The sequence below is a fragment of the Amphiura filiformis genome, chromosome 6 (genome assembly GCF_039555335.1).
Source record: "Amphiura filiformis chromosome 6, Afil_fr2py, whole genome shotgun sequence".
NCBI classification, from domain to species: Eukaryota; Metazoa; Echinodermata; class Ophiuroidea; order Amphilepidida; family Amphiuridae; genus Amphiura; species Amphiura filiformis.
The window spans coordinates 38282890-38343837 of NC_092633.1; the positions used below are offsets into that span (position 1 = coordinate 38282890).

Sequence of the window (60948 nt, forward strand, 5' to 3'; positions counted from 1 at the left end):
AATTATAGAGAATTACAAAGAATATAATTATACAATTTACAACTCATAGCCATTATTAAAAGATACATTCATTCATAAAAATATTATAATTATTGCAATAATGATTAAAACTCACATGCCATTATTAAATGAAAATTGATCCATAAAAAACATCACATAAAACACATAATAACTCAGTAACATATAAATTTCAAGATGCTATTTACATTATACACTATTTAATTAAAACCGGTGAAAATTTACAATTTTGTAATACCGTTCAAAAGTTTGCACATTTATTGAGTTTCTAATATCAATTTCAATATTGTTCCATAAGTTTACACCACTGTAACTGAACGATGATTTAAAACATTCTATGTCATAGACATTAACTGAAGGTGGCAAAGCCAACTGACAACCAGCAGCCTGTCGTGTGTTAACATTATGAGTTGTACATACATGGTTAAACATTTTTGCAAGATAATGTGGCGCCAGGCCATTAAGAGATTTATAAACTATTAGTGCTTTAAAATAATCATTACGAGTGTGAAGTCGTTCCCAACCAAGAATTCTAAACATGAAATCAGATGAAGTTAAGTTGTTCACGCTCAAAATCACTCTTGCACAGCGTTTATGAAGAACTTTAAATTTGGAACTGTCATCTTTAAAACGTCCATACCATGAGATATTGCAATAGTCAAATATAGGCTGAACAAATGATTTAAAAATAACATTTAATGTATCAATTTCAAGGAAAAGTTTCAGGCGTCTTAATAGCCCAATCTTACAGAAAACCTTTTGAATAATACTATTAACTTAATCATGCCATTTTAACTGATCATCATCAATAACAACACCTAGGCATTTTGCCTTTCTTACTCTTTCAAGTTGTTTACCAATAACAAATACAGAGAAATCTTTCTCATTAACATTCTTTAACTTACTCGCAGTTCCAATCAACATAACATTTGTCTTATCAGTGTTCAAAACAATTGATTAACATTCAACCAATTCATTATTGAATCAAGATCAGAAGACAATTTAGCAGATATATCTTGACCACTGACGGAGAGTGTTGTGTCGTCAGCATACATAATATATATAGATACTTGACCATGGGAAATTACTTTGTTCATACTGTTGATAAATATAAGGAAAAACAATGGACCTAGTACACTGCCCTGGGGACACCTGTTAGAACAGGGCGTGAGTTTGACATAGTATCTTTAAAACACACTCTCTGGGTGCGGCACAATAAATATGAACTGAACCACTCATGTGTGCAGTGGCAGAAGCACACAAATTTTTAAGTTTACTGAGCAATATGTCGTGATTGACGGTGTCGAATGCTTTGCGCAAATCTATAAACGAAACACCAATTTTACCAGAATTTATACTATTAGTCCAATCATTAACCATATTTAACAAACATGTTTCAGTAGAATGAAAAGGCCTAAAACCTGATTGATTTTCATTAATCAGCTTGTTTTCACTTAAATAATCATACAAATGTTTATGAACAGCCTTTTCAATGATTTTGTTCACAACAGGAAGGATGGCAATTGGCCTGAAGTTGTTAATTGACTTATCACCACCTTTGAGAAGAGGACCTACTTTGGCTTCTTTCCATAAATCAGGAAACACACCTGTTCTCAAAGACAAATTCATAATATACACAAAGCTGCTCAAAATAGCAGGTTTGGCCAACTTTAAAATAATTAAAAATAATGTTTTTTAGAATGACAATTTGGAGGGTGGGTCAAACGGTGACATCCCGCTATCTCTAAGGTCCGCTATCTCTAAGGTTCGCTATCTCTAAGGTTTGCTATCACTAACGTGTAAAGTCTATGGAGACAGAATCCCGCTATCTCAAATAAAGAAAAAGGTTCGCTACTTCTAAGGTTCGATATCACTAATTTAAAATAAGGTTCGCTAGTTCTAAGGTTCGATATCACTAATTTAAAATAAGGTTCGCTATCACTAATTTAAAATAAGGTTCGCTATCACTAATTTTGAATAAGGTCCGCTATCACTAATTTATTGAAGGTTCGCTATCTCTAAGGTTCGTTATCACTAATTCCAATAAAGGTTCGCTATACCTAAGGTTCGCTATCACTAATTTTAAATAAGGTTCGCTATCCCTAATTAATTAAGGTTCGCTATCTCTAAGGTTCGTTATCACTAATTTCGATTAGGGTTCGCTATACCTAAGGTTCGTTATCACTAATTTTAAATAAGGTCCGCTATCTCTAATTTTAATTTGTATTTTCCTAACACGTTTTGGTGCCCTTTATTATTATCAGGTTTCCGTTTAAACAGTGTTCTATTCCTTGTAGGGCATTTACTTAATGCTTCTTTGTATTGTATTGTATTGCATTGAGGTGCAAATGCGTCCTATTCAGAAATATTTGTGAAAAAAACCTTTCCTGGATATATAGCTTGGGTATTGACCTTGGAATATATCAGAAACCTTTTACAGCTTAAGGTAACTAAACCATAGACCATAGAAATATAGTCTACTGCCACGTACTGGTCCCATCTTGTCATTTAATTGATATATGCCAAAGGATGCCAAACTCTCCCTGCGCATATAACTGCGCAAACCCGCCGGCAGTCTCTACAAGACACTAGTTTAATGTCATAAAACGCTGCAGTAGTTTCTAATTGTCCTTGCATTTAACAAATATGATAAACATTGTTATGTACCCCTAATATGTACTTAATATGCTGAAGTCTTTTGTTTGGTTATATAACAATGTGCATTTGTTACCTTGCCAAATCAAAAGAGGTATGGAATATGGATCCATTTGATAAACGAAGCTCTTGTTCCATGTGAAACTAAATTTCTTTTGATACATATGTTTTCATGATCAAGCAACGTCTTTGTATTATATGCACTGAAAATGTTATTAGTTCCAATGGCTGCAGGGCTTTGCCCGGGGGGCATGGGAAGTAAATTTGAATAAGACATTGATAGTGGTGTGAAACGTTATAAGCGTGTAGTTACTTCCGTAAGTTGAGTCCCTTGCATCAGAATATATCTGCTGCTATCCTATTAGATATTCACACATCCGCTGTGGAAGATAATATGTATCAGTTGGGAGTTTTGGACCACTACAGATCCACAGATCAAGTTTTTATCATAAATTGGTGTAAATGTGATCTTTATTAAAAAACACAATTACCTTCTGGTAACTTGGGTAAAATGAAACGGATTTAAATATAATGTACAACTCAACATTAAGGGATCGGAAATATACATTTTTAATAATTTGCTATAAAATTTTTATCATATCGCAAATGTAAAAAAATATCAAATTTATTTGATATCACAAGGACATTCCTCGTATTCAGAATCAATTTGGTACGTCTGATGTGCTCTCAGGTCCCTCAAAAATAATGTGCAAATGTCGCTATCCGATGACAGCAGGGCAGTTGATTTCAAAAAGAATAGTCCATTGACACGGTAATACAAGTAATATTTTAAAAATATATTCAAGTATTGTCATCGATAGATAGGTGTATTTAATACTCATACAATGATACAATTACGTACCATTATTTACCGTTCTATGACAACTTTTAGAATCAATTTGGTGTATCTGATATGTTCTCAGGTCCCACAAAAATACTGTGCAAAGATCGCTATCCGATCCCTTAAGCAGATAAAAATGTATATCTACATTAACATTTATGCAACTTGAATTGAAATGACAGCAGGGGTGTAGATTTGAAATAGAATAGTCCATTGACACGGTAAGACAAGTAATATTTTTAAAAGACATTCAAGTATTGTCATCAATAGATAGGTGTATCTAATACTCATACAATGATACAATTACATACCATTATTTTGTAGTGCTTACTTAATAAACATCCATCGGTGTTCATGTCCTGCTGCATACTCTGGCAAATTTATGTAACTATTTGCTTTACAAGCAATGTTATAGTACAGAAATAGCAGAGAAGACTAGCAGATGTTTTTTGAGTGATTGAGTGTCGTCATCTATACATAAGAAATATTATTCTACTGATATGGATGTGTGTTTAATCTTAAGGGGAAAGTCCAAGGAGGATGTTAAGTTTACCATTGAAATTATTATCCATTCTGATAGGATCTATCAATACTTTGATCGATGGGTCATTGACAAGATATCTATGTGTAGATTAAGACGCAACTAATATACACTTATTACACCGTGGTTATCTTCATTGCCAACAAATAAATACAATCTTTCCATATCCTGCTTTTGGTGTCATTACATCATTGAAAACAGTGTAGCCTCACTAGCACACTGGTTCTCATATAATAATATCATTGCAAACAAAGTAGTTTTTCCAGTCCCTGGTTTTCATATCGTTACATTATTGCAAACAATGTAGTCTTACAAGTCCCTGGTTTTTATATCATTACATCATTGCAAACAATGTAGCATTTCCAGTCCCTTGTTCTCATACCATTACATGATTTCAAACAATGTAGTCTTTCCAGTCCCTGGTTCTCATACCATTACATTATTGCAAACAATGGGCTATTCCAGATGTATTCCGCACCCCCCCTATGGAATACATTTAAAAAAAATACAATTCCAGCTGGAATTGAGATGTGTCTAGAATTCCAGCAGTCATTTTTAGCAAAGATTCCGGCTGGAGGGTATGGAAGACATTGAGATTAGGTTAAAATAAACGAAAAAACAAGAGTGGGGATTGTGAAAGGCCATGATGTGCCTATGGAAGACATTCACATTTCTTAATATTCCGGCTGGAAAATGGTCAAAAATGCTCCAGTTCCAGCAGAATCTTCACTTATGAAGTTATGATCACCATCTCGATTAACCTATGAAAGACATTTACTTGAATTCTGGCTGGAAACAAAAAATTTTCTAATTCCAGCTGGAACCCTATGGAAGACATTTACATTTACGTGAATTCCGGCTGGCCATATTAGACATGTTACCACAATTCCGGCAGTGTCTTCCATGGGGTTTTCCTGACATGTGAATTCCGGCTGTCAATTTAGCCCCGAATTCCGGAAGTGTCTTCCATAGGGGGGTGCGGAATACATCTGGAATAGCCCAATGTAGTCGTTCCCTATACTGGTTCTCATATCATTATATGAAAAACAATGTAGTCTTTCCAGTCCCTGGTTCTTACATCATTACATTATTGCAAACAATGCAGTCTTTAATACACTGGCTCTCATATCATTACAATATTGTAATTAATATAGTCTTTGCTGACTACTATTTCATGAACTGCTAATTATGTTTGGTGATTTATCAAATATATCTTTATAAAAAAAACTCCCCCCAAATAATATGGTATAATGCTTTCAATCATAATACTTGTAACTTATAGCTTTGCTAATACCATGAGATGAGAATAAAATATGCTATAAAATAATTAAAATTAAGACGGACGTCTTTTATATCGTGAAAGTTCTAGAAGAAGAAAATACCCAAACATAAACTTTCAAATATTAATAGATCCTTGTAGGAGTACATCTGACCTATATATTCTCTTCGGAGTCAGTTTTAGTTACTGCTAAATTTTATTCTCTTGAGCTGTAACAGAACAGACTTCCTTTCAGTCAAGTGGAAAAATGATGATGCCATACAATATGTTAACAGTATCAATAGAAGTCTGCCATAACATTCAATATATCGCGGCAACTACGTCTGAACACTTGGCTATCTGTTACGATTCTGAGCTAATGCAATCGGTGTATCACCTCACTGATATCATTTGAGTATAACAAAACCACTGTGAATGTCAACATCGATCTTGACTTGGTGAGGTGTAGCCAGTTCATCTATAGGGACATATAACATCAAATTCCTATTTAGTTATTTGTGTGGAACAATTGGGATATACATTTTCTTATTTTTACCTATTAATACTGCTCCAGTTCTATCTTTTTTAAATAATTGTTATTCCTCGTTCTAGTTGGGACAGAAAGTTACTTGTTGCTGAAACCTGATGCAATGCCAATTATTTAAGATGCGTTTTCTTGAAGTATGTTTTAATAAATCATCGAAACCACCTAGAGGATTGCAGTGAATCGTACGGGATTTGAGCCAAAATTGCGTGGTGAGATCATAGATTGATCTTTAGTAATTTCTTCTGAAGTATTTTTTTCCGTTTCTCAGGCGTGAGAACATATGAATACAGACAGGTCAATACAGCCACTAGAGTACTATCTATAGTTGAAGACGAAGCCTCTATTTCATTAGCCTGAAAAATCTTGTTGCGATATTTAATAATTCGTTACAAATTGGCAAAATTATGTACAAGTCCAAACAAATTACTCACAAGTTACTTCAGTTCAGCCCCTATAGTACTTTACATTGTTCATGATGTGGCCTATATTTACTGGCCTAGAGAGTCTTGTTGGATCCTTAGTCATTTCTTCTTTGTATTTTGTCTTCTAATTACATAATATAAACAGGTCAATACAGCCACTAGAGTACTAGTATATATATTTTACTAGCCTAGAAAATCTAGTGACCCAAATGTTTGTCTCTCATGTTGAGAACCCAGATCTGAAACAAAGAGGGAATTCCCCTTTAGAGTAGACCTAAAGGTCATCATTCATTAATCTATATTACATATTATGTGTTGATCTTTCATCACTAATGATGACAGCCAGGAACGTAATGTGTCACATGGTTAACCGAAAGGTCAACATACCGTCGTTTTATCTTTTCTGTTTCTGTTTCGGTTTCGGATCTCATTGTTATTTTGAAGTGTTAGCATGGTACGTGTGAACAATCCTTTTATTCTAGTCTTTTGTTGACTACAGAAAAGTTGAACGAAGATAATTTCTGTTTCGGTTTCGGGAGTTATGTTAATTTCTGACATGAAAAACGTGAGATGAGAGGGTTGATGCTAATCTAGACAAAAGAAGTGTCTAAATTTTACGGTCGTAAATTCGCGATAAATTGTACGGCTTCAATTGACTTGCGTTGGGTGTATAGGTACTTCAGCCAAGGCGGGAGTAGCTCGTAAAAATAGCCCAGCGTAGAAATATACATTGATATACATTAATCAATAGTAATCAGTGTTGCCAAGAATTACGTATACTTGTTCGTACAATCGCGCAAAAATCGGTCATATGATTATGTAGAGATGAACCGGGGAATTATTTTCGTCCCAAATACACCTTAAAACTTGGTAATATGCAACACCAGAGAAGTGCGTAGAAGTGAAACTAATAGGATTTCTTTCATTGGAATTGGTAATCTGATAATTGCTTCAGGCAAAATTGCCAGACTCAAATCTATTTCAAATGTATATTATTTGAGAGAGTGGGGATGAATAGACGAGGAGATGATCGGGTGGAGGAGAGGAGATGAGTGGAGAGGAGAGGAGATCGAGAGAAGAGAGGAGGGCGAGTAGAGCAGGGAGGAGTTTATTCCGTTTATTTTAATTTTTCCACGTTGATCATAGGCCTACTGCTAAAACAGTGAGAGGGGGAGAAGGGTAAAGGAAATACAACATCCAATATAATTAAGATATCCACATAATTCAAAAGATGGCACAGGTGAGAGTTAGGGAGGGGGAGAGACAGACAGACTAGAAAGAGAAGAAAGCGAGAGGAGAAGAGGCAGGGGTCCTTTTTTTAAATGTCACAGTAATATAGACCATAATGACATCAAATTTGCGTTCGGACCTGATGTAGGCCTATCCTGCCTAGTTAAATGAGATACATGAGTAAGATTGCCCACTTGAAGCGCCAGTGTTGCATATAATTGACTCATCCAACCTTTATTGACAGACATAAGTGTGATTGACAGCGCCTATTATTACCTCTTGAAATGAGAAGCATGATGCCCCAAACGTAACAATGAAGTCAACTTACACACCATCTCACTTAATCCCTGCGTTTTTGTTTCTGAACAATAGAGCTCCCGAACAGAAAAGATAAAACGACAGTCAGTACATCTTACAATAGGACTTTGAGCCGTCAAATATGAAATGTGATGAGCCGTGATGAAATTCTTGAAACAAAAGGGTAAGTGGAATAGTTATGTTGCTTTTTAAGTTTCTATTTCACTCAGTCAGCCGCCTGGACAACCAATTCTTTAGAAATGCTTAGTCGCACTAAAAGTCGATCGATACATGTAAAAATCAGCACAATTCAGAGATACACCTTTTTGCTATGAAATTAATTTTCTCGGTCAAATATAAAGCAATAATTTTTTTTCCTTCAGTAATGTCAGTTAAAAACTTGGTGCTTGGATATACATTTTTTTTAAAAATCCTGGTGTTAAAATTAAGCATCAAATTGTGTCTTTTAGTGTGATATTTTGATTTTTATAAGCCTTGAATTCGCCTGCGAGCTTTTTACGGAATTCATGTTTTAGCGTCTCAAACTAATACAGTTTGCTAAAGAAAGATATTTCCCACCTCTGTAAAGCACATCGTGTGGGTCTATATGTTATAGTTTTGTCAGAATTTCCGTTTTTGTTTTACCCTTTTTCCATTCATGTTCCGAAAATGTCAAATCAGTACTTTTATCTCGAGAGCAACCAGCAGAAATAGTCGATATTTCCTTTGTTGTTATCCAGGTCAATTTTTCATTGAAAGCTAATTGCCCGACCAGCGATTAAATCCCCAATTGGGTGTTCTGGTTAAACATGATCAGTAGGAGCGCTATAGGTCTGGGAATTTCTTTGCTATATTGAAGTTCTGGCAACACTATAGCCATGCCGGTATTCCTATTAAACCCAGGGATATCGATCCACAATGCTAGTACTAGCCTTAGATTTCAGCGTTGATTTTGAATTTTTTCAGCCGACAGTGAAAGATGGTGAAATCAAAACGGAAATTCTGACAAAACTATGATATATCGCTCACGGTGATGTGCGTTAGAAAGTTGGGAAAAATCCGTCATTAGCGAACTATATTACTTTGAAAAGCTAAAAGGTTGATCCAAAAAAAGGCTCGCGGGCAGAGTTTAAGCCTATCAAAATCGAAAATCTTACACGAAATGACTGAATTTCACGCCTAAGTTTAACACTAGGATTTGAAAAAAAATACAGTATCAAGCGCTACAATTTGACCTGACATGTACTGAAAAAATGAAAATGATTGCTTTTTATTTGGCCGAGAAAATTAATTTTACATTGAAAAGGTGTAACTCAAAATTTAGCTCATTTCAACACCAAATTCGATCGTTTGTATTGCCTCATTAAATGACTGAGTGAGCCTTGCAGAACAAAAGAATCCGTTGTCCAGGTTGCTAACTGCACTACACAGTTATCGAACTTTGATATGATGGAAATCATGACCAACAGGGGAGATATACTGATGATGTAATCTTACACAATGGAAGCAATTTAATGAAATACATAATGCAAACAAATTGAAATTAACCACTGCTACATATATAATGTCAATTGTTGCCATGCATGCGTGTATTCAATATGGAGACAAAGTATAACGGGTGTGCGTGACAACTTATTCTTCTTATTTTCTATGTATGGTAATTACTGCTTGCCAATGATAATTCTCTCCAGATATCAAATGAGATTTCTGTCTGTTGCAATCAAGACCGAATCCACTTAAAACACTCTGTATTTTGTCCCATTTAGATGAAGGGTTATTGTGGCAAATGTTGTAGATGTGTTGAGATAATAGCAATTCATTCGGCTTCTTTTTAAGCAAAAATGACAGACTACTTTCAGAAGACAAAATTCAATTTGAATTGAATATAGCCCAAAAGCTGCACTCTTTTCCTTTCTAACTTCTGAAACTATCCAGAGAATAAGAGAAGCTATTGAATACTTCCTCTTTTTCTGCGGTAACATTAAGAACCAGTGTATGGTTTATACAAATGACAACTTTAGCTACTTTTGAAGTAGATTCTTACTTATTTTTATATTTACTATTATTGTGTTGTGCCTGTGTATCTTCTGTGTCAATGTTAAATAAAACATTGAATATTGACGCCAATATTTGTTGCTTCCTATTGAACAGTCGCGGGCCTATATAGTATAACTATTTCATAAATTCCTGACATAATAGTTCCCATTTAAATACCTGTGCTGAAGCTGAATTGTGAATACCACGAAAGGATACATATCAAAAAATCTATTTAAAATGTACCTTAGAGATGTTCCTATAAGAGGGGGTGAAAATATGTTTGGAGTAGCTGTAGATTTAACACCTGATGTACATGGTGATCTAAATGTTCACACGTTTGACTCTAAATTTGATATAATGTTGTGGAATATGAGTTGGTTTTATTCCATGCAAGAGTGTAAAGAATAAAGAACTGTGTCCTTACAGTTAAGTATGTAGAGTTATGAGGGACGCTGATGAGAACGAGACGCCGATTTATTGGTGTTGACCCAAAATGGTCGCATTCGCAATAGGGGCCTCCAGCTGTGAAGTATGAGCTTTTGTATTTTGTACCCAACATATTCACAAGTTATTCCGTGAGGGTACAGGAAGTTAAAAAACTGTGTTGTTACCATTAGGACTTACTGTATATAATACTAGTAAATGAATAATGATCATGCTCTGACTTAGAACATCGGCAGCTTTACAAATTATCGCATACGTTTCTAAAAAGGTTTAACAGCTGACGAGGCGCAGACATCATTCCTACTCAAGACGATCTGTGTGTTATTCCCTGAAACTAAAATCGAAAAATGATGAAATTGAGATCAGAACTAAAATAGCTTGCGAAGAAAAAAATCGAATATTTACATGAAAGGGGAAGCCCAGTTTAAAGTGTTTTATACAAATCGGTGTAAAGGTACATACAGTTGAAGTCGCTGAATAAAACATTGTAACTTAACAAAGTAAGCTACATATGCACCATGTATATAACAGAAACTTAAACATGAATGTGTTGCGAACAGTAATATAACATCAAATAGGAATAGCGTCTGCAAAATAAACATGGCAAAAGTAAGAAATATCCGAGGTAGAACTGTAAGCAGCATACAGGTGCACAATATTCAATGAGATAGTTGGTATATATTGTGACTATAATACGTTTTTGTAGAGAAAATGTGTATATTTGATTTAACATTTTGATTTGTCGTCATGGATAAGTCAAGGATTATGCTATTTGTTTGAAATTTTTATTACCAATAATAAAATAAAGACAAATGAAGGTACACTTCTATTTTAATCACAATATTAACGTTCCCGACACCCAGTTCAATTAGCTTAATTTTGATTATTGTGTCTAAGTCCAGAAATATACCTATTGTGTACATTTATGCAAGCAATTCGTGGCAATAATAGTGGTTTATTTGAAATAGTGTCTTGTAATAGTTCTTATAGCTTGTTTTAGATACCTTATTTACGCATTAAACATGCGGTATGTCACTAATGACACATGAATAGCTCGCCCATACATAAAGCAATCCACGATGACAACGTCTTGCTGTTTAGAGAATTTTTTCACCAGTGTTATTGTAAGATCTATTCGTCATGTGCAGAACATGATAAGGGCAAGTAATATTTTAATATCAAGATATAAAACTTTGTTGCAAACCATATCCTTTAAAATAGCACATTGTTTGTACAATTTTGTCGTGAAATATACTTAATCCGTTTTCACTGGGTTTGTTTTACTTTCGTAAAACCAAAATAAAAAAAAAGTGATAGAAACCTGATGGATGACCGCTCCAAGATTTCTCTTTAGAATAAGATTGGAAGAGTGTGTAAGGATTGCTCGTTTGACACGTGCACAGCAGTAACCAAACCCCGTATCAAACAGACCGATTTGGCATCCAGTACATGCTTACGGCTAGCTCATGCAATGGCTATATCTTCATGTACTTCATTGCGGGGACATCCTCGTCGGTCATTGCTGTATACAATGAAAGCTTTCGCAATCCGTCTAAATATTCTATCATATTATGTAGCCTATATCATTGTATAACAACCTCGTTCCAGGTACACAATTATCTTGCTACAGATTAAACATTTATTTGTCGATATATCAAATTCAGGCAATTGTCATATTTTGCTGTTTTCTCCTTGATTTTCAATTATAAAACGTAAGCACAATAATCGTAGTTCAGTCAACGTAGGAGCCTATAATAATCACATGAACTTGCATCACCTGTCAAATCATTTGTAGTTAATTTTGACCATTATGACCTAACAATGATTCCAAACATATTTATTGGAGAATATCGTTGATAATCATAAGCTATTGATGTTTTTCGAAGATAAGTACTTTAAAAAAAATCAACTTCAAGAACTAATGTCAACACCTGCTTTAGTATTTAAACATATCGTTCAAGCAAATTTTGTTTATTGAAATATGAAACAGTTAAATATATAACTTAGTTTGATGAAAAAATTTAAAAAAAGCATCATGTTTAACTGTTGTACACAGGTTGTTTTACGATTTTCCATTTTTATGTATCAAATATGTCCATCGCTTGTATTTTATCGGTTCATATTTTATCCATTCCGTCTCTAGAAGAGTCACAATTGATGCAAAAAGTGTTAGTGTTGAAGTGTTATCATGTCAACACAAATAACAGAAGTAGATTGTGTGTAACACCAAGAAAATAGTTAACATTTGCGTTTGTTTATCATGTTTGTATTCATCAAATGATTTCTGAAAAATTCTTCCGGATTATGCATTATACAATTTCCAGCAGATATTACACATGTGGGCTATTGTCCATTTCACACGTTGCAGTTGCAATCCACCATCCCCAGTATAATTGCCTTGGCCTTCTTGATTAGATTAAAAATTAATTTCTTTATTTCATTGTGATTAAAAACTATTTCAAAGCTTTCAGTCCGTATATTTTCCATCCGGTTTATCCGCTCCTCCCCACCAGAACTACTCACATATGCATATGTTAATGAAAGTGAAAACAAACAGACTATGGGACATGGGCATTTATCTTTCACTTCCGTAGTCCACTCTTGGGCAGAACATAAAAACATAACAAATCAAGAGTAAATATATGTCTGAATTAATATCAAAAAGTTCCCACGTTTTACTTTACTCATTTAGGAGTTATTTGGGGTTAAAAATGTGTTTTTCGTGATTTTTTCCATTTTTGCCCAAAAATGTCAAATATTAAAATAGCTGTAACTTTAAAAATAAATTGAGTAGAAATTTCATTTCTATTGTAGATGTTACATGTCATATGGATTTCCAACACTGGTGAATAAAAATGTCATAGCTCAACTCTAAAATATAAGAAAATGGCAAAAACCATATTTTGTGCTATTTTGGCCATTTTGACCTAAAATTTAATTTTGCATGGGAAAAAAAATATATATATTTTCTTGATTAAAAAAATATGTCATTATATCAACCTAGTTATTTTGAACAAAAAAGTTAATGATGGTGAATGTCTGTGACCTATAGTTTTTGATCTATGGCCCTTTTAAATTCACATATGGACTAAAATAGCATGTTTTTGTCAATTTTTCCAATATTAGGCTGAAAATGGTACTTTTTTGTAATTTTAACAAAATATTCAGTGTTTGGAAAGTGGGAACTTCACATATATTATGGATATATTATAGTACTTTCATTTTAAGCTAGTTGTAGATCCACTGGTAGCTCGGTTTCCATGGCAGAAGCAATTATATCGTCAATTTTACTACTTTCAATGTAGCAAAATCATTTTAGTCATCATTTTACTGCATTGAAAGTAGATAAAATTGCTGCTACCACGGTAGTGGGCATACTAGTGGATCTTGAAATAGCTTAACATTAAAGTACAATTACATGTTCATATTATTAAGTGAAGTTCCCACTTTCCAAAAACTAACAAGTTGGTTAAAATGGTCATAAAGGACCATTTTTGGCGTAATATTGGAAATATTGAACAAAAACATGCTATTTTAGTCCATATATGAATTTGAAAGGGCCATAGATAAAAAACTATAGGTCACAGACATTCACCATCATTAACTTTTTTGTTCAGAATAACTAGGTTGACATAATGACATATTTTTAAGTCAATTTTTTTCCCCATGCAAAATTACATTTTAGCTCAAAAATGGCCGAAATAGCACAAAATATGGTTTTTGCCATTTTGTTTTATATTTTAGAGTTGTGCTGTGACATTTTTATTCACCAGTGTTAGACATCCATGTAATATGTAACATCTACAATAGAAATGAAATTTCTACTCAATTTATTTTGAAAGTTACAGCAATTTTAATATTTGACATTTTTGGGCAAAAATGGAAAAAAATCACGAAAAACACATTTTTAACCCCAAATAACTCCTAAATTACACAGTAACGTGCAACTTTTGAAAGTGGGAAATGTTATATTATTGATCAGTGATATAATAGCTATATTTTCATGTATAAACCATCCTCTACCCAGAAAGGGAGAACGAAACCTACTTTCTGAAGCACTTAGCAAGCCTTGTCCCATGGTCTAAAAGATCCGTTTCAGAATCCCATTAACCATACAAATGAAATTCTGCTGATTAAAATCTTAATAAAATCAACTCTTTGTATTCAAGTATTGTTATTATATGCAGCCGAACGAGTTGCACACTTTCAAGCTCTTTCCATACCTGTAATGAATATTTAAATAATGCACATTTTATAATTTTGAAGAAATATACATTCCAATCACGTCCACAAACTCGGATATATTAATATCTTGCAAGAAGTGATCAACTGCTACAGGTGAAAAGAATTAACCCAGAATGCACAATGCATTTTGTCTTGGTTTTCCATGCTTTTACGTAAATTTCATATTGTTATTAAGAAATTTCTATTTCTTCTATATTGCCATATTTTCATATATATCTCAATATAAGATTTATTGATTTCCGGCATGTACGTCATAATGCAAAATGTTTCCCAAACCACCACTTACCTGACACACATATGATTTGTTTGGTGATATTTATACATTTCTTAAAGCTCCTGAGATGAGATGAGATACAATGCAAATATTGTAAAAAGTTATTTATAGAAAACATTGCGGGACAAAAATAATACAACTTTTTGTTGGCTATTGTTAAAAGAACATGATACTAACTCAGGAACTAATGATTCAATTCAACAGCCGAATTAGTGTTATAATTATTTGTAAACTAATTATGCGCGAAATTCGTAACTAAATGTTGTTGATATTTGACTATTTACAAAAACACAATCTTTTAATTTTGTATTTTGTATAATTTTGTATAATTTGTTGAATTTTGTATAATAAAGTATTAAAATACTTTATTATACAAAATTCAACACTCCTCCCGTAACTGTGTGTTGCAGATATTACAGAAACGATTCGCACATATCAGCCACAACATTTTGACATCAAGGACACATCAGGCGGTAATAAAAAATAACGTTCCACCAGTGAATATGACCAGGAAGCAGGTGACAGTTACATTGCTACCAGCCACCGACAGGAGATCGCTACTAACTCTGAAATATCATTGTAAATGATAAAAGAAGCTCTTTCTAAAACATCACAGGCAATTTCATCTATTGAAACCTTGTTGGAACATTGAATGACAAAATAAAATGCATGACGAGTGGTTTCTTCTCGAACATACAGGGTGTATCAAAATGATTGGTACCCTTCCGTTTCCAGTACAAGGCAGTCACATCAAAATGAAAGTCTTTCCAGGATCTGTGGATTCACCTAATTGGTAGATTAATATAAAGTCCTAAATCTGGTCATTTCAAGAAGACCCAAATGTTGCATTGGGACGAAACAGGGTTTTCATTAAAAATATCAAAACTGATGGGTACCAAACATTTTGATACAGTCTATATCAAAAAGTTTATACCTGTTTGCATGCCCATAATTGTGATTCAATCGACCAAGTCTTCAAAAACCTATAACACTGCAATGATAAAAAAAAAAGTATGTGATAACTGTTTTATTCCTGAACAATAACAGTTCAGTTAAGTTCAGTTTGGGCATTAAAGTTTCCAACAGTCCAGTTATTTCAGGGACACGCTGTAAATAATGCTTTCAATACCTGAACGTGGTACTGGTTTTAGTGTCGTTGTAACGCAAGCTCCGGGCAAGCTATTGGTATAATCATATATCTTATTCTGCGTTTGCAACGTTTTATACAGATCAATTGATCGTATTATAGTTTTTTTCGTACATTTATAGATGCGGTTATTTTGGTTATTCATCTATGATTTTTTCCTGTGTGGCGAATCGCGCAACTACTGTGTAGCACGTATTTCCGTACCAATAATAACTACTAATATTTACATTTAATTTTTGATCATTTAACGCCCCAGTTTTTCCTCTTTTTGTATTATTAATAGGCCGTGTAAACTATCACATTGCGTAAAACAAACGGTGAAGTTAAACAAACTCACGTCATAAACGTAGTCGGTTGGTGAGTCAACATTAATTCCGAAAAGGGATGTTAATGGTATCCCACAATGCAATACTGTAAACAGTGTGGTTGACGTATTAAGCGATATACATTTTAGACATATTCGTACATAATAAACAATTGTTTTAGTAAAGATGTAATTGACTGTGTTTGAATGATTCCCAGTTTGTTCAGTTTCCAAGTATTATTTTATTTTTCTAATAAGTTCGTCGTAGAAGCCGGGCGTAGAAGTGATGTTTTTGAATATATCGCGGTGCACTAATATATTCACGCGGTACATCTGCATTGAACCATATCATGCTGATCACTTGTACCTGTAAGATTAGTATCTTTGAAAAGAGCCGTACTGTATTCAAGCTATGGTTGCAGACATACACAGGTGATGAGTGCAAACTGCTTGTAGTGAAGGGCGATATATCCAAAAATTGTTTTAACTTATTGCTATGGTATTTAATCCTGTTACATCATCACTTATATGGCGAATACAGAGCAAACACCATATGGCAGTGCAGAGGTTCTCTCATTCTGTGTAGATTTGAATTTGAAAGCCAGACAGCAGTGCCGGGAATTGTGGGATTCTGTCAATTCCTTTGTTCTCTTCTGACGCATAATCTTATGAGCGATGGCTGAGATAATTGATAAGCGGACGTATGTTTTGCAGTTTTTAGCATATGATTTGGGGACATTGCTGTTGGCAATTGAAGAATTCATTAAAAAATGGTGTTAGTTATGAAATATCAACGTAATGGCACAGTATTGACCATTTTTACTTATTGAACAAATTTGGAAACAAAACAAATCCAAGATCTAACCGGGAGTAACCTATTGCGCGTGCAAGAAAAAGTGCAAGCAACAAAGAAATGGATATAAATGGCAATAAGATTGTTGCGATTAGATTTATGATTATTCATAAATAATGTTTAATTTTAACTTGTTGTCGACTATATTAATCTTATGAAAGAATTTTAGAATATAACTGAGACATAATAGGGAGAGCGTGGCGCAATGGTTAGAGGGAGAGCGTGGCGCAATGGTTAGGGTACTTGCCTTTAGTGCATGAGGTCCAAGGTTCGATTCCCGGCGGTGGCGATTTGCTGGGATATTGACTTGGAAAAAAAAAGTCTGAAATTAATTGGCAACTTCTGTAGATTAAATTCAGACTTTCGCTCTCCCCATGGTTCATTTAGAATTGGGTAAATGAATCATGAAAGTACTCCGTCCTTCGGAGGGGACGTAAAGCCGTCGGTCCTGTGTACAGATAGCCATACCTGTACATGTATCTCTCGCGCAGCCAGTCTCGAAAAGAGTAGGGTGTTAACCCCTGACTGTTCCCAACCCGCCCCGGTGTTCAAATGGACCCCAATGGAAATAAGCTTCAATAGGGCTTTCTTGGGTTATCCAGGGTTGTCAAAACTCGAACAAATCAAATCAAAACATCTGTGTGTTTTAATTGATTTGATTAGTTATTAAACTATGCGTGGGTTTTTTCAATATTATGTTCCTGTCTTTTAATCAGATAGCTGCGCCTCGCCTACTTTTTTACGTATTAATTAAGACGCATTGTTTATTTACATCATCACCCTTTATTCTTTGATTGTAATAAAAGTGGTTTTCTGATATATGAACACCCATACTATACAAACCGTTCTTTTAATTTGTACTGACTATAGAGGGCGCCTCTATCGTTGGTCTTACGGATAGCGGCATTACTGTAGATCATAATTTAGGGCTTAATTTTTAAACGGAATTTCTATGCCAATTACTACTTTTACGATTTAGTTCACATTACACATGGTTGGAATAACTCCAACTTAATACTCGCCTATTCTATATACTTCTATATCTAAGAATAATGTACAATACATAATTAACGTCATATTTAGATTTTGCTTTCATTTTTTCATTTATTTGAAGATTTGATGAAGAATAATTTGGTAGTCGCTTCTAGTGGTTTGTAATTGTTTTACTAGTATGTTTAATTCATCCTCATAGGGCAGTGCAAAAAGTAGTGCCAATTTTAAAAATGATTAACTTTTGACACATAATAGGACATATAAAATTAAGAAGCTACTTCACAAGTAATCAAAGTTGTCATTTTTATAAACCATACACTGGTTCTTAATGAACAACATATTAGTTCAAACCCCGTTTCGGAAGTCAATTTATCATTGTAAATAATACCATATAGCCTTTTTGCCCCTGGCTCTCATGGAATTACAACACTGCTACTAATGTTCCTTTGCAGATCCTGTTTTTCATGTCACTACAACATTACACACAATGTAGTCTTTCCAGACCCATATTCTCAATTCATTACATCATTGCAAATAATGTAGGTCTTCGCAGACCCTGGTTCTCATGTCCTAACAATGTTTCAAACGATGTAGTCTTTCCAGGACCTGGATCAAATGCCATATGCAAACAATGTAGTCTTTCCAGGTCCTGGTTCAAATGCCATTCAATGCAAACAATGTAATATTTTCAGACCCTTCTTCTTATGTGACTACATCATTGCAAACAATGTATTCTTCCCAGACCCTGGTTCTCATGCCATTTCATCACTGCATACAATATAGTCTTTCCAGACCCTGATTCTCATGTCACTACATCATTGTAAACAATGTAGTCTTTTCAGACCCTTGTTCTCATGTCACTACATCGTTGCAAACAATGTAGTCTTTACAGACCCTGGTTCTCATGTCACTACATCATTGCAAACAATTTAGTCTTTCCAGACCCTGGTTCTCATGCCATTTCATCACTGCAAACAACGTAGTCTTTCCAGACCCTGCTTCTCATGGTATTATATCAATGCAATCATTTTATCATTGCAAGCTCAATGCAGCATTTTCTCCATGTATGTACAAACTCTACTCTACCAAAGTGTATAGAGTAACTTAATGAATCCATCTGTGGACTGATAAATTAGAAATAATTATGTTATTTTGCATTTAAAAACAAATCTAAATATATTGGTGGCCAAAATGCAGGAAAATTACAAGCATGAAGAGAGAGAGAGAGAGACAAAAAAACAAACAAACCCGGTATTATTTTATAAAACTGACACACCTGGCATATTATTACTAAGAAAACACAGGATCATATAAAAAGGTGAAATACAATACCACCATGTATCTTCTGATGCTGTCCAGTACGATATTTCTTGTTTCATCAGCTATTCTCTCTGTTAAAAACGGAAAAGGCATTGATCTCACTTGACCTTCAAGACGATCTATATTGCTACTCCGGGATAAATGGTTCGAACTGTAAAAAATTGTGAACTTTCTATTTAACCCCATGAGAACTACCTGCCAATTGGCCAAAAAGAAGTTTTCATTATCAATTGGACCAATCAGCAACATTGTTAGAATAATTTCACCACAAAAAAATGGGGCCAATTATTTGCAAAGCTCCATTCTGATTGGTGATTAAAGTGAAAATATCATGTAATTGACCAATCAGAGGCCATGTTAGATCGGCAGGTAGTACTCAGGGGGTTAATGATTGTTTGCTAATGCTAGTATCGTTTGTTCAGACGGTTCCAACATTGTAACTTCTTCTAAAGTTATCTTTTGTTGCAAATATTTTAGTTATTCTTTGCATTCAAGCTTTGTATTTTGTGCCATGTAATAATAAATTTGACAACAAGCCGCTATTATCTGGTAAGGTTAATACTAAATTGAAGTACCCATGTCATTACCTGAATTATCTACAATTGATACTTTTGGTGAGGAAATGCGTATTTGATTCAAAAGATAATGCAAATGTTACCGCAGAAAAAGAGGAGGTATTCAATAGCTTCTCTTATTCTTTGGATAGTTTCAGAAGTTAGAAAGGAAAAGATTGCGGCTTTTGGGCTATATTCAATTCAAATTGAATTCTGTCTTATGAAAGTAGTCTGTCATTGTTGCTTGAAAAGAAGCTGAATGAATTGCTATTATCTCAGCACATCTATAACATTTGCCACAACAACCCTTTATCTACCTGACATATAAAAACATTCACAGAATGGACAAAGTATAAAGTGTTTTTTAAGTGGAATCGGTCGTGATTGCAACAGACAGAAATCTTATTTGATATCTGGGGAGAATTGTCATTGGCAAGCAGTAATTACCATACCTATTTAGTAAAGAAGAAGAATAAGTTGTCATGCACACCTGTCATTCATTGATGGTATGGCATTAATTGCATTACTATCGTATATGTGTATGATTTCATGTTGTTTGCGTTAATGTATTTCACTATATTGCTTCCATTGTGTAAGATTGCATCATCAGTATATCTCCCATGTTGGTCATGATTTTCATCAAATCAAAGTTTGAAAACTGTGTAGTGAAATAGAACTTAAAAGCAACATAAAACTAAAACAATTACCCTATTGTGACAAGCATATTTTCACCACGGTTTATGACATTTCTTATTTGACGACTCAAAGTCATATTGTTACCTTTTGGTTAAGCACGTGACACGTTACGTTCCTGGTTGTCATGAAAAGAATTAAGAATTATACATAATTAGTGATGAAAGATCAACACATAATGTAATATGGATTAATGAATGATAACTTTCAGGTCTACTCTAAGTTTAGGAATTTCGAAAAGGGAATTCCCTCTTTGTTTCAGGGCTTGACTGTTAAGGGTTCTCAACAAGGGAGATAAACATTTGGGTCAAGGGATTTTCTAGGCTAATATATAGACGTAGGTCTCATCACTAACAATGTAAATTACGCTAGTGGCTGTATTGACCTGTCTATTTTATGTAATTAGAAGACAAAATACTAAAGGAGAAATGATTAATGTTCCAAGAGGACTTTCTATTCTAGGCTAGTAAATATAGGGCACATCATGAACAATGCTAAAGTACTTTAGGGGCTGAATTGAAGTCATCCAGACAAAAGATAAATGTGTAACTTGTTAGTAATTTTTAGATTGTACATAATTTTGCCGATTTATAAAGAATTATTAAATATCCAACAAGATTTTTCAGGCTAATAAAATAGAGGCCTCGTCTTCAGCGATGGATAGTACTCTAGTGGCTGTATTGATTTGTCTATATTCACATATTCTCACGCCTGGGAAACGGACAAATTTACTTCGGAAGAAATTACCAAAGATCTATGATCCCATCACATATTCTAGCTCAAATCCCGTATGATTAACTGCAATCTTCTAGGTGGTTTCGATAATATATTAAAACATACTTCAAGAAAACGCATCTGAAATAATTTGGCATTGCATCAGGTTTCAGCAACGTAACGTTTTGTACCAACTATAATGTGGTACAACAATTATTAAAAAATAGAGCAGGAGCAGTACTATTAATAGGTAAAATATAGAAAGTGTGTATCCCAATTATTCCACAAATAACTAAATAAGAAATTTTAAAATGTTTTATGTTCTTATAGATGAACTGGCTACACATCACCAAGTCAGTCACGGAGCCGAAAGCAAAAAGATCAATGTCGACATTCACAGTGGAGTAGAGATACCTAAGCAGTCAAGTTAGCTCAATCGATAAGGCGTTCGACTATGGTGCGAGAGGTTGCGGGTTCGAACCCTGGCGGTGTCTAGTACGCTCTCGTGGAAAAATTGAGTTAGCTTGAAATTCCCCTTGACAAGGAACTAACTGCTAATTTGTCTCGTTGTAACCCGTACGAAACTCGAGGAGCTGATCCTGGTTGTGATGGTTATTTGTGGAATGTCTAGGGTGTGCGCTCTTGAAGCAGCAAAGTCCCTGAATTGTTGTTTAATGGTTTGTGGAATGATGTGGGGCCGTAGTGGTCAGCGACAACCTGTAAAGTGTGCTGAGGCTTGTGGATCAACGTCTAGGCGTTGTGCCTGTACGTAAGTAAAGGAGACGATCCTGTATAAACAGTAATCGGAGTGCCCATCTCTCTTTCACTGGCGATTGGGCCAGACTCCTCCATGTAATGTTGCTGTAGGGGGATCGCTACACCTCCTCCACAGCGAGTCTGTTACCTTCCCAGCATTTAAGAATGCCGGTACCCATTTATACACCTGGGTGGAGAGGAGTAATCGAGATAAAGTGCCTTACTCAAGGGCACAACACGATGGCGTCGCCGGGGCTCGAACCCACAACCTTCCGATTATGAGTCGGAGCCCGTACCGCTCGGCCACCGTGCTCCACCGTGCGCCTGTACGTAGCGCACTATAAATCACTGCGCTTTTCCCCCCTTTTTTTTTAAAGTGATATTAGTGAGAGCGATACACCGATTGCACTAGCTCAGAATCGTAACAGATAGCCAAGTGTTCAGACGTAGTTTACCGCGATATATTGAATGTTGTGGCAGACTTCTATTGATACTGTTAAGAGATTAAATGGCATCATCATTTCCCCACTTGACTGAAAGGAAGTCTGTTCTGTTACAGCTCAAGTGACTCCAAAGAGAATATAGGTCAAATATGCTCCTACAAGGATCTATTGATATTTGCAAGTTTATGTTTAGGTATTTTCTTCTTTTAGAACATTCATGATATAACATACAAGCATGGTTACATCTTTTTTCTGTAGAAAACTACCGTCTTAATCAAATTAGTCAAACCAGATTATTACCAGATTATAATTATGTTGAAATAATATCATATTTGTTGAACTTTCATGAACATTGCTCAAGGATAAAGAAATATATTTAATAGGCTATGAAGGCTTTGCATCTTTCGAATGATAACACGTCACATTAATGTAACAGTAACATAAGGAACTACAAGCAGCAGATTATCAGATATTATATGAAGAAGGTAGATGAAGTATTTTACTTATTTTACAGTGTATTTTATTCTCATATCATGGTACACAGTGTCATCGCCCCGATATCGTCATGGCAGAAATCGTCATGGTAGGTTGAATCCGCCGCCAGGCATGGCCATTTTGTTCCGACATGTTTAATAGTTTTGAGTCGCATAATGGGCCGAAGGACATCTGACTAAGACTACTGACAATAGCCCGGTGACCATGTGTGACTGACTTCGCTAGTGTGTGAGTGACCATGGTACGCCACATGTCATCTGCTTTTAGACTACCTCCACGATTGGCCTATACACTGCGCTATTTAGTCGGCACATATACAATCAGAATTATTGTCAGTTTTTGAGTTCAAGACGCAAGCTTCTTTCTCAAGACGCTAGCTAACGACTATCATATCTATTCAAAACATATAGTGCAAGAAACCACATCTGGCTTCTTTAGACGAAATCATTTAGGGAAGATATTCATCATTTTCTACCCCGGTATCCAAAGATTTTCGTCTCATATCAAACTCGTGCATAGCACATTCACGTGTATCGACCCCGGGTATTGATTTTAGTATCTCTGATGCACCAAGTAATTATTAGCCAGGCGATGTCGGTGTGTGGTATCTCATTGTATCTGAGTTGCTTTAAAATGTATAAATATAACTGAACATTTCATATGTGTGTCAGGTAAGTGGTGATTTGGGAGACATTTTGAACAATGACGTATATGAAAAGGAATGCAACACTTGTATAAATACCGGAAATGTATAAATCTTGTATGAAATATTATAGAAAAATATGACAAGACAGAAGAAATGCGTATATCAATTAAATGGCAAGATGGGACCAATACGAGGCAGAGACAGTATAACTGTTTTCTATGGTCTATGGTTTTGTTCCCTTACGCTGTTGAGGTTAAAAGTAGATTCCAAGGTCAATATCCTTGAAGCTATATATCCAGGATTTTTTTCCTTCACAAATATTTCTGAATGACATAGGAGGCATTTACACCTCAGTGCAATACAATACAAAGAAGCATTAAGAAAATGCCCTACAAGGAACAGACCACTGTTCAAACGGAAACCTGATAATAATAAAAGACACCAAAACGTGTTAGGAATATACAAAGCAAAGTCAAACTATTGAATAGTTCCTGTGATATTGTCAGTATTATATTCCTTTAGCAATATGTAACAAAAGAAGATGTATTATTTTTGTCCCAAATAAGTAATATTTTACAATATTTGCATTGTATATCATCGTATCTGCATTGGTTTACGAAATATATAAATATAACTGAACATATTATATGTGTGTCAGGTAAGCATGCGCGTATTTGGGGGGGGGGGCTTTGGGGGCGCCAGCCCCCGGGGTCAAAGCAGGGGGCGGCGAAAACGAAGGGGCGACGGGAAGAAGAAGGGGCGGCAAAAAGAGGGGCGGCGGAAGAAGAAGGGGCGGCAAAAAGAATTAGTAAAGAAAAAAGGGCGGAAAATGTGAAAAAATTGTACTATACATCAAAATGTGTTGCTATTGGGGCGGTAGCGCCTATAAATCCTTATAATTTTATATTAAAACATCGTTGAACAACACCATTTTGTTCAATTACTTTTCACTTTTTACCATGCGATGTTACGTGGGACTCTTAACTTTTTCTGCACCAAATAATGAGATTTATATATTTTCTAAGACATTAGATCTGTTTAATAATTTATTTTATTCAAAAGAAAAACGTCAAGTGTTCAAACTTTAAAGCTCTTTTTCTCGAAACAGCGATTTTAATTTCAAGTTAGATCATTTTACCAAATCAGGGCCGAATTAGGCTGTTTAGCTTAATCATGTGAAGTGACCTCTTGAAATGATACCACACTGATCAGACTGATCATTATGTTATTACAGTGAGGCCCACATACAATGTTCAACACAAAGTGAACGATGTTATAACTTGGAGGGCTAACAAACAGCTACAAACCAACACCGCCAAATTCGACTGACGTGTACAACGTGGGAAGCTATGAGGAAATTGAACACTCGTTGTCTGATCATGCATGTGTTTATGGTTCGGATAGCGGTTACTTAGCAGCTCTCGTTCCGCTTGGGTTTATTGAATACACTCTATATATAGTCATCAATATGTCGTTTCCAGTCCCTGGCTGAACTATTGGGTTCAGCTCCCGGGGTTCAGCTATTAATTTTTTAATAATTCTTTTACCCCATGCAGCTGATTGGGGTGGTTACGGGTCGTTAAAACCACTAACCGCGAAATGAGGATATCGAACTAGTTTGCCCCTTGCAGGGCTTAAAAGAACCACAAACCGCGAAATATGGATATCCAACTAGTTTGCCCGCAGGGCTACAAAAAACTGCTAACCGCGAAATATGGATATCCAACTAGTTTGCCCCTCGAAACTTAAAAAAACCAACACTCATCGCGAAATATGGATATCCAACTAGCTTGCCCCTCGAAGCTTCAAAAAACCACTCATCGCGAAATATGGATATCCAACTAGTTTGCCCCGCAGGGCTACAAAGAACCATTAACCGCGAAATATGGATATCCAACTAGTTCGCCTCGCATGGCTACAAAGAACCACTAACCGCGCAATATTTCTTTACCTCAAAAAAAGAATTAATATCTACTAAAAACGTTTCAAAACGTAAAAGGGCCAAGTTTAAAAATCTTTCCTGTGTGGCTTTTCACCCTTTTTAAACTTGGTCCCATTTATGAAAGTTTCTAAAGACCCATACGAAGTCGTCTTTAGGCTACTTGTTTGTTTTCTTAGTTGTCAGTGTTCACTTTGTAGAGTAAATGAATTAATGTTCGTGCGTGATTGACGTTTTTCCGTAAAGACGTTATAATGTATTTTTATTTACGCACAAGTAGCAAATACTCACTTGGTTAAATTCTTCATCGTCTTGTACGATTCTGCGCCTTATGTACAGATGTAGGGCCTATATGTAGCAGGTTGACAGAGAGTCAATTTGCTAAGTATATATAATACTCGACTACTCGTTCTTCATGTTATTACTACTTTACTGAATGGGACCAAGTTTAAAAAAGGGTGAAAAGCCACACAGGAAAGATTTTTTAAACTTGGCCCCTTTTTACGTTTTGAAACGTTTTTTTTTTTTAGAATATATTATTATGATATGGATAATTCACATACGGATAAATTCACTGAGCAAAGTGCATTAGTCTTGTTGGGGGGGGGGGGGGTATTTGTTTGGTCCTGCGGAGATTTGAACCCGGAACCTCCAACAGTAATATAGAGACAAAGACCTTAACCAGTGTGCGACACTGCTCCCTGTCGTTATTCTTTCCTCTTCTTTCTTCTCGCTCTCCCTTCCCCTCTCTTTCTCTCTCATATGGTTTCTATACAAAAACGATTCTTTTATAAACCATCTATGCAATTTCCACCTCGATACACCTGAGCACACATTTTCGTGCAAGAGCTTCCAAGCAAGCGGTGAATTTGTCTCCACACAGTCTTTGATTACACTACAGTGCATAGCATCGTAAGAGCTCTGGAGCTTCTAGCTGAAAAATAGGCCTCTGTGATTGGGTTTTGTCGAAACCTCAAGTGTTCCCTTCATCCAATCAGATTTAAAAAAATATCAAACGAAAGCTAACACTTCTCCCTAAAAACATTTTTCGTCATTAGGTCAACAGGTAACGCAATTCAATGTTATAGCAAGGCGAATGTGGTAAATCTGTTGAAAACTACCTATCCAAGCACATTTACTGACCAAAATGTAGGTTTTAAAAGTCAAAACCTCAAGGGTTCATACAATATTTTTTTAATTTTTACGTCGTTAAATGACGGACCCGTAGGACAGGTTTTTCCGTCAACTAAGGGGCATTTGTTTTAATAAATTAAGCAATAACATCAACATCTTTCTAAAATTTAGTTAAGTTCTATCTCAATTTGAAAAGTTGAAAAATCAGATGAAAAGTAGGCGCCTACTTGCATACCCAATAATGTACTAGGAGATCTGATAAAAAAACACCACGTAAGAAGTATAGGACACTTTCATTATTTTAAACCAATAAATCATAATATTGTTATACACTTGACATTACTGATTAAGTACATTACATAATCATTATTAGTTAAAACGTCAGTTTCATGTTGCTCGTGTGAACAATCTATATGTTTTTGCTTCACATCTAAAAAAAAAACCCAAACAAACAAACAAACAGTTCGTTACTTCCTTTTATTGTGGTAGCAGTGTGTGTATCGCCCTTGTCATGAGATATAGATAAACTAGGCAAAACAGTATATTTTATGGGCCATTCCAGGTGAATTTCACACTTCTCTTGTGGAAAATAAATCTCAAGATTTCTACATAAGGAATATGGATTGCAAATAGATTAGATAACTGCAATCCCGGTCAAATCGGTTGCAACACTTTAACATGGGTACTTCAAACATGGATACTTCAATGTTGGTAGTTGTTTTTTGGCCATGTATATAGAAATTCAACATTGATTGGTGCGGCAGGGGGAGGTTTGTACTAGTATTGAATAGGAAACAGTTCGGATTTCACACCGCATCAAAAAAAAGCGAAAATTAAGTTTGTCAAGTGTACGGAAAATTAGGTTCAAACAAGAACTGCCTTTAAAAAAGACAACGCCACAGATGACGATCATGTTTCATAAGTTTTATTTGAGTGTAGAATATCAGTATTAACCGGGTGGTAAATATCGGTATTTATTGGTAAATACCACCAATGACATACTGAAAAATACCGTGAAATAGGCTACTCAAGTATTTTCTTGTTGTAAGCTGAATTGAAAAATGTGCGCTTTGGTCAATATAATAACAAAGGGCTCAATGGTAATCACATCCAGCGAGTTTCACGGCAATCCAACAAAATAAGGTTTAAAAACGGTCCTTACTTTTATATAAGTGTTCCAACTACTTTTGACCGGGATTGTGGGTAAGTTTCATTTGAAATACTCACTCCACTTCAGTTTTGGAAGATATAGCTTCTGGGTAAAGCCATATACCAGTGGACTTCGGGTATATATATAAATGCGCTTTTATAAATGCGCACGTGACATCTACAAGTCGCCATACCGTGTTCAACGATGTAAGGTACCCGGATGTACACAAATTCGCCGATCGTATTACATGTAATACTGCACGGAGCATATGAGCATCGCGCTCGACGTATATGAATAAAACCGGGTCTCCCCGGTTTTAATATAAAAAGATAAATTGTACTGTTATTAAATTACATTTTACTGTTATTAAATTGCAATAGCATCCTATATGGACTCCCTGACAAAGAACTCAATAAACTGCAAAGAATCCAAAACACCGCTGCTAGAGTTGTCACGATCATATTACACCTGTAATGGTTCAAGTACCAGTGGACTTCGGGTTTTATATATAAATGCGCATATATAAATGCGCACGTGACATCTACAAGTCGCCATACCGTGTTCAACGATGTAAGGTACCCGGATGTGCACAAATTCCACACGCAAAAGTATAGGCGAAAATGACAGGTTACAAGGAAAATTGCTTTTGCAAAATAGTGGCATTGATTGCAAAGGGAAAATAATTTGACCCGAAACATAAACTCTTTATTTGGATTTTCCATTACGAAAAAAAAAAAATGACGGAAAAGCTAGATATAGCTGATTTAAAAACTTATATTTCATTATTTCCATGCTAAATGGGCGTGGCAATTGCCAATAGTGATGACGAAATGTGATTCTTACTGGAATTAAGGTCAGAACTGAGTAGATGCCGATGATGTTATTTGATAATTTTGCACGTGATGATAGGGAACTTAGGGGGCTGTCATTTTCTTCGGAAGGAATGGGTCATGGATTTATTTATTTATTTGGGAGTCAAGATAAGTATTTCCCCTCCCCCCTAGTGCCGCCACTGAACATAACCCTGACCCTAATTTTAACTCTAATTTTAACGTAAATTGACTAAACTATATAACTTTAGCCCTTTTCGGAATAATGACCCTCTCGAACTAATAGGCTAGATGTCACGCCCGACCTCCTCAACCCTAACTTACTCATTCTCTCGCTCACATTCAATTAAGTATCAAAATGGACACAATTTTTTTTATTGTGTCCCCCATGCTAAATCGGTAATCTGTACACCCTTTGACGTACAATTTAGAGTATAAACACGTAGATGACTGTACATGTCTAATCATCCCGGCTGAAAGATGTTGAGGAAAACTCGTATACTATACATCACGCTCATACGTTATATGACAATTTGACATACAATCCCGTATGTGATGGATGGTTTATTCGGCTACTTGGATCGTCATACACATTATTGTCATGGTATTATATACCGTAAAACCCCGTCTACAAGCATATAGAGTGCTTCTGTGGAAAGCTAAATTATTCCAGGCGCCATTATGGAGTTTGAGCAAATAAATTACAGATCCAAGCATATAAAAACAAGTATTATTGTAAAACCAATCTATTGTATTGGTATATATACGCCTGGTTCGTTAAAGTTAAGCTTTCATCAAAAACCCTATATATGCTTGTAGACGAGGTTTTACGGTATTGTAATTGTATACGTCAATTTTGTTCAGTTTGGTTTCAAACGGCTTAAAAGTTTTACTTTACACGGAAGGAGAAACTTAGCAAAAAAACAATTAATTTATGATTTATTTATGAGTGTAAAAGGGGGGAGGGTGTATTTTGCCTAGCCGAAAGGGGGAACAAATAATATTTATTAAATTATAAGTAAGGCGAAGAAAAAAAGAAATCCTGTTCTACGGGCGGAAGGACCTTTCAAGTAGGGTCGGTCGGTCGGTCGGTTTTTTTAAATAACCCAAAAAATCACCAAAATCTGTAAATAAAAAAAAAATAAAATAAAAAAAAAAAAAATAAAAAATAAATAATAAATAAATTAAAAAAATAAAAAATAGTTATGTTTGTACATGGGGGGGTGATGTGCAATAACCATGATCCTTCGATATCCATGATTTATCCTTGCAAATTTATAGCATCGAACCTCCAGCCAATGTTCCTTGCCAGTGCTAGCCACGAAACAAGGTCACAACTGCAGCCACTCCCTCAATGGTCGCCATTTCAGTGATTGACAGTGATGTAATGCAAACATGGCGCTGGCCATCTGGTCACGTGCGCATTTATAAAAGCGCATTTATATATATAACCGAAGATGTTTCTTAAATCTTCCACATGTGATATCATGGTAGATTTTAAATGAAATAGCACATACTCTGAGCTTATTCTGACTGAGTTGTGCCTGGTCTCAAAATAGTGGTAATGTTCTAATATATATCATCTTGTGTAAGTCCACATTTACGTCTGAAAACCTGTGCATGCTCACGAATCCAAAGGTTGGAAGCTGCAACAATAAGTAAGGAGTAGATTAAATTACTATTAGTGCAAAATATCCAATAGGCATAAGTCGCTACAGTTGTCTACCCCACCCAGGCCAGATAATTGCAAAATCAAAAAATATTTGGCTAACTGCAGATAATCGTCAACTCTAACTGCTCAAGGTGTCTAGATAGCACAAACTATACATCTTTTAATCCTTGTAATCAGGCGAGTTATTTGGTATACATTTCAACAAGATCAGAGGATTTTCAATTTTTTACCTTCTATAACCTTTCTTGATCAGCGGTCAAATCCATAATTAGTGCAAAAAAATCCACCAGGCCAAAAGTCCGTAAGCCCACAATTGACAAGGACCACGCAGACGGACACTTATCCCATTTAGAGCCCATCAGCACTTGACAACCTGTGTGAGATCCCAAGGCTCATTGTAATGGGCTCCCCCTCCCCATGTGCACGATCTTCACTGGGAATGGAATAGCGAACACTCATAAGGAAATATAAATGTGACCAGTACCTTCCTTGACTCATTTTCCTGTAAGATCAATGTATTAAGTCAGAAATAAACCTATTATTTAACCAAAATAACCTAAAACGAGCTAAATATGAGCTGAAGGTTCGACTCGCCGTAAGCCCAAAATTGACAAGTACTATGCAGGCGGACAGGAGCACTTACCCCATTTATAGCCCATTAACACTGGACAACCTGCGTGAAGTGTTTGTCGATCTATCTCGCCATTTTTCAAATAGTTGTACCAAATAACTGCACTACCCTGTTTGATAATCAAATTTATTTGTATCAGAGTCATTGTGGTGGATATGGTGAGAAACAGACCATGACCAGAAATAATGGTTTTGTTGTGCAGGTCTGGCGAGATGTATAAGTTCATATGCAGAACCCGCAGGGGTCGAGACTAACATTAAACCAGACCTGAACACGGCCATGCAGTGCCCATACTTCTGAGCTATTTCTGATTATGCTCTCATTCACACTGTTAATCTTACATACTAATGAAGACGAGCAAATTAGAATGGAAACACTGACAAAAACGCTGAAAACAATGATTATTTGGTCATTGTTTTTAGATACAAATATAATTGTATTCATTTTGTTCGAAATTGTCCAAATTATCGCTATAGTTATTATTGATTATCTGGGCAGTATATCCACATTGCCAGAAGATAGTGGACAGGTTAACGAGCTTTCAAGAGTCTGAAACATCACATTACCATTACATGAAGGTTTTAAGCAGGGGAGTTACATGTATTATAGGAAGAGCCTCGCAAACTGAAATCATCTTCACATAGCTGCACAGTTCTGTCCGCTGCTTGTGACGCGTACGCTGCTGTGGGATTATTTCCAGGTCACTTTGCATTTGGTCCTTCCATCTGATTGGTGGACGTTCTGGTGGTCATTTTGTCGCTGAGGTCATTTATGTAGGCTTCATTGGTGGGGAAGGCGCCCCGTTCAAGAATAGTTGAGACACCCTGAAGATATACCCTGCCCATTTCAAACGTCTCCAACAAATAACATCATTGATGGAGCTAGTGAATTTGAGACTCTGTCTGATGTTTTGTTGCAGAATGGAAACTAAGGCGATTGGATTCACGTAACGCCCAGGATTCTGACCCAAAGAAAGGGAGGATGAGCAACTGGCAGATCCTTACTTAAGAGATCTGGTGATGACATGATTAGACCTGATGGTATTTTTCAGTCTACCAAATGCACAGACTGCCAACTTGTGCGAAGTTTAATATCCTCTTCTACAGTGTCAATGGGCATTTGGTTCAGCATGATATCTCTAAGATCGTCAGACATGATCTTGCATTATTATTTTCATTCCCCAGCTGCCTCGTGCCTTTTCCAAATCATAAATGGAGATTTGCAGGTTCTCAAAATCCATATTCATGAGTGTGGTGTCATCTGCATAACGGATATTGTTAATGCACATGTAGCTACATGTCACCCATCTGCTCACCAGAGCCTAAATTCTGGATGTCCTTAAGTTCATGACGAACTCCAGATATAGATAGAAGAGGCAAGGAGAGAGAAGACAGCCCTTTCTCACACCAACTATGACTTCAAACCAATCAGTGATCATTCCATTTATCACGACTGACCATTTGGTTTGCTCGTACATTCTTTCAATGAGGTTCACCATGCCAGTTAGTTGTCTACTCCAACTGATCGCAGATATTTCCCAAAGGGCCTCCCTCTGCCAATCTCGGGTCCGAACTCATCTGCAATCAGGAGTTGGCAAGCCTGCTGACGTCATAGCTTTTTGGAGTTGTTTTCAAGCGTTTGGTTCTTACTGGTGCTAAAACCACTTTTGTGATCACTACGGTGTGATCTGAGCCCACATCAGCTGGGCAGTAGGAGCGACTGTTCTGGATTGTACTGTTGAGTTATGATGATATCAATCAGAGGATTTTCAATCATATCCGGGTTAATTCCCTGGTATCTATATCAATACGGATACCTGCTTTGTTTTTCTCTCTGTCCAGAGCCAGCACCAAACCATTTAAAAACAAACCAAGATCACTTTAGTTAACTGATAACACATGAAAAGGAAGTCTGTACCAAGGTTGAACTTGCTACATCTCTGTGCTCCATCCGGAGCCAGTGATTTTAAGTATTTTATGTCATGGCACTGGCACGTAGCCTATGAAACCTTACAGGTCATCCGAAGTCAAAGTTCAGTTCACATTTAAAGTTGCTCCGACCGGGCTGTAACTTGTGGAAAGTAATCCCTGACAATTTGGGAAGTAAGAAACTAGAAAGGTCATGCAAGGTCAGGTCAAATTTAAAGTTGCTTCAATCGGGCTGTAACTCGGGGAAAACAATCCCCGGCACTTGGGTGAGTATCAAATCGTAAAGGTCATCTGAGGTCAAATTCAAAGGTCATAGCTACAAAATACCAACACTCCCAGCTAGGTTGATGGTCTATGCCGGGGGTCTATGACCACGTCTTGCATCTAGTACCATCTATTTGACACCCGCCATGCGTTATTATGAAAACTATGCATGATGGCCAATGCTGGTACCCCATCTCGCATATGCTAAGTGACCTGTCATTTTGCATTTTCTCTATGACCTTTAGCCCTACTGCTGTAATAACCGGTTGTTCCTAAACTTAACCACGTTCAAAGATGGTGTAATAGTTACTTGTATCCCTGAGTGTTGACTTATACGGGTGGTGACTTGTGGGGAGCAAAGATTTTCTGACAGGCCGTAGGTCCAAGCATTTTTTGCCAGTGCAGGTCAAAAGGATAGGACAAGAGATTTCTGGTACATTGTTGTGGTGTTGTTTTTTTTTTGGGGGAGCACGCCCTAAAACGATGGAGAAAACGTTAGGAAATCGTTCAAGTAGACCAAATACTATATGTTCAGACCATTTAAAGTGTTTAATTTGGGTTGATTGGCTGAACAATAACAGTCATGACAACAAGAAGGTTGACTCATTGATCATTGAGGGTGGAGACAAGTTCGTCTCTTTTACGTGATCTATCTGCTTGTGAAAAACATTTCATGCCATTTTCATTACGTCTGTTGCTGACATTAAATTCTCCACCGACAAGTTTGACCAAAATCAACCTTTCACCTAATCCCCATGACTCTAAACAAAATATTGATAAAAATTACTTGACCTTTGACCTGTTAATAATCCTTTGACCTTTGTTAATAATCCCCACATAGCCCCTTTAATAAACAAAATAATACAAATAACAAACACACACAATTATTGCGAAGCCCCTAAATGACATTATAAACACGAAACATACCTTAACTGGCGGCACTCTTATTCCCGCGTTGATAAAGACTGTTGCACCCCCTGCCTCTACATCCGACAGCTAGAAAAAAATGAATGGGTTTTATTTGCATTTACTACCAAATTTTACCTGATTGGGACCATCATTAAAATTTATGGGTGCTTCTTGTGCATCGGTTCCAGTAAAGTCATAATGACACACGAGTTAGCAGAACAATTTTACAAGTTTGCCCCCTTGGAAATTTCGCTCGTTACCAACAGCTATTACACTAATAATATACATGTACAATGTACATATATTTTTGTTGCTATTTTAACTTCATAGCTTTGCGTTTATATATCAAATTATTAATCTTTGTCTGTTTTTTCTATAAAATGTACATTTGTGTACAAATTGAGGGCGGTATTTACATATAATTTAAATTTAAATTAGTCAAATAATACCACTTATTCCTTACTTCATGATAAAAGTTTTTATTTTGAAAATGTCCTTGTCATTTCTGATGTTCTAATACCATTATACAAATGTCTACCCCTTGTAAATTTGCAAACACGATTTAGTGCCATCGTTGTTCAACTTTACTTAAAATTACCCGGTTTTACGTGCCGTCAAACAACCGTGAGCCCCCCCACCCTTTGGTAGAGCGTATAACCAAAAGTACACACGTTACCATAGTTTTGCGCTATAATACCGATAATATACGCATAAATCCAATAAAATTCGACAACTTAAAACAAAATAAGCTCTTACATAATATAAAACTGTAGCAATTCTTTTTCCCATTCCTAGATGTCCTTCACTAACACCTTCCTGAAATAAGTAAAAAAGGAAACAAAATTGCATCAAGAGTGGGTTATTCCAGTAGAAATTCATATGGAAAACATGACTTTTATATCTTGCACACAGTGAGTGTGAATTTCAAATGATATTACCTATTAACTGGGCAACTCCATTTGAAAGGCACAGCATGCAGAGAATGGCTTTTCCAGTTGAAAATCCATGCAACTTCTATAGAAGGTATTCTTATTCTTACCGTGTGGGAATTCCCAATTTTAAATCATTTTATTGTCAAAATGTGAATTCCCAATTTTTTCTTGGATAACATTTTGGTCTGGGAATTCCCAAATATTTATGGTACAAACTTACACGTCTTCTGGGGGGTGCCATTAATTTCTGGAATAGCCCAATTAATGAACATTCTATAGTACCTTGGCGAATTACTAGTATAGTATGGAAAAGTTCATGTGTGATTTAACATACTTTCATCAATGCAATACTTTCTGCTGTGGTTCAAAAGTGAGGTGTATGCAGCTAAATAAAGGGATATTCAGTGATTTTAGCATCATCTTCAAATTTCCGAATCTGAAAAAAGTTTATACACAAAGACATATATATAGTAGAGGACTAGATCGGGTTACAGGTTATTGCCTGGGGAACGGGCCAGAGAATCGTATTATGGAAGAACAGATCAAAACATATTTAGCTATGTTTGAAAACCAACCGTAAGATCGTCATAGTGAGCGTGATAATGACCTCCCAGTCCATAATTAGCTACCTGAAAATAAAATAAAAGTAAAATCTACATGAACAAAATGTGATGGTCTGAAAATGATTGTGTGGCTACTCCACTTGTGAGACCACTCTACAGACAGCAAAACAATTAAGGTACCAGTTATTTTTACCCCTGTATAATCTAAACCAAGACATAATAGGCCCAACAGCCAATAGCTGCATTTTTGGGCGACTGCGGCATAGCCGCACCCGCCCTATATTTGTCTGACTATTGACCTACTTTTTCACATGCAGTGTTGCAGAAAATATTTGTGGTGGTTATATACCCCCAAAACCCACAGTGGTGATAGTTTACGGCGAGTTTTGTAATTATTACTTGATTTTGATATTTAAGTAATACGATAAAGTCATCATAGGCAGTAATCTGTTTGTATTAAAAGAAATAACAAAAATAATTATTTAAGGAATAGAAATACTATTTGGAAATGCAGCAAGATTTGCAGATGTCTTTATTTGAACAGTACCAGTTCTCCAGTTTTGCTAGTTTTCCTAATCTTTGGGCTAAATTAATAGCATCGTAAAGGTCATAATTTTATACTGACAGCTTCACTATGTACTTTATAGCTTGTGCATTGTGTTCAGTGTGTACATAGGCTATTTACTTTTCAAATCTTGTAAAAAATTATGCTTGCTGATGCTTGTATAATGTATTATAGACAAATTATTAGAATGCATGTGCAGCCCTGTCCTGCATGTATATAGCACCAGTAGAAATGGCCCAGGTTGAATAAAATAAATAAACCTTTGAATGAATAATTGAATATTTTATTCCCTGGATTATATTTGTTTGGACAAAATAATGATATAGTTTGACGCTTTGAAATACAGTTATGTTAATCATGATCAAACTTTTCCCCTCATAAGTTGTATCAAAACAATATATTGAGGAAATAGATATGATAGATTTTGAAACTTTGACATGGAAAGATACCTGGGAAAGATAGCCCAGACCTGTTGTCTCACCAGAGAAGATGAGCAAAAGTCTTCTCATCTGATGATAAAAAACTCGAGGTATGATAACGAAAATGTTTTAAATAACTATTATCTACAAAAATTATAACAATGTTTTATATAAAATGTTAATGTAAAACGTTATGATGTGAAGGGTTAATATAAAATTAGGGAAAATCTGTTCCAACTGACCAGCAGGGAACCAAAGGATGGATCCAAACGGATATAACAGTGTCACACTCACACTAGCAATGGATAAGATTAAAATCAGAGAACATATGACACAACATGATGGGGGAATAACATAAACGAAACTCTTTTAACTTTGTTTATACGTTTTGTGTTATTCCCCCATTGGAAATCGATGTTGTGTAATATTTTCCCTGTTTTTAATTGTGAAGGGTTACTCATTCTTTCATTTCTCTTGACAATGTTTTCATTTGCTCGCCCTATTCCTTTTAAAGGAATTTTTATTTATAGCTCAGATTAAATCAGTCAAGAACCATGCACACGGTGATCTAAATTCTCATGAAAGATTGCTCCAATGCTGGGGACCAATTCTTGAGTTTGCATGAACCGTTCCGAGGGTACGCGAGGGGGCGCCCCCTAGGGGTCGAGGAAGTCGCCCATGCTAATAAGTATCTATGGTGAGGTGGGGAGCGGGTGGGACGGTGTTGGCATGCATAAGCCAATAAGCAAACATACAAGTTGCCCATTAAAAGGTTACATGTAGAAAATGAACCGCATTTTGTGATGGTACAACAAAAACAATTTTTTTCAGATATTATTTATTGATCCTTCTTGTAACTGTTTGCTAAGTTTCAATTCCGTATCTTAAAAGCAACTTAACTTATGAGCGCCAGATGACAGGGGTGTCAAGAGTGGCTAACCATCAAAATATTGCACAACGAAAGTTGAACACACACATACACCTTTGTTTTTAGATTTTGTCTTTATTACTTTTTATTGTACAAAAGAAACATATTGAAAATTTAGATATTGTACACTGAAAATAAATCAGTTTTAGAACTTCTTGACTCTTGGTAATAACAAATAAAGGAAGATGGTCATTAGAAAAGAACACGTTTTAGTGAAAGCAGTAATTCTGCACGCTCTATCTCCTATCATCAACATAGTGAAAAGAATAATGCATTTAGACCTTGTTTGGATTTTGTTGACTTGAAATCGCTGCTTCGTTTGTTTTTACATTTCTGACTGAACTCTTGAAATAAAACTGAATAAGTTTTATTCTTTGTTTATCAGAATAAAATACTGCATCTACCATGCTATGGCTGGGCCTACTCAAGTGCCCCACCAAATGCACGGTGGCTGTGACGGTCACGTAAAGAGCTTGCTCAGGAATGCATGGAATGCGGACTAAGTGCGTAAGTTGTGAACTTGACATTCACAGGGGTACTAGTAGTACTAGAGGGTACATAGATTATGTCATAAAAAGGATATTTATATTTGTTAACATTAACTTAGATTATTTTTAAAAATCTACATGTAACCTTTTTTGGGACACACGGTACAATCATAACGGTTAGGGTAGTACCTGCAGAGGCTCTGATGCGTTATGGCCTGTCTTTAGGTTTGAACAGTCCTCTACTCGTGGAAGGATTTTGCCCAATTCATCAGCTTTATCGAATACTTCCCATAGCCAGGCAATGTTGCTTACTCGTATCTCATTATTCACCTCAGTTTCACCACCGCTGGTTGACCCAATCTGTGATGGTGCCATCTGCAAAATAATAGTTCCTCTTATATGGAATATATGGTGACACAGTTTGACACTCTTCCTCAGTATCACCGCTGATCAGTCAAACACCATTGAACAGTGGAGTAGCCAAGTTTTCGGAACAATGTACTGACGGGTCAAATTAATTTATTAGTGCATTTTGTGGGTGGGGTGAGTATGTTGAGGGGATATGGGTGATCGGTGTGAGGTGCGTGTGGAGGGGTGGGTGGAGGTGTATGTAGACTTCTCCGTAGTCCACTTGCCCATTGTGCATACTCTTAAAACTCTGGTTTAATTAATTTGTGCACAATTGATAGATTTTCACATCTGATCTTTTTAGTCACCGTACTCGCTCTGTTTGTTAGCTTTGTGTACTAGGTGCATGAGCGCGTCTGGTACGTACGCGCGGTTAAATTAGATTGATAAACAATTATGATTGACAGTGTGTGTTATGAACTAAGTCCCCGGTCAAAGTCCTGTTAAAAATTCAATGTACATAGTCGATTTTTAACTTGGGCTTTCGCGATTATTAAACTGGCAGATTCTAAAATCAGAACTGTTCAGTATTGAAGTGCCATTATGTTGCATTCAATAAGCCCATTCAATGTTGCATTCAATAAGCCTAGGTATACTTCACTGTTACTAATATAATTATATAAACTTTTTCATAACCAGTATTACTAGTATTTTGATGTAATTAAATAATATCAGTATAATTTCGAGTTCAACTGAATGCGTTCATAATGATCAAATAACATATTTTTATTTGTAAAAAAAATCGACTATGGCATAGTCTAAGGTGCATGCTGAAGGGTGTATTTTAACTGATTTTGCCTCAGCAAGTGTAATAATTAATTTCTTTTAGTAATTTGATTGACTTTATTTAAAATGTTTTTAATAGAATTTTATGTAAATGTTATATTTCATGTAATTTGGCCAACGATATATAAATCAAGCTGAAAGCAAGAAAAGAGCACCCATGTATAATCATGGAAGAAAGAGATGAGAAGGAACCACAACGACTTCGATCGGCCAAGTTTTAATCCGCTTATCTATTGACGCATGAAAAGAAAAGCTATCAATGGTACTTACTTTCATGTATGATCCATTTACCGCGATCGATGCTTGGCGAAATCATTAAAAAAAAAAACTATAACAAACCCATCCAAGAACAAACAAACGCTACCCAGAAGTAAGATTATGGAATTTCACTGTTGCTCTGAACATGTATAGTAGCTTTGTTTTAGGATCTACAGTCAAACTGTTTTCTTGATCGTGTTGTGTAGAAACTGTCCTTTAAAATATCGAAAAGGATATTTGTGCTTTGCACGTGACTTGGGCGTGCATGGTGTGGTCGATATTTTGATTGGCTGAAGTGTTTACACATAGGCCATGGTCGCACTACACATGAGAGAGTTGCACATCACATTCTGACTTCATTGAAGTAACATGGGCTTGATTTTAGTTTCAGTTGGAATGTGATTTTTTGAAATATAAAGAAAGCTTTAATTCGAGCTTAAGTTAAAATGAATTCAACAAGATTGGATGTTGTTATCCATCAAAATCGTACAGAAGTCCAGAAATGGTATTTGTACTCAATAAGAGCCCACCGGTTATCTTAATTTAGATAACCGAGACATGGATCAAGTTTGGATTCTATGTTGTATATTAATGTATGCACACTTGCATGAGAGATCCGAGAGGATATTCGTGCGGTTTGATTTCACGGAATCAAACTAAAGTGTTTATAGGCCAAGTTTTATGCACGTAGGCTTTTAATATGGTACGACAGACCAGAGATGGTAGTCGTATATAAATATTTTAAGCTTACAATAGCTTTCGCACGTACGAGAGATCCGAGATGGATATTTGTACTGTTATACTTGGTCTTTTATTAATGTACAGAAAAGGTACATAGATTCGACATGTCGAATTTATTTATGTTGAATTCTAAGTATGGGTCATAAGAAAAATCTAGACCTACATATACAGTGCAACTGACGAAGGAAAAGATTCCAGAAACGTGTTCATTGCTTAACAGCCTGCATACAGCTGGCAAAACACGTCTTGCTAGCTGTATGCTTTCTAGCAACGGTTTTCAGAATGTCCTAAATTGGATAAAATCAAGTTGATTACCGTTATGAGTGGGAACTTTCTAACAGCTCTAGAGGCGAGAGATTGCATTAGGGCTTTTTAGCGGTTTACCGATCTTTCTAGCCCTGCGGGGCCTATATAAAACAAACTCACTTGGAGTGTTTAGTCGTCGTATGGGAGTCGCCGGCCTCGGGCCTGCCGGCCCTGCGGCCTTGCTGTTTTTAGTGTTAATTTACAATTTTTAGTCTGCTGACGCAGACATTTTTTACTAAAAGACAGCGAAGTGTTCAATTGGTTGAGTAGAAGATTGTTTTGGAAATTTGGAAAGAATTTGAATGTTTTGAAAGATTACGAAACAAAATAGGCTTTAAAGCCTGAAATATTTAGATGGTTTATTTAAATAAAGACAATTTTATATGCATGTCTGAAGTAATACTACTAAGTTTCGAGAGATATGAGGAGTATTAGATTTCTTCAACATGACCATATAAAGCTATACTACTATTCTAATTCAGAAGAAAAGAGTAGTATATTTTGGGAAACACGTATAGTTTCCTTAGACACGTTGAAGAAAGTAGTGTTTTGATATATATAATATATGTATCATAAAATGTTTCGTTTCTCAGGTTTTTATAAGTTTCACAAGGTGAGACATATTTCGGATATTTTCTTTTATATTTATACCCTTTTGTGGTTTTGATTTTGGACTGGATTCAGGTTCTGACCATGGGCCCGTTTTTTCTTTTAATTTTGTATATTTTACCCCGGTTTGTAGCGGTATCTCTCTGTGGTACGCAGCCATACTTGAGGGTCAACGGGAGGGACAGATAGTATGGGCACACGGACCTTTTTAGGTCTGTGGATAGTCTATCCCTCGTTGAAAGTTTCGAATCATATTCCACAAAGGGTTGTGTTTAGTTATTTTGGATATTTTGTGATTTGAAGGTTCATACGAGGCCTTTACATGTTTTATTAGACATGTACCAATTTGTATTAATATTTAATTTAACAACTTTTAAATTTGAAAAATATTTCTAAAAACGAATTGTGTCTTTATGAACCATCCTTTGTAAGAAGGCGTACCTAATTTGCATATTAAGTCGCCATTGAAAAGTCCAATCGATATGAGATTGACTATTTCTGCCGACCACGATAGCGTGGGAACTTAGCATTGAAATAAATGATTGGTAGTTTCTTTAGATCTTCTGCCGGCTATTCAATGCGATTCTTTTACCAACCAAACACACAGTTTCGTACTAGAACAAAAAAACATACTTTGTGAACTGGACAGTCATGAAGTCATCACATCCTTTTGGAACTTGGGAGTGTATGTTAAACCCGACTGGCCTATTTTAAGGTATAGTCGAGGCACAGAGAGCACTTTTAGTGCACCTGGGCTTTATAACTATATTACCGGGAGGCAAGTTAGCTGACCGAGGTATAGGCACGAATTTTGAGCCTATGCTACGAAATTTAAATTTTTAAATGGCACCATTAAGTTAAATGGAAAGCCTAATTTTGAATTTTCTCAAAAAGTTTATCATTCCCACGATATTTAAGGCGGTGACTGTTTTTCTATCAAGTCATAAAAAACGCCAGACAATATGCCTAATTAAGATGGCGGTTGTTTATTTCCATTTATTATACTATTGTTATAGTAACTATACAATAGTCTGAATAGCATGAGAGATCCGTAATGGATATTTGTGCTTTGCACGTGACTTGGGCGTGCATGGTGTGGTCGATATTTTGATTGGCTGAAGTGTTTACACATAGGCCATGGTCGCACTACACATGAGAGAGTTGCACATCACATTCTGACTTCATTGAAGTAACATGGGCTTGATTTTAGTTTCAGTTGGAATGTGATTTTTGAAATATAAAGAAAGCTTTAATTCGAGCTTAAGTTAAAATGAATTCAACAAGATTGGATGTTGTTATCCATCAAAATCGTACAGAAGTCCAGAAATGGTATTTGTACTCAATAAGAGCCCACCGGTTATCTTAATTTAGATAACCGAGACATGGATCAAGTTTGGATTCTATGTTGTATATTAATGTATGCACACTTGCATGAGAGATCCGAGAGGATATTCGTGCGGTTTGATTTCACGGAATCAAACTAAAGTGTTTATAGGCCAAGTTTTATGCACGTAGGCTTTTAATATGGTACGACAGACCAGAGATGGTAGTCGTATATAAATATTTTAAGCTTACAATAGCTTTCGCACGTACGAGAGATCCGAGATGGATATTTGTACTGTTATACTTGGTCTTTTATTAATGTACAGAAAATTCAGGTTCTGACCAAGGGTCCGTTATTCTCTTAATTTTGTTTATTTTACCCCGGTTTGTAGCGGTATCTCTCTGTGGTACGCAGCCATACTTGAGGGTTCGACGGAAGGGACAGATAGTATGGGCACACGGACCTTTTTAGGTCTGTGGATAGTCTATCCCTCGTTGAAAGTTTCGAATGATTTTCCATAAAGGGTTTTGTTTAGTTATTTTAGATATTTTGTGTTTTGAAGGTTCATACGAAGCCTTTATATGTCCTATTAGACATGTACCAATTTGTATTTCAAATTTGAAATTAATATTTAATTTAACAACTTTTAAATTTGAAAACATATTTCTAAAAACGAATTGTGTCTTTATGAACCATCCTCTGTAAGAAGGCGTACCTAATTTGCATATTAAGTCGCCATTGAAAAGTTCAATCGATATGAGATTGACTATTTCTGCCGACCACGATAGCGTGGGTACTTAGCATTGAAATATATGATTGGTAGTTTCTTTAGATCTTCTGCCGTCTATTCAATGCGGTTCTTTTACCAACCAAACACATAGTTTCGTAGAACAAAAATATACTTTGTGAACTTGACAGTCATGAAGTCATCACATCCTTTTTGAACTTGGAAGTGCATGTTAAACCCGACTGGCCTATTTTAAGGTATAGTCGAGGCACAGAGAGCACTTTAAGTGCACCTGGGCTTTATAACTATATTACCGGGAGGCAAGTTAGCTGACCGAGGTATAGGCACGAATTTTGAGTCTATGCTAAGAAATTTAAATTTTAAAAGGCACCATTAAGTTAAATGGAAAGCCAAATTTTGAATTTTCTCAAAAAGTTTATCATTCCCACGATATTTAAGGCGGTGACTGTCTTTCTATCAAGTCATAAAAAACGCCAGACAACATGCCTAATTAAGATGGTGGTTGTTTATTTCCATTTATTATACTATTGTTATAGTAACAATACAATAGTCTGAATAGCATGAGAGATCCGTAATGGATATTTGTGCTTTGCACGTGACTTGTACGTGCATGGTGTGGTCGATATTTGGATTGGCTGAAGTGTTTACACATAGGCCATGGTCGCACTACACATGAGAGAGTTGCACATCACATTCTGACTTCATTGAAGTAACATGGGCTTGATTTTAGTTTCAGTTGGAATGTGATTTTTTGAAATATAAAGAAAGCTTTAATTCGAGCTTCAGTTAAAATGAATTCAACAAGATTGGATGTTGTTATCCATTAAAATCATACAAAAGTCCAGAAATGGTTTTTGTACTCAATAAGAACCCACCGGTTTTCTTAATTTGGATAACCGAGACATGGATCCGAGTTCGGATTCTATGTTGTATATTAATGTATGCACACTTGCATGAGAGATCCGTGAGGATATACGTGCGGTTTGATTTCACGGAATCAAACTAAAGTGTTTATAGGCCAAGTTTTATGCATGTAGGCTTTTTAGTAATATGGTACGAAAGACCAGAGATGGTAGTCGTATATAAATATTATGAGCTTACAATAGCTTTCGCACGTACGAGAGATCCGAGATGGATATTTGTACTGCTATACTTGGTCTTTTATTAATGTACAGAAAAGGTACATAGATTCGACATGTCGAATTTATTTATGTTGAATTCTAAGCATGGGTCATAAGAAAAATCTAGACCTACATATACAGGCAACTGACGAAGGAAAAGATTCCAGAAACGTGTTATTGCTTAACAGCCTGCATACAGCTGGCAAAACACGTCTTGCTAGCTGTATGCTTTCTAGCAACGGTTTTCAGAATGTCCTAAATTGGATAAAATCAAGTTGATTACCGTTATGAGTGGGAATTTTGTAATAGCTCTAGAGGCGAGAGATTGCATTAGGGCTTTAGCGGTTTACCGATCTTTCTAGCCCTGCGGGGCCTATATAAAATAAACTCACTTGGAGTGTTTAGTCGTCGTATGGAGTCACCGGCCTCAGGCCTGCCGGCCCTGCGGCCTTGCTGTTTTTAGTGTTAATTTACAATTTTTAGTCTGCTGACGCAGACATTTTTTACTAAAAGACAGTGAAGTGTTCAATTGGTTGAGTAGAAGATTGTTTTGGAAATTTGGAAAGAATTTGAATGTTTTGAAAGATTTCGAAACAAAATAGGCTTTAAAGCCTGAATTATTTACATGGTTTATTGAAATAAAGACAATTTTATATGCATGTCTGAAGTAATACTACTAAGTTTCGAGAGATATGAGTAGTATTAGATCTCTTCAACATGACCATATAAAGCTATACTACTATTCTAATTCAGAAGATAAAAGTAGTATATTTTGGGAAACACGTAAAGTTTCCTTAGACACGTTGAGAAAGTAGTGTTTTGATATGTATAATATATGTATCATAAAATGTTTCGTTTTTATTAGTTTCACAAGGTGAGACATATTTCGGATATTTTCTTTCATATTTATATCCCTTTGTGGTTTTGATTTTGGACTGGATTCAGGTTCTGACCAAGGGTCCGTTATTCTCTTAATTTTAATCATCAAAATCGGCCGTTTTTTTGCTGAGTTTCATCTTTAGCAAATAAGGTAAGATTTTGGTGACGTTTTCGATGAAAAATAGATGCAAAATGTTCTTACATAATATACAATGTTCCGGTTGAGTCCGGTACATGAAACCTGTTTAATTTAATAGTTTATATGTGTATAATCGTAACTAGCTAACTCGTTTCAGTGCCAAAGACTGCCAACTCTGAGAAAAAAGTCATCAAAGTTCGGGAAAATTGGGCGAAATGGAAGAAAAAGATGTAGGCCATCAATGACCGATGCACTACAAATATAATTGTATCCAAATGCTTGTTAAATTACTCGCGCATGCTCCAGCCGCTGGACCAATCACCGTCGACTCAGCGAGATCCTGCCGATGTTTGCCGAATGACCAGCCGAACTTTTAATCTTCGTGTGTTCGGTACGGGGATTTTAGAAAGGTCTTTGAGGGTTGAATGATGTTTTGAATCTGACAACTTTCTACTCGCATTTAGACAAAATGACAATGTACACAAAGTGTTTTAAACCTTGAAAATCGACGAAGAAATAAGGAAAATAATGACATTTTTCAGCGCACATCTTTTTGATCATCGGAAGTTTTAGGCAAGTTGATAATTCTGGAACATTTTGTGGTATAAATTTCATCGCAAAATTCACAATTTCCTGGATTTTTCCGATGAATACTTTGATTTTTCTAATCATCGGAAAACTACACAGTATAATACAGTGCAAATTTTAACGTGTTACATTTTTTAGTTTTGTGTTACATTTACGCCAAAGTTGGACCAAATTTGAGTAATATTTCGGATTTTCCCGTTTATAGGGTGCACGGAAGATCATAAGGCCGAATAAAAATAAACATGTTTCTCGTCCCCTCCCGCTTCCTTTTTTGAGGCCGCTTCAAATTTATTTTTATTTTTTAAAATTCAGACAAAACTGGAAGTTGAGATGTTTTCTATAGCCTTGCTAATATGCAAGAAACACTTCTGGATGGTTCTGTGATCACTAGCGGGGGCGTGCCTAGCAGAACAATAAAATAAAAGGGCCTCAAGCCCCTCTTCCTCCTTTTTTTTTAAAACCCGGACGAGAAACATGTTTTTATTTTTGTCTCCTCCAGACACGCTACAGAAGACATGCAAATGCATGGAGTACAATACCAATCACCTGTTTAACTGGTATTGATCAAAGTAATTCTTTGTACTCCATGCATTAGGGACGCACCATTAGATACTCAGGGGGGGGTAGGAAGTTGGGTCGGGGGAAGAATTTTTTTTTTTTTTGCCGCCAAAGGAGGCAAGTTTTTTTTTTTAATTTCATGCATTTATACACAGTTAGGTGGGCGAAGGTTTTTTTTTTTTTTTAGTGTTGGTGGGGAAAGTTTTTTTTTTTTGCTCATGTAGTGGGGGAAGTTTTTTTTGTTGAAAACTTCCTACTCCCCCCTGAGTATCAAATGGTGCGTCCCTTAGCATATCTTATAGAGCGTGTCTGGAGGATGATTTGATTCACGGCGGGAAGTGCAGTGCAGCGTGAGTGAACACGGGTCACCGAATTAGCATAAAGGTCACACAAAACAGCTTCCGCGCAAGTGTGGTAACCTCACAGTGAAAAGTTTGACCTTACAAAGCTGTCGAGTATTTAGATACAGCGGTATAGTGTTTAAGTTCGTAGTGCGATGATCACGTCACCAGAGAAAATCCTATAGAGTGCTTGCACGGAAGGTCATTAGTTCAAATCATCCTTCAGACACGCTCCAGAAGACATGCAAATACATGGAGTACAATACCAATCACCTATTTAACGCGGGGTATTGATCAAAGTAAATCCTCATGAATAACAATGTCAATTAAATGTCGGTAAAGGGAGTGGACAAAGTGAATGCGTTCGTTGTGGTTCCTTCAATCTCTTTCTTCCATGGTATAATTTACTCTGGTCACGGACATTATTCATATGCCCCTTTCGAAGGACATGAGAGCCCATAATACAAGAGCTGTGACTTGTCCATGGTCCTTTGCACACAAATGTCTCTTTTAAAGGGCAGGTCTATTGCAAAAAAAACCAAGTTTATCTCTATTCGAGGAGAATTATTACATTACAAGTTGACACTCGTTGCAATTTTTTTATGCGTATTTCTCCTGAAAAAAGAGAAATTGTGTGGGTAAAGTTCGGGCCCGTACGCGTTCTTCTCCCGTTTGAAGCGAAATTAATTTTAAAAAAGTAAATGACATTTACTTGTGTGACACAATCACAATCACTTTGACAAGTTTGACATTAGCAACAATGAGTTGTACTATTATTTACTATAACAATACTGCATAACAATATGCAGACTATTGTTCTCATTTCGGAAACAAAGCCTCACACAGTATTGTTACTATGCATTTGCTTTGTAATATTTCATCCAACTGAAACTATAATAACTATAGCATTACAATATCGCACAGGGAAATCAGATACACGAGTTTGTGGACTTAACACGGTTTATATGCAAGTCTCAGATTGATCACGCTGAAATTCTAAGCTCAAATTATTATTTTATTTTTTAGCCCAAATATTTCTCATGATATTGATATACATATGAATTGTAATATCACAATTTATTAATATATAAAAAAGAAGCGGCTGATTTTATCCATATGTTTAAACCATTAAATTTGTAATACTTAATTCAGAGTGTTTTTTTTTTCTGTGAACAACAACAGTATACGTTCTGTGCATTGAGAATGTTTATAGTCTCTTCTGGCAAAGCAGGCACAGTCATTTCACAACGTCAACTTTTTTTCTAGGTCAAATCTGTCTCGTTCGAAGGAACTCATCGTTTAAGTTAGTTTTTGCGGAATATTATTTTTAAACGTCTTATTTTCTCAAGAGAGTCATTTTCATTGTCCTCAAAATATTAGCTTGCCAATGATATGATGTTGTAGGAGCAATATATATGACCTTTAAAGGTCCGTAATCCATATCCTAAATCAATACTAGGTTACCCCTTTAAAATATAGAATACAAAAATACTTACAAGTGGAAGAGCTCTCTCTTTTATCAGGTTTATCTCGTGATCAGTTACCATATCATGATAGTACACGACCGGTGGCTCTGAAGCTAAGACCTCTTCTTTAGCCGGACGTATCCGAAGCCCTGGTCGGTTGTGATGGTTGTAGCGACAAACCAGTAATCGTGGATTCTTAGCCTTCTATTAAGATAAATTTATACGGAAAATTGTGTCTATTGTCGTCATGGCTGTGAATTATTTAAGAAGCATTGTAACTATGTTGACGTTTTGATTTGAGACTTTCTTATGGAGGATTGTAAATAAAGTTATAAACACGTTTTAATAACGTTCAGAAAACATTTTTGAAAACGTGATGCAAAAACATTCAAACAAAATGTTAATCATCAACTGTTGACAAAATATTTGCAAAATGTTTGCCTAAAAATACAACATAACGTTATATAACCCGACGTTACTTAAACGTATTGAATAAACGTTTTAAGGACATTTTTAGATTTGCTGGGTAAGTCTTCTACTTTATTACCAATATGTAAATATTCTACCGGTTTACATTTTTTATGTTGTACTTTTCCATGATCCTTAACGTTGCATTTACACTATTTGACCATGCGCAGTGAGTTTAACAAAATAAATTGTGAGGTCAACAAAATAAAAATTATTGGAAAGCAGGTCGGTCATTCGAAAAACGTATTCGATTGTTTTCGACATCGAATATTTGAAAGCGATAGTATGGAACATTGAATATTCGATGGCTATTAGTATTACTTTGTTAAGGGAAGGGGTATGAACGTTTGGACAGTATTTATTGTGGGACATTAGAGCACATCAGACATATCGAATTGCATTCTCACATGAATACGAAGAATGTCCTTCTGATATCAAATAATTTTGATTTTTGAAATTCGCAATGTAATACACATTTTATGGCAAATCATTAAAATTGATATTTTGATATTTAACAGTACTCGAAGTAAACTTTATAAATCTGATGATTTATACTTAACGTGTATATAGGTCTTTGGGGAAAAAATCCATATCTTCAATATGAAAGGTCAAAATTTTCAATTGATCGTCGGCTTTTCCTCCCAGCTACATACACTTTAAGAATATATCATTAAATTTATAAAATTTACTTCGAGGACGGACTGTTATATATCAAAAATATCAACTTTTAATAATTTGTCATAAAATTTGTATTATACCGTGAATAAAAAAAAATGAACATTAGTTGATGTAAGAAAGACATTCTTCGTATTCAGAATCCAATTCGATATATCTGATGTGCTCTCATGTCCCACAAAAAATACTGTCGAAACGCTCATTCCAGATCCCTTAATAAACATTAATTTATAGTTAGAAGATAAAAAAAAGACTAATTAAAAACGAATACTTATTCAAGTTATTCGACATCGAAAACAAAATAAGTTTGAGTGAGTCAAGTCTTAAAGTCAGTATTGTAATTGGTAGGCCTTTTGACATTATTGTACTCAAGTTTTTCCCCTCCTGAAAGTCACCTTGTCCCCTTTCCTCCCCTCTAAAAAGCCTAGCTACGCCACTACTTCAAGTTATTATCTGGTACTACATGTACACTTACACTTAAAACAGACTCGTCGCCGCGACATAGAGCAAAGTATCGAGTTACTGTGGTTACATTTTCCATGTGCATAGTACTTGAAACTCGTTCAGTTAATGTCCTATGAAGGTTTGGAGCTGGTGTTTCATTCTTTGAATCTGTAAACATGGTAATTCATAATTGACTGATTGTGTGATTGATTAATTGGTTGATTGATTGAACGATTGTTTGATTGATGACGAAGCTCTAAAACTCTATTTAGATTGAATAGAGAAGTTGAGATTCTATACTTCGTCGTATTATACGCCCGTCTCCCTATTTTACAAAATCACTCTCGGTGACGGAATAAGGTCACTAATTGACGTTATTTAATTAATATGATAAATTGTGTTCGTAAGAACCCATTATAATTAGGCAATGAATTACTCTTCATCATGATAAAGCAAGAGCGGAGTATCAAAACTTGATTTTATTCATACGGTGCGGTACATATTGTGTGAGTTCTCCAGTACAACAGAGGTTGCGATTTGCATGTTTGACACAAACTTGTCTGGTTAACGGCCGCAAGATATCGAAATGGGCACTTTTTACTGCGTCACGCCGCACACTGTTTATGCAACATTACTATTTTCCTCACCGGGCAAAAAAAAAGGTAGTTTATTATAGTCATTTTCAAAATCAGAATGAATTGAATATATTCTTTAAATGGACTGCGCTCCTCCATTTCCAACTAGTGACGAGTTTTTTTGGTTGATATTTTTCGATGTTGAAAAATTTAAAGGACCTGATATTTGTTAGTTTCTTGGTTTTTTAATTTCTCATTTTAATTAGGGTGTTCATACTGCGACATCTTTATTGTTGATATTAAAACTATTCTACTCAGTTTAGCCTACAATAAAAAATAATATCTTAGCTTATGGAGTACTCATACCTTGTGTTACAAGTTGATAGACGATGTTCATTGCATTCTGCATATTCTGCACATTGGCTGCCTAAAATGTGAAAAGATTTATAACTTGTTACATTTTCTAATGACCCACCTTCAATTTTTCCTAGAAATCTAGATGTGTACACTAATGCAATGTACTTTGATGACGTATGATACCCAACAAAAATCTAAGCCTAATATGCTGTATTTCTGGCAAAATCTGAAATTTAATAATAAATCAAAATATTACGTGATATTACCAGATTTATTGTGTGCGAAAAGGTCACAACACATCAAAAGACCCAAATTCAATCGCGATAGACAAGAGTGGCTCACATTGGCGACATTATGCGCCGGTATTAAATAGTGATTTTCTTTGTATTGCCGAATCTGTTGGGGTCAAAATCAAATTTGGACATATCTGACGGTAAAAACATTTAGGTCATTCATGAATTATGACTTTAAGTCGAACTTTGCTCTGTTGACCTACAAACACAAACAATTTGGCTGATTCCATTTAGGTGCAAGTTGGGACATGTGGAAATATTACAAATATGTAAAAAAAAACGTCAGAAAAGGATAAAGGGGCCTTCCTTGTTCAGCGAGGTTGACAACATGGGAAGAAAACGCGATTAAACCCATGCGGATATTGTCATTGAAGGGAATATTATTATTATGCAATACTCATTCTACATATTAGTACTACCCTGTACTAATCATGTTTTTCCAACAGTTTGCAGATCTCTACCCATTCTTTGCATAACATGCCACCGAGCGAGTCAGTTCTAGTTTAGTGTACAGATTTTATTAAAGTCATTGTTTCTTTTCTGATGTTTTAGCATAATGTCCATAATTGCCTCAACACGTACCTCATCTCCCTCTGACAGTGTAAGCAACTTTTCAGCTCTTTCTCGTGTAACGTTAGTTTCTGAAGACTCATCTGTTTGTTTCTCTTTGCGGAGTGCTTCCATCATCCACTCCGCGACTACTCGAAAATCATAGTAATGTTCATTGTGTATCCACGCTTCACGGCCGATGTCGAAGCAATCAGAAGCTTTATAATCAAAGAAAAGTAATTTTATAAAACATAATAGGCAATGAGCATAATTTAAGACAACACTTACCGGGAGCGGTTTTCAGGAACTTTCTCGTCGTCACCGGCGGCGCCAGATTGTTTATTTTTTTGGGGGGGGCAAAGTGAATTTCAGGGGGGCAAAATCAACCATTTTTTGTGCAAAAATGCCGCAAAGAGTGAAAATTTTCGTAATTTTGGGTTTTTATCTCTGATGTTTTTATTGGTACATAGCTAACAGCATCAGCTGACGACAAGGAATATTCGAAAGCGCTCCCGGTAAGCGAAATAAACAAGAAGTATTGAAGTCTAATTTTGAATTAATATTCTAATTTTATTACCACTACGTAAAGTACGTATGAATCTGCAATTCTATAACAGGCATTGCCTCATTTCAAATGTTTAGTTTTAGTTTTGGTTTTGGTTTTGGTCACGTGGTTTCCTATTGTCCTGCCTAACCACTTAAATCATAAGATATCGAACTCATTCTTTCTACCTTTTGTTTAAAACCGAACATTTGTGTCAGTCAGTTTCGGTTTTGGTTTCAGTTTCTTATAAGTGGTGTGAATCGTAAAATTATTTGATTTGAAGTTACCTACTCTAAGTGTACAAAAGAAATGTTTAAATTTCGCAGTGCAATATTCACGAGGAGAGAAATCGAGCATGGTAATCTACATTGAAAGACGTGGTTTACAAAACCGAATAAGCCTAAGCTATTTCACCTGTGAAAAAATATAGACCATCGAAATATTTGCATTCGACATTACAAAATTACATTTATAATTGCATAGGTGCTATAAACAAAATCGATTCATGTCCTTAATCCCATGTACCAGAATCGATGGAAGGCCATTATATGACCTCTAATAACCTAATGACTTTTACTGAAGCAATTTTTACTGCAAAAAGTAGAAGATAGAGGGGAGAAGAGATTGTGAGTGGTGTGTGTGGGGGGAGTGTGTGTGGGGGAGATAAGGGGGTAAGGACAGGGAGAAAGAGAAACAGATGGGAGAGAGCATTAATTGGAAGTGAAAAGAGAAGGGGGAGGGGAGATCGAGATAGAGGAGATATCGAATGTAGGGGAGGAGGGGGCCACTTAGTGAAAAGAGGTGGTTATATAGGTGGGGGGAGGGGAGCCCCCTCTTATAGAGGTTTGGGTTGTGCTTACCGGGGATAATAAACTAATTCATAATCAAATCATATCCATGCATCATTTATGTTTCATACAAACAAACAAACAAACAAACCAAGCCCCAACCCCACCCCATCCTTCAATATACGCGCATGTATATGATTTCTAGGCCTAGAACTCGTGAGTGTAATATGCCACCTTCGACAGAGAGCATCAACTGTCGTCCGCGGGATAGATTTCCGATATCAATCATGATAATAATTATGTTAGCACAATAGGCTATTGTATACTTCTGATTATATACCCTATACTGTGTCCTCCCAGCATAATAGTGTTATGAACGCAGACCAGATCTGCTCTACTTTTTAATCCCTTGATTTTTGGTTTCTGAACAAAAGAGAAACCAAAACTAAAGATTTGAAATGAGGGATTGCTATTTGCTAATACTAGGGATATGCTGATTTCGAGTTTCTGTACCATCCGCAAGTCACATTACACACGATTATTCGCCCAATAAAGACTTTTATTCTCTCAGCCATTTCCAAAAATTGCTTAAGTACAGACCCTATGGAAAACCAATTCTTTTGTTGTCCATTCACCCATATAATAATAGCAATCAGATTTTAGGATGGATGTATACACAGTGATTTCATTATAACAGAAACAGATAATCATTATTTGCCTTTATTGTGGATGAGTAACCAAATGTTGACATAACTGTAAGTTGGATATCCACCACAATAGAATAGCTTCTGGCATTTATTTATCTTCTTAACTCCTCAACAATGGTCAGTGACCTTATATTAGTCAATGGACTAAATCTACAGAACTTATCCATGGGAAATCATGGCAAACTCTTTGAGCTGTGTGAAGGATCAAGAATATTTTCTAAGTTAATGTTGGGCCAACTGGATTAACCCATGATTGACCTCAGAGCTGTGTCTATTGTTGTTCGCCTACAGCACTGTGGGAAGGATCTTCAGCCAAATATTGACTTCCGGTAGAAAATCCCAAAACTCGCGTATGATCTGCGGGATATACGTACAACTCACCAAGCAGGGGTGCTGATTTCTGCTGCCCCAGTAGTTGACCATGTGCCAGGTCTGATGTTTTCAGTTGGTAAATTTCTTGAAGGCGCAGCAGAGCTCTAACTGATCCTGTGAGGTCTTCCTTCAATGGATATGTCCCGTCTGAATTCCAGAGCCTTCTAAAAGTTTCCAAGTAATCTTTGTATTTTATAAAAAGCAATATAAATTAGAGTATAAGCGTTGATAAATGGATTGTTTTGGTTTATTACGTTCAGCACTGTAATGCTCGATGAGTGTAATGGGGGCATTGTGAGGTTTCACACGCATTACGCACTCAGTTTTGGTCAAAGTCTAGTTTTCATGGTTTTAACATATCACCCAAAGTTTGTCCATACTTATCAGCATCAGAAATAGCTTAATTCAGCTTCTTTTATGTAAAAATATCTTGATCCGGATTCCGGAACTCTATTCCACACAAAAACAACCCAAAAAGTATTTAGCAGATAAGGTGACCGCGGCGCTCACAATATATCTTATTTTCATTCCTTTTGTACATAAAAGTTGTCGAAAGACCTCAAATGTGACATAAAAAGGTTACACAAGATTCAAATTTTTCGAAAGTATTTTGATTATAAACCACATCAAACTATTCCTCTCATTCTAAGGATTCAGAGAAAGTATAGTTGTAACTGTTGTATCAACGTACTACTTTCAAGTTATAGAAAAAAAGGTCAAAAGTCAAATTTTAGGATCTACAGAGAAAAGCTCCATTTCAACGAAATTGATCTCACATTATTGTTCGTCATGTAAAATAAGTCAGACGAAGAATAGTGTGCACTAGAATGCTCCGTTACTGGGGAAAACTACAAAGAAGGTTAATCCACATACAACCCTACAAACCATTACCTATTTGGCCCGGGGGTCACTCCCATTGTGGCCTGTACACCATCCGCGATAATGAAAACGCGTAAAAAGGGTAGTTTTTCGTGGGTAAGCACGATACGCGCGTAACGCATTTAGGGTGTCAAAAACATGAAATATTGGGAAAAAGGGTAGCAAAATTGCAATTGCTAATACGCGGAAATGAAATTTAGGGTATGAAATTTGATGCAAGGAATAAAATCCCTGTTTAGGGTATTGTTTTAGCCAAGGGTTAAATCCTTGTTTAGGGTGCTTTTCAAAAGTTGATTATCGCGGATGGTGTACAGGCCACAATGGGAGTGACCCCCCCGGGCTATTTGGCGATGTTTCCTAACTTGAATATGACCTGTGTGTGGACTTTCGACAACTTTTATGAAAATACACATAAACGATTCGGTATGAGCTCCTCCAAATTGACCAATAACGACTCTCAAGTGTGGCCTTCTGTGTCTTTCCCCTCTAAAATGTTCCACCCATGTAGCCCAACTCTTGGGAATTCCGTTACGAACTTCAGTCAGAACGTTTTGAATGATCCTCGTTATAACGTATGTGATAATTGACATAAAGACCTGTTTTAATTAGTTTACATACGCATTTGATTCGTCAAATCTGCAGCATATCCTTTTATTTCATGCCATTGGTGCCGCAATCTCCGTAGCAATAAGTAGGATTGGATCGGATTACCAAGATCGATGAAATTACCACCAGTGGGCGTTGGTGAATCACCATTTGAGGGTGCTGAGGATGGATTGATTCGTTCTTGCTTTATTTCCTCAACCAATCTGTATGAAATAGATTTAGATGCTTGTTTATTTTTCTTATATTATTTTAAACAAACACACTCACAGTTTATAGCTTTCCAAACCGAGCACAGGATAGTTCTGCAGATTTTCAAACTGAAAGATATCTGCTGATAATACATTTATTTTGTATGTCAATAATAGGCATATTGGCATAAACACGATTTACTACAAGTTACAACCGTACCGGGTTATACCGTGGGCGTGGCTGTTGTCAGGTCGAAGACAGAATAGACACAACCTTGAATAATAAATAGTGTGGCTTAACATTCCGTATTGCTTAAAGCAATAGTAGCATTGGCTCAAGGCTTGAGGTCTTTTTTTATATATTTTTTATTAATTATTTTTCATGTCGGGTATATCTAGGCATTAACAGTGACGTACCTGTGCCCACCAGCGTACGAAACTAGGGTCTATCAGTGTAGAAATTTTCAGAAAAGGGTCATTCGGTGTTGGCAATGTCAAAAATGGGGTGATTTTGTATGGGAGCGCCCAAAATTTCACATCATTAACAATCAAGAATAGCCTTTTACAGAACAAAATAGACAAAGCTCATTCATCATGATGCAGTCATGTCTACAGTAGAATTCACCACGACCTTTGCAAGACTTAAACCCCATTAAAAGCTATTAAACCAAGATAACACTCATTGAAAACAGCTCAACTGATTAAATCATATCTTCTCTGGTTAAATACACACAACATATGTTTCTGCTTTACACGTACAATGGAGCAATGAACTGGTATTATAGTTTCAGTTGGGTGAACGATTATAAAGCGAACGCTAGAGAACAATTCTGTGTAGGCTTTTGTTTACGAAATGAGACAATACGTGCTTATTGTTAACCAGCGTTCTTGAAAATGAGAAGCATGGTGGTTTGCAGACTTAACACGGTTTGGAAATAATTTCTTCATATTTTTGGTGTTATCTGTCGTTTACATATCCTTCCTAAAACACCAAAGTACGAATATTTCCAAACATCTAAATTAGCTAAAAATTTAGGACATGTTACAAAACTATATTTTCTAGAATTTTAAAAGAGTACTTTTAATATTGGCCGGTTATTTTTCACACAGCGACGTTAACTAGGCAAATCCCCATACTTCTAACGTACGCTATTTGTAGAGGTCACGCGTCAATGGTAAGATCACTGTGTATTGTGTATAGGAAAACGGACAGTAACTGCAGTATGTTTTTTTTTCAATTTTCAATTTTGAGGACCAATTGTTCAAAAAAGGGGGTCATTCAGTGTAGGCTGCTGAAAAAACGGGGTCATTGGGTGTAGGATTTGCCAAAAATACCGGGGTCTTTTCATGGGCACATGACGTATGTCACGGGAATGCCCACCGGGCTCTATATTAAAATAATTATGTTCATTAACATTAACATGTGCACGTCGTCACACTGTTAGAAATATTTCCGTAAAACCAATCCAGATAATCATGGATAATTTGGCTATTCCAGTTAAAATCCATACACCCTATGTCCTTAATGTTTCACACAGAGAGCGTGAATTTTAAATGGAGTTACCTGAATGGGTGACTCTATTTGAAATCTACACCCTCTATGTGGTAGATTAAGGTCATGTCATGTCTTATAAATAAATAAAATAAATAAATGATAAATATAATAGCGGGTGTATGGATTTTAATTTGAATACCCCATTGACAGCAGCTGGTCTGTCACCCATTCCGATTTTGTACAGAATGTTTCTGTTGGTTTTTTTTTAGGTTTTTACAGAACGTTTACGTTTGGTGGTTTTGTTCACATTGGCTAATCTTTCTGTTTTAAAATGAAGAATTTTCTTTTCAGACGTCCGTATGAAAAAACTGTCAGTTTAGCTGCCATTAATGTTCAAGGTTTTTACAGAATGTTTCTGTTTTATCAGAGAAAATTACAGAATAGTACCTTTAAACTATAACTCATTTGACATTTTCATGAAATATCTGCAGAACACCGACAAGTTGGTGTTAAGTATAAAAACAAGCTCGACAAAATATAGGAAGGTGTAGATTGAACATTGTATTCAAGTTTGACATTTTTGGTTATTGTCATGATTGTGTAATAATTTTTTTAAATGTGGACATGTTATGATGAAACTCAACACAAGGAAGTAGAGTAATCTTTGTGTGTATTAATTTTAGAAATAAACTTACAATAAAGGCCAATAGATTAATGAGCCTAAATATATTTTGTTCAGTTTGTAAGCCAAACCTCTTGGTTGTCATGGGTCCCAGGTCATGGGTTTGTTAGTTACGGTACGAGTTGTTGACATCTTTAGTTCAGAGTCTTATCACTTGCCGCGGCGTGGCGTATCAGCCAATGACAAGCCTTGATTGTATCAGTATGAAACCAACAAATGAGCGTTTGTAACAAACGAACTAACGAACGAACTGATAAGGTGTTATAGCAGTGATTAACGTATCTTTGCAACTAAACATCACACCGACTTTATAATATCACCATATAAGAAGCATTATGTTGTTAAGTACTGATCAACATTAGATTTGCATATTAATTAACTAATGTGCATAATTAATTAGCGACAAGGTCAAATGTTCAACAAAAATGCAGCTTATCATCAAGTTCCTAGAGGTGTCAAAATTGTCCTCTTAAAAAGATGTGTAGCGAATGAACCTATTTCCACATACATAGAGGGGTATGTTACATGCTATCTTCATACATAGAGGGGTAGGTTACATGCTATCTTCATACATAGAGGGGCTATCTTCATACATAGAGGGGTAGGTTACATGCTATCTTCATACATAGAGGGGTAGGTTACATGCTATCTTCATACATAGAGAGGTAGGTTACATGCTATCTTCATACATAGAGGGGTAGGTTACATGCTATCTTCATACATAGAGGGGTAGGTTACATGCTATCTTCATACATAGAGGGGTAGGTTACATGCTATCTTCATACATAGAGGGGTAGGTGACATGCTATCTTCATACATAGAGGGGTAGGTTACATGCTATCTTCATACATAGAGAGGTAGGTTACATGCTATCTTCATACATAGAGGGGTAGGTTACATGCTATCTTCATACATAGAGGGGTAGGTTACATGCTATCTTCATACATAGAGGGGTAGGTTACATGCTATCTTCATACATAGAGGGGTAGGTTACATGCTATCTTCATACAGAGAGGTAGGTTACATGCTATCTTCATACATAGAGGGGTAGGTTACGTGCTATCTTCATACGTTACATGCTATCTTCATACATAGAGGGGTAGGTTACATGCTATCTTCATACATAGAGGGGTAGGTTACATGCTATCTTCATACATAGAGGGGTAGGTTACATGCTATCTTCATACATAGAGGGGTAGGTTACGTGCTATCTTCATACATAGAGGGGTATGTTACATGCTATCTTCATACATAGAGGGGTAGGTTACATGCTATCTTCATACATAGAGGGGTAGGTTACATGCTATCTTCATACATAGAGGGGTAGGTTACATGCTATCTTCATACATAGAGGGGTAGGTTACATGCTATCTTCATACATAGAGGGGTAGGTTACATGCTATCTTCATACATAGAGGGGTAGGTTACATGCTATCTTCATACATAGAGGGGTAGGTTACATGCTATCTTCATACATAGAGGGGTAGGTTACATGCTATCTTCATACATAGAGGGGTAGGTTACATGCTATCTTCATACATAGAGGGGTAGGTTACATGCTATCTTCAAACATTCAGAACCATTCAAAAAGTGATACTCCATTCTCAAATCATTTCTCCAAAAAAAAAATTAAAACATCAATGTATAAAAAACACGGATATTTACATTTACTTTATTAACGAAAAAACAACAACACACACGTCGGGAATTACAAAATCGTAAACCAGAGATGATATACCCTTCCCAAATCAGTTATAGAAAATTGAAATGGGAGAAATGCATTATACAGGCATGAGAATTTTCAGGCTTTTCCCTGAATTCAGGCAGTTTTGTTGTCCAAATTTACGCATTTTTAATTTTGTCAGCCTGTTTTGGGCCTTTACAAGCCGAATTCACGCCATTCTCATGCCTGATTATAGAAAGTGTACCATAACTATATTCTTTGATCATAAACATTCTACAAACCTTTCCATTCTGAACAGTCGTTGTTTTTCAAGACGCACATATTCCTGAACGGAGTCCAGAAGTTCTTCTTCTGTTTTCAAGAGTGGTTCTAGTTTTGCCATCGAAGAAAATAAATGCCCATTTGCAACAATAGCTAGCCAGGCTACGGCTAAAATAACAATAGTTGTTAGGTTACAGTGCATGTCGAATTCGGCGGATTCGGTTGATACAATTATTTAATTTGCGCATATGAAAACGAAGAGAAGCAAACCACAGGAATTGACATTATTAATTACGTCTTTGTGGATTTGTAACGATTGAACCATATGTGATAAATCGACTATCAGCAGACTTAATTAGCATCAAAACCGATTAACAACGTAACAACGTTAACGACGTATTGCATTTTATAAAATTTGAGCAATTCTATTTATCCTAAAAGTAAGCAAAATTTATTTTTACATGTTCTATTTACCCTACTATACAGTAAGCCAAAAAATTAAGGTACCAGTTACGTTTACCCCTGTATATCCTAAACAAAGACAAATATGTCATAATTGGAACCAGCATCCAATAGCTGCATCTTTTAGCTCGAATTTAAGACCTCATTCGTTGAAGTTGTTCAAGAAATAAAGACACGACGATCCAAAATCCCAAGGAATGTGCCAACTTAAAAGTTGCAGTTTCCTCCATTGCATGCGCTATTGATTTGTACGCAAACCGTTCGCGAACAAGGGAACTAGCGCCGTGCTTCCATTGATTAGCACGTTAAAACTAGCGTCATGCTTTCATCGATTAGAACACAAAAGTGCAACTTTCGATTTCGTCTCTTCGGTAGGTTTTAGATCACCGTTTCTTTAATTCTAAACCAATTTCAACAAATAAGGTCTTGAATCAGAGCTAAAGAGTTCAGGTATTAGCCGCTTGTTTTAATTTTGACATATGTATCTTTAATTTGGATATACAGGGGTGAACACAACTGGTACCTTAATTATTTGGCTTACTGTATATAGGTTATATTATGTTCAATT

General features: G+C 35.9%; 1 protein-coding gene across 1 annotated transcript; it reads right to left on the minus strand.

Annotated features, from left to right (window-relative positions):
• Positions 1-30004: 30004 nt before the first annotated feature.
• LOC140154254 (prolyl 4-hydroxylase subunit alpha-2-like) lies at positions 30005-60130 on the minus strand. The gene is made up of 13 exons (XM_072176842.1): positions 59939-60130; positions 55621-55811; positions 54133-54306; positions 51746-51930; positions 50880-50940; positions 49970-50106; positions 48382-48555; positions 38269-38454; positions 35692-35745; positions 34941-35000; positions 34203-34271; positions 31096-31192; positions 30005-30426 (listed from the first exon to the last, which is right to left on the minus strand). Exons 1-13 carry the CDS (start codon positions 60118-60120, stop codon positions 30350-30352), a joined length of 1647 nt encoding a protein of 548 aa, XP_072032943.1. The 5' UTR covers positions 60121-60130; the 3' UTR covers positions 30005-30349.
• Between the last annotated feature and the right edge of the window lie 818 nt (positions 60131-60948).

Excerpts from the sequence above, each read along its gene's own strand:
- LOC140154254 (XM_072176842.1), bottom strand. The coding sequence starts at position 60,120 with ATGCACTGTAACCTAACAACTATTGTTATTTTAGCCGTAGCCTGGCTA. Across the intron at positions 54,307-55,620 it reads AGATTTGACGAATCAAATGC|ATTACTTGGAAACTTTTAGA; the intron begins GTATGTAAACTA and ends TAAAATACAAAG. Across the intron at positions 48,556-49,969 it reads GCGACGAGTCTGTTTTAAGT|AAGGCTAAGAATCCACGATT; the intron begins GTAAGTGTACAT and ends TTATCTTAATAG.